The 54,242-nt window shown below is 48.8% G+C and overlaps 3 protein-coding genes and 1 non-coding gene across 4 annotated transcripts in view; 3 read left to right on the forward strand and 1 right to left on the reverse strand.

Annotated features, from left to right (window-relative positions):
- Positions 1-2,179: 2,179 nt before the first annotated feature.
- Positions 2,180-14,857, forward strand: MPZL2 (myelin protein zero like 2). Its single transcript, XM_056107657.1, has 6 exons — positions 2,180-2,426; positions 3,972-4,138; positions 5,144-5,354; positions 7,768-7,915; positions 10,983-11,058; positions 13,065-14,857. Exons 1-5 carry the CDS (start codon positions 2,369-2,371, stop codon positions 11,044-11,046), a joined length of 648 nt encoding a protein of 215 aa, XP_055963632.1. The 5' UTR covers positions 2,180-2,368; the 3' UTR covers positions 11,047-11,058; positions 13,065-14,857.
- Positions 14,858-16,974: 2,117 nt separating this feature from the next.
- Positions 16,975-43,477, forward strand: MPZL3 (myelin protein zero like 3). The gene is made up of 6 exons (XM_056107654.1): positions 16,975-17,112; positions 27,839-28,011; positions 33,822-34,032; positions 36,205-36,370; positions 39,662-39,725; positions 40,944-43,477. The coding sequence occupies exons 1-6, from the start codon at positions 17,040-17,042 to the stop codon at positions 40,968-40,970; spliced, it is 714 nt and encodes a 237-aa protein (XP_055963629.1). The 5' UTR covers positions 16,975-17,039; the 3' UTR covers positions 40,971-43,477.
- LOC130016987 (small nucleolar RNA U3) lies at positions 17,816-18,027 on the reverse strand. Its single transcript, XR_008791304.1, has one exon. It is a non-coding gene; the product is annotated as a small nucleolar RNA U3 (small nucleolar RNA).
- A 1,670-nt stretch (positions 43,478-45,147) lies between the features above and the next one.
- Positions 45,148-54,242, forward strand: part of JAML (junction adhesion molecule like) — a 35,360-nt gene continuing 26,265 nt past the window's right edge. Inside the window, exons 1-2 of the mRNA XM_056107652.1 lie at positions 45,148-45,181; positions 52,908-52,970. Coding sequence (XP_055963627.1) covers positions 52,928-52,970 — 43 coding nt within the window. The 5' untranslated portion in view covers positions 45,148-45,181; positions 52,908-52,927. The remainder of the gene's footprint in view (positions 45,182-52,907; positions 52,971-54,242) is intronic.

The raw sequence follows: 54,242 nt of genomic DNA on the forward strand, positions 1-54,242 counted from the left end.
TCTCTCTCTCTCTCTTAAAGGGTGGGTTGGGGGGCACGGGAGATGCTGGGAGTTGAACCTGGGTCAGCTGCATGCAAGGCAAGCGCCCTCCTGGCTGTGCTATCAACTCTTTTCTTTTCTTTTCTTTTCTTTTCTTTTCTTTTCTTTTCTTTTCTTTTCTTTTCTTTTCTTTTCTCTCCTTTTCTCTTCTTGCAGTGCAGGGAATCCAACAGGCAAGGAAACTCTCACAACTCTTCCTTCGCTCTCCCGGCCCCAGCCTAGGTAGCAGCTGGACAGTTGCAGCTTTGCCCAGGCTCTGGCGGGACCAGCCTCCCGCACAGCTGGGGAGCCAGCGGCCTCGGTCACGCATGTTTCTCTAGTCTGTGCCCGCTTCCCTCCCACCCAGGGAGGAGAATGTGCAGAGCCACTCCTGCTAACTGGACGGAATTGGGCGTTGCTGGCGCCACGCCAGGAATTTGAACTTTGTTGAGGAACGGGATCTGGGTAGCAGCTGACCCTGTGCGCGGGCCACCGCCAGCTCCCGGGGCGCAGCTACCTGGGGCAGCCATTGATTCTCCAGCTTCTGACAACGGGCTTTTGTTCCGCTCCCCTGCCCCGATTCCTCTCCTGCCGCTTTTGACTGTATCCTGAGCTCCCGAGTGGGTAACTCGACCTCCACCAAACTTTGCAATTTGCTCTGGACTTCAACCCCCCCCCTGGCTCCTCCGCCCCCTCCTCTGAGGCTGCCCATTGGCCTGGGAAAGTCCACAAAGAGAGTCGTGTTTCCTTAACTCTTTTCCTTCCAGGTTCCTGGAGCCGCCCTCTGTGGACCCAAAGGCCAGAAGGATTCTGTGTTATCCCATCCGTATCTGACTCGTTTGTTTCTGGGGCACACCCAGTGGTGCTCACCCAGTTCTATGCTCAGAGAGCTGATTTACCTCTCTGGCCCCCATATTCCTGTGCTAAATGCTCCCCAGCATTGCAGATTTTAAGTGGCTCTGACCTAAAAGCAGGTAAAGGACCCCAAGACTTTCTGCAGAAACGTTCGTTCCAGCACGACCCCTTCCAGGCGTGGCCGCGGGCGTTTGCTGGGGCTGGCGTGGACTGACTGGTCTGTGTTGTTTGCCTTCTCGTGGCGCCGACGTTCTGTTCCTGCTTGCGTTGCTTTTCTCTTCTGCTTCTTTATGTCTTCAGGTCTGGAATCTGCCCTTGTGGTGGAATTTTCTTTTTCTCTTCCCTCTTTATGGTCTTTTGTCTTTTGAGTCAGCATGTCCCGGCCTCCCCTCCTGGCAAAGCTGTCCAGGGTTGAATGAGAAGGTTCTGTGAATCACGACATGGTTTCTAGATTGCTAATCCAGGGAGAAGGGCAAGTGTTTCTTCCGTCAGGATCTCTGCTGTAAAGTCCACCTGCCTCTGCTGGGAAGAAGCTACTACAGATACCTGCCACTCTGGTTCCCCACTTGCCAACCCAGGGGCACCTCTTCTCAGCCCCCTGTATCTCCAAAGATGCCAGATAAAACTGAAGGTGCAAAAAAAACCCAACCAATCAAACAAACAAAAACTCTGCAGGGGGGGTCGTGCTAGCTGGTACTTTGGAAAGAACACTAGGTTCAAAAGTCAAGAAAAATCTCCAGCTGGTGCCGTGTAACTCAGAGCAAATGACCTACCTCCTCTGGGTGTTTAGGATTTCCCCCAAACCTGATGGGAAAGAGTCAGGGCAGTGGGGGGGATGGGTGAGGACCTCAGCCGCCAAAGGAGCTGGGCTGGGGTCTCTCCAACGCTCTAGCCTTTTAAACACTGCTGAGGTTTCTTTGGTGTAGGTGGGTCTGCGGGTCTACACCTTCAGTGTTAGAAGGGTCTGGCTAGTCAAGGCGCGGGGATCCTTTGAGCTCCAGGTGAGGTGTGAGTTGCAGGACTGCAGGTAGTCGTGGGGAAGGGGACTGGAATCCAGTCCGGCCCGGGGCAGTGGAATCCCCGCAGGGCAATTTCGACATACACTTCCCGGGCCTGTTGGAAGCGCGTGTGGGCACCGCCACGGGCGCCGGGGGGCCGTTCTGGCCGCTCCCACTTCCCGGCCAGGTCGCAGCCGCGGCCCCAGCGCACTGGGTGGCTCGGGAGCGCGTTTGCAGTTTGGGACTTTGGGCGGACGTGCCCGGCGGGGCGAGGGCGGGAGGGACAGGAGGAAGGAGGGGAGCTGGGAGCGGAGGCCCCACCTTCCACGGGTTCTGAGTGCGCTGGGATGAGTCACGGGCTGGGGCGCTTGGATTCCCAAAGGTGAGGGCCCGAGTCCTCGCGGGGCAAACGCCCGTGCTCCCCTCTACCCGCAGTGGCCTCGGCGGGGTGTCGCAGCTTCCACTGTCCCTGGGCTCCGGGGCTCCGGGCTGCCCTCATGTATGGCCCGAGCCCGGCGCGCGCGGCGCTGCTCCTCCTGGCCCTGCAGCTCGCAGGTAAGAACTGGCGCTCCCTCTGTCCCTGCCCCGGGACCCCGGACGGCTGGTTTCGAGGGGCCTGGGGCCCCATCGGCGCTGCTTTGGGCTTTCCTTCACTCACTGCCCGGTTCCTGAGGCTTCGGGACCGGCTCTGGCTTTCGGACAAACAGATTTAGGTGTTGCAGGCAGGCGCGCGCGCGCGCGCGCGCGCTTGCTGTCCGGGCTCGGGTTACGAACCTTTTCCCTCTTTTTTTCTTTCTTTTCTTTTATCGTTCTCGGTTATTCTTGGCTACTCTGAGTATCTCCTGCTGCAGGAGGGGCTGTGTCTGAGATCTGGGGGGACCCTGGCACAGGGAGGGGGGTGGTATGGAGCCAAGATGGTTAAGGAGAGAGAGACCCTCTCTGCTTCCGAAACTCCCCAACGCGCACCTCTCCTCCGAGTCAATATCGGGGTAGAAACTGTGTGGTATTTAAATGGGACGCGGGGCAAGCGAGCCCGAGCTATTCAGTTTCTGCACACGATAAAGGAGAGAGATCTTTTCTGAAAACCGGCCTGCTCTGGGGCCATTAGATACCGTATATGCGGCGAGGCTCGTTTGAACACGTTTGGTTCATCTAAGGATTGGTTTGGAAAACTTTTCTCTTTTCATTTTGGCTTGCTGTTTGTAGATTGTTACTATGCTTTTGGAGCGGGGGAATGAGGAATGTTTGGGGGCACCCGGTACTATGGTTCGGGGGCCATATGTGGTGCTACATACAGATTGAACCTGGATTGGCCATGTAGGTGGGAGACAAATCCCTTAAACCTCCTACTGTCTCTCGGGTCCTGTTACCAGTTTTGGGGCCACACCTGGTGGTGCTTAGGGCTGACTCGTGACTCTGTGCTCAGGGATCACTGGGGGTGCTCCCTGGGTGCTGGGAATGGAACCTGTTGTCACCTGAGCCAGGCCAGCCCCCTACTCACGCTACTATCTCTCCAGCCCAACTTGGTACTGGTTTTGAAACCAGGGGTCTGAGTGTCTGCTGTGACGAAGCTAAGCGCCCAGAAGGCTGGGTGGGATTTTAAAAACATTTAAAAGGGAATGCCCTGCCACAGAGGCAGGGTGGGATGGGGGGGATGGGGAGTGGGAGGGATACTGGGATTCGTGGTGGTGGAGAATGGCCACTGGTGGAGGGATGGGTACTCGATCATTGTATAACTGAAACCCAAGCACAAGATTTGTAAGTGTACAACTGTACCTCATGGTGTTTCACTAATAAAATTAAAAAAAAATTTTTTTAAGTAACTTTTCTTTTGGCTCTTGGTATCAAACTCGGGTCCCACGCATGTCAGGAATGTGCGTTGGTGCTGGGCCCCAACCCGGGTCCTAGGTGGTATTTTGAGATGTTTTGTGGGCGTATAGGGGCGCTTTCAGGTCTGATTAGGCAGACTGGGTGAGGGGGTTAAGAGTGGGACTCCGGTTCTTCCAGCATCCTCCCTCCCCCCCCCCCCCCCCCAGCCCTCCTGTATGAGTCCTGAGGTGCCTCACCTGCTAACCTTTCTTTTCCTCTCCTCTGTGGCAGCTCCGTGGCCAGTGGCGGCTGTGGAGATTTATACCTCCCGGGTGTTGGAGGCTGTCAACGGGACAGATCTGCGGTTAAAATGCACTTTCTCCAGCTTTGCCCCGGTGGGGGATGCTCTGACTGTGACCTGGAATTTCCGTCCTCAAGATGGGGGGCCTGAGCAGTTTGTAAGCCCACTATCACCATTTTCTGGGGACCTTTGGTTTGGGAAGCAAGCTGGCGTGGCTCTCCTGGTCCTTCCTGTGTTCTTTTTCTTAACAACAAGCACAGGGTCTAGCAGGAAGCCTGTTTGGGGGTGGGGGGGGGGGGAGGAGAGGCAGAAATGAAGGGCCAGTGAAGGGAGAAACAAGAGATTCTTGTAAGAGAGCTATAGACGGGGCATTAGCCCTGGGGCTTTCCCCCCTTCATAGCCTCCTTGCTCTGGTATCGAATGTTTTGGGGTTTTTTTTTTGTTTTTTTTTTGGTGGGGACCACACCCAGCAGTGCTCAGGGTTTACTTCTGCCTCTGCCCTCAGGGATTCCTCCTGGAGGGGCTCAGGGATCATATGGGGTGCTGGGGATCAAACCCAGTCAGGCACAAGCAAGGCAAACTCCCTACCCTTTATACTATCTCCCTATCCCAATAAAAAATTGTCTCATTTTACATTTTTTTAATTAATTTTAAACTATTTATGTGATGTTTATAGTACACCTGGTTTGTTTTATAAATTGCCTCAAATACTCTTTGGAAGTTTTCAGAGTATAAATAAATAAATAGAAAAAAAATGTTGATCTTTTCAGAAAGGTATAAGACTGAAAGTGTTTTTTTAAAAAATATATCATTGGCTAACAGTACTATTGGATATCAGGGTTATAGTTTTATACCACTATATGTGTCTAAGACACACCAAACCCAACACTAAAATTCTCATATCCTCCTACCATAAAAGAACCTTCCACCCATTCCTCTGACACTCCTTCCCTTTAGAAAAAAAATTACAATTAAAAAATAAATTATTTTAGGCACGGTGATTTACAGTACTGGTAATGATAGTATTATAAGTACTATTGTGCATACAATACTTCGTGCATACAGTGTCCTGACATTACATCCTCCACTAGGATATCTCCCCTCAGCCTTCTCCTCACCCTGGTCCTACTACTGCTGATCTTTATTTGTGTCTCCTTTCTAGGTTTTCTACTTCCACGTGGGTCCCTATCGACCCACAGCTGGACGTTTCAAGGACCGGGTTGTCTGGGACGGAAACCCAGAGCGGTATGATGCCTCCATCATTCTCTGGAAGCTACAGTTTGATGATAATGGGACATACACCTGCCAGGTGAAGAACCCACCTGATGTGGATGGGCTGATAGGGGAGATCCAACTCAGCGTTGTGCAAACCGGTATGCCATGGGACAGTGGTCTGGGGAAGTGGGAGTGCTTGTTGGAAGGAGAGGGGGCATTCTTTGGGGGCTGGCGGAGATCGGACAAGATTGACTCTTGGAATCTCAGAACTCTAGAGGAGACGGAGAAAGCCTGGGGTTGACAGAGAAAGGTTTTGCCTGGCTTTGGAAAGAAATTGCAAGAAATCAAAGGGACCCAGGGAATCTGGTACAAAATGGCCATTGAATTCATGCAAGAAAGAGAAAGCAGCTCTGCTGAATGGCTCCAAATTGGCCTGTCGGTGCTTTCATTCACTTCGCATATACTGAGTGGGTAATGCTCCTGTCAGCACCACCATCCAAAGTGCCCAAGGATGCTCTGTTTTTTTTTTTAATTTTAATTTTTTTCTTTTCTTTTTTTTTTTTTGGGTTACACCCCGCGATGCACCAGGGTTACTGCTGGCTTTACACTCAGGAATTATTCCTGATGATGCTCAGGGGACCATATGAGATGCTGGGAATCAAACCCAGTTCGGCGGCATGCAAGGCAAACTCCCTACCAACTGTACTATGGCTCCAGCCCCGCAATGCTCTCATTATTCACTCACAACCAGGCCCAGGGACAGCTCAAGAAGGACTGGAGCATGTGCTTCCCTTGCAAGAGCCCAGGTTTTTTTTTTTCTTTCTTTTTGGGTTACACCCAGCGATGCGCAGGGGGCTACTTCTGGCTCTGCACTCAGGAGTTATTGCTGGCAATGCTTGGGGGACCATATGAGATGCTGAGTATTGAATTCGGGCCGGCCGTGTGCAAGGCAAACGCCCTACCCGCTGTACTATCACTCCAGCCCCGAGCCCAGGGTTTTAATGCCCAGCACAGCCACTGGGTACCGCCCTGGATGTCCTCAGTCCTGAATCCAGGAGTGGCCCCCAGGTCACTGAGCATTGCTTGGGACCACCTCACCAAATAATAGAACCCAAGAAATGAATATTGTTCTCTCTACTTGATCCATGGAGGAAATGGAGGTTGATGTAATCTCCACTCCAGTCACACAGGGGGCTGGTATTTTGGTGTATCATGTGGGGTGCTGTGATTGCCGTTCTTCAAGTACCATCCTCAAGGCCCCAGCCAAACAGCTGTGTGGAGCTGTTTGGCCGTGGGAGAAGTCATTTAAATTGGACTGAAGCCATGGAAAGTCTTTGGAGTTCAGTTTCTTTTTGTTTGTTTTGGGGTCACACACAGCACTGGTCTGGGGTTACTTCTTGGCTCTACACTTTGAAATTATTCCTGGTGGTGCTTGGGGAATCTTAGGGGGTGCAGGGGATCGAACCCCAGTCAGCAGCGTGCAAGGCAAACTCCCTATCCACTGTACTATCTCTCTGGCCCCGTTGGCTGTTTTTTTCCCCTGCACAATGAACAGATTGGACCCACAGGTTCTTTTTCTTTTTTTCCCCAGGTGTGATTTTGGGCCATACCTGGTGATAATCAGGACTTACTCCTGGCTCTGCACTCAGGAATCACTCCTGGCAGTGCTTGGGGGACCATATGGGATACTGGAGATCGAACCTGGGTTGGCTGTGAGTGAAAGGCTCAGGCCCTGGACCCAGAGGTTCTTAAACATACTTTAATGAGAGCTGTGGCCTGCTATCCACTGGTTATGTATGCTTCTCTCTCTCTCTCTCTCTCTCTCTCTCTCTCTCTCTCTCTCTCTCTCTCTCTCTCACACACACACACACACACACACACATACACACAGACAGGTGTGGATGTTGGGGACTTGCGGCTAGCCACAAGTTAAAGAACACTATTCTGGGTTCTAAGGGTTTATTGAAATTGAAGTCAGACAAGAAACCAAATGACAGGAGTTCTGGGCAAGCATCCCAAACTGGTTTAGGAACTTGCATGAGTAAGCAGCTGACTGTACCTCACCATTCACTTCCTAGTGGACAAGAGTTCCTTAAAGGTGCTTTTTTAGGGGGGGTGGGGGGGCTTTGTATATCCATGAAGTGCTGGTTTGTACCTTTAATATATTTGCCTAAGTGGCTGACTAAACAGAGGTGGCAGCCAATTGTGGAGAAAGAGTTTGTTGGGAAGGATTTGATTAGGTCATCAAAACCCTTGTCCCACTCAGTTCTACTGCCCCAAAGTTGTATACATTTTTAGCATTCATCAGAATCAGCTGGAGGACATGTTAAAACAGATTGCTGGGCTCCACCCGCAATTCAGAAGATCTGGGTAGGGCCAAATAATTTGCATTTCAAAGCTCCTAGTATTGTTGGGGCAACTTTGAGGATCACTTCTTGGATCTCTCCTGTTTGGCTGGTTTTCCTACCGCTACAGGAAAGACAGTAAGAGAAAGGAAGATGCCGGTTGATGATGTAGATTGATCCTTCTGTCTTTGGATTCCATCCTAATGGGGTCTTTTTCTCCTCACAGCACGCTTCTCTGAGATTTACTTCCTGGCTCTTGTGATTGGCTGCGCCAGTGCCTTGATGATCATAGTGGTCATTGCAGTGGCCCTCTTCCAGCACTTCCGGAAAAAGCGATGGGCCAAGAGAGCTCATCAAGTGGTGGAGATCAAATCGTAAGGCGGGGTCCACGTTGCTCTGGGGGAGAGTCTGGCTCCGTTGGGCTGGCCGTTGGAGCTTGGCCATGTTGCCCAAGAACTCATGCCCTTCCCTAAGACTAGATTTTGTACCAAAGAATTCAAACCCCGTGGATGGAAACTGAAAAAAAAATAAGGGTGTGAATGAGTAACTATAAAAGGTTTCTTCATTTTACATGAGATTGCATTGTAGGTTTCTAGACTAACTAGGATTTGATGTGATAAGAATCTGCTGAATACTGCCAGAGAGATAGTACAGTAGGTAGGGCAAATCTCTTGCTGTAACCCACCCTGGTTTCACCCCGGCACCACATAGGGCCTCTTGAGCACAGAGTCAGGAATCAGCCTTGATCACAGGTAGGTGTGCTCCACCCCATCCACTCCCCAGCAGACAAAATCTTCTAGAGTGATTGTACAATGGGAAGGGTGCTTGCCTTGCATATGGCCAAACCAGGTTTGATCCCCAGCATCCCATATAGGCCAGGAGTAAGACCTGAGCATCTCTGGGTGTGGCCCCCAAACCAACAAAATCTGCGATGTAAATTTTTGCTAAGGTGGGCCTCCTTACTGGTGATGTTAGACATGCATCTGTAGGAGCCACTGGGCCATGCTATATCAGGATTGTGCTGATGGAAGGTGCTTGGCTACCTTTCATATAGAGTTTTATATTAATTCCTTTCAATATTTACACATTGTTAACCATCACCCCCAAAAGGTACACAAGCCTTCACATCCCATCTACTTTTGACAATAATCTGAATACTTCCTGGAAACAGAAACAAAAAGACAAACACTGTCCTCCCGTTGTTCCTTGATTTGCTCGAGCGGGCCCAGTAACATCTCCATTTTGAGACTCTTTGTTACTGTGTTTGGCATATTCAATACATCACAGGTAGCTTGCCAGGCTTTGCCGTGTGAGCAAGATACTCTCGGTAGCTTGCCGGGCTCTCCAAGAGGGGCGGAGGAATCAAACCTGGCTCGGCTGGGCTGGCTTTGCACAAGGCAAACGCCCTACCGCTGTGCTATCGCTCCAGCCCGTGGAAACAGAATCTTACAATAAATAGCTTTTGTGCATGGGGGTGGGGCTAATGTTGGAGATCCAGGGCCTCACACTTGGAGACGGGTAGTATTGCTATTCCTTTGGCACATGTGGCCTTTATTATCTGACTTCGTAGATTTCATATAATGTTATCAAAGTTTATTCATATTATAGAGCATGCAATAATTCCTTTCCATGACTGCCTGAAGATATATGCCACATTTTGTTTATCAATAATGCCATTCATGCTTTTCTCAATTTTTAGTTGTGTATAGAACAGCTTATAAACATTCATCTTTAAGTTTTGTTCTAAAGATATTTTCAATCTTCTGGGAATAGACCTAGGAGTGGTATTGCTAGAGCATGGGTATCACTGTATCACTGTCATCCCAATGTTCGTCGATTTACTCGAGTAAATTGCCAGTAATGTCTCTATCCCCCGCAAGCTCTGAGATTTTAGCAGCCTCTTTCTACTTGTCTTTTCCCAACGATTGGAGGCTCTTTCAGGGTCAAGGGAATGAGACCTGTTGTCGTTACTGTTTTTGGCATATCGAATAGGCCATGGGGAGCTTGCCAGGCTATGCCCTTACGGGCTGGATACTCTCAATAGCTTGCCAGGCTCACTGAGAGTCATAAGAGCATAGGTAACTATATTTAACTTTTGTTTTATTTTGTTTTGGATTTTGGACCACATCTAATGATACTTGAGGTTCGCTCCCAGTGGGACTCTGGGGATCAAATCATCAGGTCTCCTGCATATAAAGCATACCTGTGCTCTGCCCACGGGGGATAAAAAAGCATTAACTGAGGCTCATATTTGGCTCTTTGAGGAATTGCCAGACTTAAAAAAAAATAACTGCACCATTGTATATTCATTTTTTATTATCTATTTGTTTTTTGGGCCATACCCAGTGGTGCTCAGAGATTATTTCTGGGAGGGGTTGGGGGACCATCCCAGATAGGGTGCCAGGGATCAAACTTGGGACAGCTGCATGCAAAGCAAGCATCTTACCTGCTGAAGGATCTCTCCAACCTCCACATTTTTTTTAAATCCCCAATCTTAGTCAACTGAATCCAACAACATATTAAAAAAATCATACAGCCTTATTTTTTTAAATTTTTATTAGTGAAACACCATGAGGTACAGTTGTAGACTTACAAATTTTTGTGCTTGGGTTTCGATTATACAATGATCAAATACCCATCCCTCCACCAGTGCCCATTCTCCATCACCATGGATCCCAGTATCCCTCCCACCCCCATCCCCCCCTCCCCCCCTGCCTCTGTGGCAGGGCATTCCCTTTTGTTCTCTCTCTCCTTTTAACCTCCACATTTTTATTTTAATAAGTCACACTGATTCCTAGTTCTGTTGCTTGTGCTGTGAGCCCTATCTGAGACCCACCCCCTCCAGTCGGAGTCCCATGTCATGACAGTGCGTGCCTGTGCTCCAAAGGGCTCAGCGCCAGAGGCTTCTTATCCTCAAGAAACGTTTGCTGAAGAACCCTGCTGATTTTATTTATTTTTTGGTTTTGGCATCACTCCTGGCAGGCTCCGGGGACCAGATGGGATGCCGAGCTTGGCTGTGAGCCAAGCAAACACCCTACCTGCTGTACTCATCACTCCGGCCCCAGCCCCACTGATTTTAGAGTCTAATGAACGCAACTCTGTGAGTCAGCTTCAGATAGAATCTAAGCAATAAAGATGACGTCTAGGTCAACATAAAACTTTTGAAGAACTAGATGTAGAACTAGAGGGAGGCTGTTCGTGGTGAGAGAGAGAGATGCTGCCTTAAATCACGGGGATTCTCAAATGAGGCTCAAGCTCACGTGGAGACTGAAGCGGACCCGTGGTTCAGCTCCCAGTGAGTTTGGATTTGCTCCCAGCTGTATTGAATTCTTCCCAAATGAAAGAGGAAAACCTCCTGAAGCTTTGTAGACTTTACCCTTCCCCACACCCCAGTCTTCTGGTTTTGTTTACCTGACTTCAGCTTCTGCGTCTCCGTTACAGAAAAGAAGAAGAGAAGCTCAACCAAGAAAAGAAGGTCTCAATTTATTTAGAAGATACGGACTAACATTCTTAGGTGGTAAGCTTCACAACTGATTTCTTTGCTTCGCTTGCCCGGTTCCCCCGCTAATGTGGGCTTCCAGGGTCCCCTGAGTGTTGGTGCTCTGTATTCCAGGTGGCATGTCCTGTGACAAAGTCAGAACTGCAGGGCCATGGAGAGAAAAAAATCTGTTAGTGTTATGGTGGCTTCTCCTTGGCAGGTGTTTTAGGGATTAGAGATCCATAAATTAGTTGAGGCTCTAGGGTTATACTTATCACCAGCAGATTAATTTTTTTTTTTTGCGGGGTAAGGAATTGGTCCATACCCCACCATGCTCAGGACCTACTTCTGGCTCAGAGCTCGGATCTCTCCTAGTGGTATGGTGACTGGAACTGAACTAGGTTTTGCCACATGCTAAACAAGCACCTTAACCTCGTAACCCCTAAACTGGGACCTTACCACATACAGTGTATGCATTCAAACACTGAGCTCCATCACTGACTTGTTTTGTTCTAAGGCGACCATGGTGTTAAGAGAACGACTTAATAGAAGTGCCTGATTTTGATAGAACTTTTGTTCTATTTGGAATTGATTTCAAAGCTCCTCTCATTTAGTTACTGGGACTACACATCCAATTTTAGGAACGTGTACCTTTGTTTTTTCATTTTTATAGTTCATGAGGCTTAAAATATAGGATGATTTTCATATGATGAAAATCTCTGTTCTCCAAAGTAGACTCACTTTCATTAACTGCAAAGAATCCACTCTTTTTTTTTTTTTTTTTTTTTTTTGCTTTTTGGGTCACACCCAGCGATGCACAGGGGTTACTCCTGGTTCTTCACTCAGGAATTACTCCTGGCGGTGCTCAGGGGACCATATGGGATTCTGGGAATCGAACCCAGGTTGGCCGCATGCAAGGCAAATGCCCTACCCGCTGTGCTATTGCTCCAGCCCCAAGAATTCATTCTTATAGCAGAGTTCCAGTTCAAGACCTCAAGGATTTAAAAAATAAAATATGAGGAAAAATGAACCTATTGTAAACCTAGAAAAACAAATCTGGTATGTGAGGGAGATTTTATTGAGGACAATTGTCTCTTTAAAATCAAGCAGATGGGAGAGAGCACATGCTTCACATGTGTGAGGTCCTAGATTTGACCTCCAGCTTCTCTAAAACAAAAGTAAGATTCTCTAGCAAATCAGGGTCATGGAAAATAAAAGATGGGGGTATTTTTGATGAAAAAAAGAAGCAAGGAAATAGAATCAAATGTAATATGTGATCACTTTGTGGATACTAATTTGAACAAACTAGTAGAATCCAATAAAAGGATTTGGGGGTACAATTTAAAAAGTCTTACATATACAATTTTACAGATAGCATTTGGAAATTGTTCACTTTTATTAGGTATAATTAAGATAATCTGATAATATAGAAAAATGTCCCTATCTTTAAAACAAGTATTAGAGCATTCAGGGTAAAAAAATAGTAATTTTTCTTAAAAATAACAGTCCCCAAAATATAGCCAGCAAGGAAAACATTGCATAACAGTTAAGTGTGGGTGTATTCCATATTTGTCTATTTTTTTGACTTTGGTTATAGTAAAAAAAGGGGCATTATGGGGGAGATAGAGAAAAGAATATATGTACTTGAGTGAGCTGTAGTGTTTATGAAAGGCTTAGGAAATAAGGCCACTGACCCTGACAACTATTTATCTGGTAAGAATCCAGGAAACATGCAGTTAAATTAGGGGGAAGTACTAATAGGGTGATAGTATTAGTGGGATGCAGCTTGATGCTAGAGAGCAAGACACAAGGGCCGGGTACAGCAGGTAGGGTCTTTGCCTTGCATGCAGTTTACCTGACTTTGACCACTAACCCCTGATATGGTCCCCCAAGGCCAACAGGAGTAAGCCCTGAGCACCACTGGCTGTGCCCCCCCCAACACAAACAAAAACAAAAATGGCTCTAATGTCTGAGAAAAGAAAGAGCCACTTCTAGTTATGATGCCAAGCATTTCCCAAATATGTTTATTCACTTTTGTATTGCAGGCAGCTAAAGATTTCCAAGAACAAGAGCCCAAGGAGAAGCTGAAGTCAATGGAAACTTTGCTTTGGCTTTTCTTGTTGTGACCTGACTTCCAAGAAGCTTTGCACCCACTTAAACAACGACCACCATCAGCCTAGGGCTCTTTCAGACTCAGACAGAGCATGTTACTAAGGTTGCATTTAATTTCAGAGCACAAATGGTTCTCAGATGCTCAGTAGCTTTTGTCTACCGAGAAACGACGTTTTTGCTCCCGAACACTCCTTTATTATGACTTGTGCACACACACGTGCTGGCATCAAATGAGGAAAAAAACACCACCTCGTCGTGTCATTTTCTTTAACATACTAGTTTCTAGTTCCATTTTTGTGGCGGTGCAGGAGATTGAACCCAGGTTCGCGTGTGTACCTGGGAGGGCCTCCGACAGACTTCAGATTTTTAGAGCAGCCGTGTTCATTCACTCCCCACACGTTCAGTGAGAATGTGAGATGATTTTTCTCAGCTGCTTTTTAACTGATGAACAGAACGGGCTCCATTCAAATGGTTCAATGATAGTTAGGGTTTTCGGGCTATCCTGGCGAACTCACTTTAGTTCTTTCAAGATGATAAGTTGGGTGTTTTTTCCTTTTTCTTCTTCTGAGCTGATCCAAAGTTTACAATAGTGTAAGTCAAGTTGTGAAAAGCAACCCAAGAATGCAGCCTTTCCTAAAAAGTGAACGACTAGGTATCTCCCCTTCTCTTCACCCCATCCAATGATCTATATTAATAGCAACTGAGCTAAGTCTATGCTCTGAGGTTTCGACATCTGTAGGCTGGAATCATTAAGTAATTAGAGGATGAAGACCATATACACAACGTAAAGAATTTAGGGTTGCTGAGGAAAAGCAACATTTAGTGATAAGTTTTTTTTTTTTACAATGCTATGAAAAGTTCTGAAAACTGGAAGAAACTATTTAATTTTTTTGTTTGTTTTATTTATTTTTGAAAGAGAGGATTTGGTATGGGGAAAAACAAACAAACAAACAAAAAACCCCAAACCCAAAAACTAACAATAAAGCTGGCTTTATTCCACACAGCCCCACTCCAGTATTATAGATATTAAAACTTTTCAAGTAGGCTATGGAAAGAAGGACATTTTATTAAGAAGTGACCAGTTCCCTATGTTTTTCTGATTTTAGGCTACAATAGAAGTTATAGAAAGGAACACTTGTTTAGTCACTCCCCAAATCTTAGTGCCTAATATGGCTTGCTTGAAAATGCTATTTCTTCCAGCCAACTGGAATTTTCAGACAGATTCTCTGTCCTTAAATATGCTGATTTTTGATAATTTTCCATTACTTTGATACAACTGGTCTACTTCCCATATGAACTTTGATCTATCTCTGCTTTTTATACTATTTAAAAAAGTAAAGTTTCAAATCTGGAACTAAACCAAAAATTAAGGTCTGTATTATCTTTAATTTACATTTATATTTTTTTTCCTGAATCAAGTTTTGACACTGTAATAACTGGATATTCTTCAAGCTGATGGTTCTGTAAGTGTAATGAAAAAGTAATTTAAAATTCATAGAGTGGTTTTCCAGTGAGACTTGTAGCTCCTGTCTTGGCTAAATATTCCAGGGTTAATATGGCCCTACTATTCAATGTCTTCTTCCTAAAGAGAATTTTTGTATTGTAATTTATTTTTTATTGTGCCTTAAACATTTATGTAAATACATTTTAGTAATAAAGAATTGTTAATTACATAACTTGCTAATATACAAACATTTTACATAGCAGGTGTCAAAAAACAGATGGGTAAGTATTTTACCTTCACTTATTTCTTAGAGGCAACCTGGACTCAATGTATAGAATGAAGTCCTATTGAATCAAGAAAACTTTATAGATTTCCACAGAATTTTCATAGTGCTTTGAATAATAAGTTTTATTGTTTATTGTTACTCCTATATTTTTTTAAAAAGGTGGGTGTCACATGGGCTACCCAGGAATGCTTTATTTTTATCGAATCACCATGAGATAGTTACAAAGCTTTCATGTTTGAGTTTCAGTCATACAATGATCAAATATCAATTCCTCCACCAGTGCACATTTTCTACCACCAATGTCCCCAATTTCTCCCCATCACTACCGTTCCCCTGCCTCTATTACAGACAATTTCCCCCATATTTTCTCTCTACTTTTGGGCATTATGGTTTGCAATACAGATACTGAGAGTTTATCACGTTTGGTCCTTTATCTACTCTCGCCCACACGGCAGAGCCTGGCAAGCTACCCGTGATGTATTTGATATGCCAAACACAGTAACAACAAAGTCTCCAATGGAGACGTTACTGGGCCCGCTCAAGCAAATCGACGAACAACGGGAGGACAGTGACAGTGACAGTGACTACTTTCAGCATACATCTCCCATCCCAAGCAAGCCCTCCAACCATCACTGACTTAGTGATCCCTTCTCTATCCCAGCTGCCTTCTCCCCCAGCTCATAAGGCAGCTCCCAGGAGTGCTTTAAAGGGTCAGATAGTTATAGGGATTAGACTCGCCTTACACATGCACGTACTCTACCATTTAAGCTACCTCCCTGCAACCACGTTCTGCTTTTGTTTGGCACAATTTCACTGAGGTAACACTGGCTTATAAGATTCTTCAGGTATATTGTAGTGTTACTGTAGTGTAGCAACATTGGCATACACCACCACAATTGCTCCCAAAAGTCTAATTTCCATCCAATACCATCCAACTGACGCCCTTGAGTCATTTTACTTAATCTGCAACCCCTTTCTCCTTCGGTTACCAACTTTTTACCAGAGAAAACTGCCAGGACTCCTCTCTAGTAAAGGAGATTAACCGGAAAGTCTACTTTACTTTTCACCCCAAGCTGAAGTCTGTTTTTGTTTCCCTTGTGTCATTAAAATCAGATTCCAGGAGAATGGGCTGATTCAGGCCCACAGCAGGGTATCATAAGAATGTGATACCACCTCTCCAGCACTTTCATCTGATGACAGGGTTCCTTTCTCACTTTTCCAACCTTAAGATAGATGAATCCATTGTCCAACATTCTCACTTTTGGGGCTGGAGAGATAGCACAGCGGGTAGGGCGTTTGCTTTGCACCTGGTCAACCCGGGTTCGATTCCCAGCATCCCATATGGTCCCTTGAGCACCGCCAGGAGTAACCCCTGTGCATCGCCAGGTGTGACCCCCCCCCAAAAAAAAGAAAAAAAACATTCTCACTTTTCCAACCTCAAGAGATGCAAATCCATTGCCCGGTTTATTATATGCTGTAATGTTGACATCACCACCCTCTCCACCTTTTTTTTTTCTTCCCTCTTTGATTTTTGGTCCACACCCTGCTGGCTACACCCAGCAATGCTTGAGGTACCAGGGACCAGGGGGTCCAAGTCAGGACTCCGGCATACAAAACTCCTCCTCTTTCTCCTTTCCCAGCTCCTCCTCCTCCACCCAGAGGTGCTAGGGATGATGACTCCTGGCGGTGCTGGGGAGACCGTCTCCCCCCCACCCCCACCTGGGCTGGCTCTCCAGCCCTACTGCCATGCCCAAACCAGTTTAACTCCCTCTCCCCACCCCCACTTCACGTAGGTACTCCGCAGGATGCTGCGAGAGAGTTAGGTAAGAATCTGAGACCCCGGGTACAGATTCTCCAGGAAAGTGGGTAACGCTGATCGGAATGACCCCCAGGAGCCCTAAGTTTAGAAAAACAGATTTGAAAAGGAAAAAAAAAACTTCTGGAAGATCGAGGATCCAAGAAAAAAAAAGCCTGCAGTCGACTTCACTTTCAAGGAAAAGATGCGGATGATGCGGGTCAGGGCGGCAACCCAGGTGGCTCAGCAAGGACCTCGCGTCGCTACGGCAACCCGGGCGCGCCATTTTAAGCCGCCGGGGAGCGCTGCGTCACTTCCGGCGTTACCTGTGGCGTTCCCGGGGAGCCGTAAACAAGGTGTGCGAGCGCCGGAGAGCCGTCGGGATGCAGCAGAGCGGAGCGGCTGGAGGCCGAGGCTGCGCGCTCTGGCCCCTGCTGGCTGTTTTGTTCTGCCCCGGTGAGTGCCCCGCGGGTGCTGCCCCACTTCCGGTTGGGGGCTTCGGGCGGAAGGCGGCTTTTCCGGTTCCGGGGTCGGGGGACGGGGGGGGGGGGGTCCTAGGAAACCCCCCACGAGCTTCTGGGAAGGAGGGGAGCTGGGGTTCGTGCAGTTTCGGCCCATTGAGGGGGGCTGGCCGGGCCTTCCTGCCCCACCACCTTCCGTGACCTCCGCTGGTCATTTGGTGGTGACACCAGTGACCTGGCCCCGGGGCTTGGGCTTGTTGATGGAAATAGCTGGGATCGACTGTGCTGGAGCTTGGGCGGGGGGGGCTCCCGCCCGACACCCCCCCACCCCCACTAATTAGGAGAGGACAGGTTTATCGTGCAGGTTACTTGAGTGCAATCTCCCAGTCATGTCTTTGGGAAAGAAGATCTCTAGGGGAATTTTATTTTGGGGAGATGGTGGCAATGACTCACAAGACGGGCCCCCGGGACTTCATTCTAATAACAATGCATGGGAAGAAGCGTCTGCTTGAGCGTTTTAATAACTTTTTAATTCAAGAAAGGGCCTGTCCCGTGAAAATTGGCATCGCTTAAGTAGTTTCTATAGCCACATCTTGGCCACTTCTTAAAAATCTGCGTACTTTTTGTTTTTATGTCATCTTCAAATTGCATATCTTTTAGTTCCACCTAATCACCCTCTTTATTTATTTTTTACCATAACCACTCAGACGTCGTCCTCACCTTTCCCTCTTCCAAGGGAAGAGAAGGACCATCATCAATGGTAAATAAAGGCAGTTGCAAAAGCAACACCAAGTACGGGCTTCCCGCTCAGGAGAGGATGCTCTGGCTCCTCCCCGTGGTTTCAGGTGCTCTACAGATCAGAGGAACTTCTCTAGTAACGAACCACAATGATCCCTGAAAGTATAGTCTTCACCCTCATTTTTGAGTGCAGTTCCTTACTGAATTGTGCGCCCTCATGCGTGTCTGTTCCTTCCTGGGAAATCATGTCAGAAGTAGCCTGAGTGTGAATTGTTACCTTCATAAAATTGCCCAGTGGACAATGGGAATTTTTGAAGGGGATGTCACGTAAGGACTTTAGGTGTTTTAAATTTCAACAGGTAAAGCCGGGGTGTTATAATGTATTTGATGACTAATATTCACAATGCCAGCACAACACCCTCCGCCCTCCCTCAGTGTGTCATCACAAGTATTCAGCTTTTCAATTAATTCTTATTGCAATAGAATAGACTGACCTACTTCCTCTGCAAAGAATCCCAGTTTCATGTCTTTCTCTTTAACACTCACAATCAAAATGTTCAAATTGTGTCTTAGTAAAAAAACATTCTAGAAATGATTTTCTTCTTTTTTTATTGGGGCGTTAGAATGAAACCTAATGCCTCATACTTGCAAGGTATGCACTAGAAATGCTGGTTTCTCTACTCCCCCACCCACCCTGAAATGAATTTTATTCAATTAAAACTTTAATTTGTATTCTAGTCTATTACTATAGTAACACTGGTGTTGATGTTTATGGTTTTGATGTACGAAGTTGTTGCACTTTTGCTGAAGATCCTCCACCCATGCTATATTGCTACTAGAAACGATGTTTTTTATTTTAACCTTGATGTCATTTCACATTCTTGGAAATGCATCCGTGAAATTTATCAAACCAAATGACTATATGATGAAAAATTTAGCATTTGCCTTTAAAAAAAAGCATCATCATCATCATTTTTTAAAAATTGAGGCACTGTGATTTACAAACTTATTCATGTTGAGTTTCAGGCATATAGTTTCTCAACACTAGCCCTTTCGCCAGTCTCCCCTTCCTTCCACCAATGTCCCCAATTTCCTTCCACCCACCAGCCAGCTTCTGTGACTGGCATCCTTTTTTTTCTTCTAGGCACTGTGGTTTATAATACTAGTAAAAGCTTTATTGAGGTAATAATTCCCATGCCATACACTTGACCCATTAAAGTCTATAATTTAATGGTTTTGTGTATTCATAGAGTGTCTGATCATTTCCACAGGTTCAGAACTTTTTTCTTTCTTTAGTTTTGGTCACACCCAGCAATGCTCAGGGGCTACTCCTAGCTCAGTATTCAATGGCCGGTGTGGCAACAGGGAACGAACCTGGAAGTCCTATATGCAAAAGATGCATTTCAGCCTTTTGAGCCATCTGCTTAGAATATTTTTATATCCTCAAAGAGAAACCCCATATCCGTTCACAGTCACTCCCCATTCTTTTCCTCCTCTAGCCCTTGGCAAACACCAGTCAGCTATGGATGTACGTATTTAGAATATTTCCCATAAATGACATAATACAGTATGTGTTCCTTTGCAAGTTGCTTCAGTGTTCCTCCATTTTGGGAGTCGGGGGAGAGGGTCTTTGTTTAGAGTCTTTTAGGTCAGAACCTTGGTTTAGTGCCACTGTTTGCCTTTCTAACTTTAAACATGGGATCTGTTAAATTATAAGTTTGAGGTCTTCCTAAGTCATAAATATTATTCTAGCATATGATCTATTTCAGTAGAAATAGATTTGGCAACCTAGCATTCTTATTTTGGAGGAAGGCATGCAAAATGGCCCAGGGGCTTCCTCCAACATGGTGGTGGGGGTTCCCCCACTAGCGCTTGGGGGAACCCAGACTGGGTTGGCACTAGGAATCAGATCTGATGAACTCCAGTACACAAAGCTTTACCCCAGTCCTTTGAGCTGTCTTCCTGACCATTACTTACTTTGTTGGTTTTGGTTTGTTATTGGGTTACACCTAGCGGTGCTTAGGGTTGCTCCTGGTGCAGTGCTCCAGGGACCATGCAGTTATAGGGATCTGACCTAGGCCTTTTTTTTTTTTTTTTGGCTTTTGGGCCACATCCACCAGTGCTTAGGGGTTACTCCTGGCTTTGTATTCAAGGATTACTCCTGGCAGTGAACAAGGGACCATATAGGATGGCAGTTATTGAACCCGAGTTGGCTGTGAACAAGGCAGGCATCTACGTGTTGTACTGCCGCTTCTGCCCTAGGCCTTTGCATTGCATTCCAGTCCTTCTAGCTATCTCTCTGAACAAAATTCTTACATATTTTTCCTACTTCAAGTATGCTTTTTTTAGAGGGGGGAGGGGCGGCTTTTTTGAATCACACCTGCCGATGCTCCGGGGTTACAATGCCTGGAGTTGCTCAGGGAACCATATGGAATGCTGGAGATACCCAGGTTGGCTGCATGCAAGGCAAATGCTCTAACCGCTATGCTATCACTCTTGCCCCCATTAAGTATGTCATTTTATGAGTCAAAGTTTGACAGTTTTTTATTTTGGAAAATTGAGTGTACAAAATTGAGATTTGAGGGGCCAGGGTGATAACTTGAACATCGATTTTAAAATATTTCCAATTTCAGTATACTGTAATTTGAGAAAAGTGCCCATACTATGCATGTTCAGTGCAATGAGGTTTCAGAAGCGGCATACCCAGGTAACCAGTACCCCAAATAGGATCTAGAATATTCCAGGGGCTCCAAAGCCTTCCTTCAGTCTTTATGTCTTCTTTTCCCAAGGGAACCAGACTTCTGATGTCTGAAGTGTAGCTTAGTTTAGTCCATCTGTGTATTTTATTTGTCTGAAGCTATACATTAAAGACCTCACTAATTCTGTGTTTTGAGTAGGTGACTTTAGTAATTGACAACTTGTTGAGCAAAACTATATCCCTGAGTACTGAGTTCAGTATACACAAGGAAGAAGTTAGGATAGATGGTTTTGTTGATAATGTGCTTATGATAATTCAGTAACCAAAATTGCCTCAGTAAATATTGAAACTTCAATGCTTATAATGAAGATTGATAGAAAGGAAACTGCTGGTTTCATTCCATTGAATAACTTACCGAGCCTCCATATCCATTACCTAGCATGCACTAGGTTTTGGTCTACGGGAGAAGACAGACAAGTCAATAAATAATTGCAGAATTTAGCACTAAGTGAGAAATGAGCTAGAAACCATGGGAGCAGGAGGTGGTGCCCCTTGTTGGCTATAAGGACCCAGGGACAGTTTCCTGGAGGCGTGGTCATGGTTCATCTTCAGGATAAGGGTTCTTAGTTAGGGAGTGAGGAAAATTCCAAACAGAGAGGAGGGATTAAAGGAGTTTACAAACAAGTTTTCTGAAACTTGCTTTGATCAATTTAACTTCAGTCACAGAACGGGTGACACCCTTCTCAGCTAAACCAGCCTTCAGACTTCCCCTTTAGCTCGAACTCAGCCAGAGAGGCAGGATCTGCAGGCAGGAACCCTCAGACCCTACACAAGGGGTGCTTGAATGATTATTTTTCAGCCCACCTTGCATGTCATGATTGGTTTAGCTAATCTGGATCTCCTTCCAGCCCCGGGATTGCTGGTGATTCTTGGTTTGTTCCTCCCTCACCCTGTCCCATTCCTGCTTTGTTCTGAGTTCTCTAGGAGACTTGTCCAGATTGCCCCGGCTCCCTTCCTCTGGCTTCCGGTTAAGCGTGGCTATTGGGAGGCCCTGATGGGCAAGCAGGTGGAGGAAGACTCAGAGCTTTTCTTCCTGCTCCCTCTCTGTCTCAGTGCCGTGGTCAACTCTGGTAACATCTTTCAGGCCCGGGGGTGACTGCGGGAGGGTGCACTTGCTGAGTTCCGTGATCTTGGAAAAGTCCCTGTGACAACTGACTCTTATCCTTTTCGGAATCTCAGTTGTTCGTACCTTCTATTTCCTGCCTGAACCTTGGCTCACAGACTTGTGTTACCCCCAGCTCACTTGTTACATGAAAAGGGCGGCTCCCCAGATAAGCTGGCCCTTGTTGGGGAAGGGATTGAGGGAAAGGAACATCAGGCTGGCAGGGAACACAAGTTCATAGCATTCAGTCTGAGGTCTTGTAGTCGTGAGACTCCAGTGGGTGTCTGCTATAGCATTTGGACACTCACAGGTGGGCAATGGCCAGTAATACAGATTGGAGAACCATTAGCCTACTAGTAGTTACTCTATCCATTAAAATGGACAGTGTGTTGAGTGAAGACTCATGGGCTTAGGGTAGAACTTGAAGAAACACCATTGTTTAGGTATGGGTAGGAAAGGAGCACCCTTAGACAGAGATGTAGGATGGTGTGTGTGTTTGTATGTGTTTGCGTGCGCGCGTGTGTGTGTGTGTGTGTGTGTGTGTGTGTGTGTGCTATGATCAGTGTGGAGAGTTGCTTGGAATGAGGCTAATTGAGATTCTGATTTATAACTAACCTAGACCTTAGATCTCTTTGCTCTAAAACAGGACTGACGAATTTTTTGTAAAGGGTTAGAAAGCAAATATTTTTGACCTTATAGGCCGTGTAGATTCTGCTGTAGTAGCACCAAAGCAGCCTTCAACAGTAAATAAATGAATGGACATTGTTCGTTTCCTAATAAAACTTTATTTGCAAAAGGATAATTCTATTCTAGATTTGGCCCAGGGCCTGAGCTTGCTGATCCTTGCCCTCAACTGATTTGATATATCAGTTGCCTTTTTTTTTTTTGGTAGTGGGGGAGGGGGGAGAGGAGTGAGCCTCCTAAGCTGTGCTCAGGGATATTCCCAGTGGTATGTGGCCTGGATGTGCACTCCTGAGGGTTTGTTGTTCTGGCCTGGTGATATGATGCTGTTTGGGCATGGTGGAACAGGGCCACCAAGGCCAGGTGGCCACATGGTGGTTCAAGGTCACTAAGGTCACATGGCCACATGGTGGTAGGTACAGGGTCACCAAGGTCATGTGACCACATAGTAGTGTAGGATCCACCGAGGCCACACACCCCAGCTGTGTTTGAGATCCACCAAAACTGTACTCAGAGGTGCTGGGGGCCATGTGATGCCAGGGATTGATCCCGGGGCTCCCGCACACAGCACCTGTGCCTTCGAGCCCCAACCCCATCTTAAGTCAAGCTTCCTTTCTCACTTGATGGTTGTGGTAGCTTCTGAAATAGTCCCCTGTTCACTTTTTTAAATAAAAAAGAAATTGAATCACTGTGAGATACACAGTTACAAAATTGTCCATGATTGAGTTTCAGTCATACATTGTTCCAACACTGTCCCTTCACCAGCTATAGTTCCCACCATAATGTCCCAGCTTCCCACCCAGCCCCTCAGCCTGCCTTCGGCAGACGCTTTTGACTCCTCTCAGAGTCTTCTTTAGACTAATCTTTTTCATTTTATTTTATTTTATTTTTTTTTTATTTTTGGGTCACATCCGGCGATGCTCAGTGGTTACTCCTGGCTCATGAACTCAGAAATTACTCCTGGCAGTGCTCAGGGGACCATATGGGATGCTGGGAATTGAACCTGGATTGGCCGCGTGCAAGGCAAACGCCCTACCCTCTGTGCTATCGCTCCAGCCCCCAGAGTGATCTTTTAAAAGGCAAACTTGGACACAGAGCCCCTCACTCAGTGCACATTTCAGGATCTCTCATGAATTCCCTGTTTTCAGGGTGAGACCCTCATATCTGAGGCGCCACCTGGTTGGATTCCTGCTGTCCTCCTGGCCGCCTGTCACCCCCTTTGTCTGCCGGGCTCTGGGTATCACATTCAGCGTGCCTCTGGACTGGCCAGCTGGCTCTGCGCCTTCCAGCCAGCAGTCCTGCAGACGCTGTGACCACTGACACTGGCGTGCTCTCCGGTTTCCTCTTTCTTCCCCTTCCCTACATCCCACAATTGTGACTTGTTCAGGTAAGTGTTCTCTCCCCACCCCAACCAACTGCAGTTCCCACCGCTGCCCTCTTTGACTTCCCAGAATTTGTCATGACGCATTGATCTGGATGGCCACTTGAGTAATACGTCTGACTTCCGCTATGCTTAAAGCTCCAGGACAGGGAGTCGATTCATTTTGAGCCCATTGAATGCCAAGTTCAGAGGGGGGCACCCAGCAGATGCTTAGGAAAGGGGAGGTTTGAAGCAGGAGGGAAGGAATGAGGGGGTGGCCATGATCAGCTTGGTATAGGCAAGGCCGGGAGCTGTTTGAGAAGGAACCAGAACAATTAGGATAGGAAAGAGCCCAGGAGTGCTTTTATTCCTCGGATTTGGCTTTTTTAAGACCTGTGAAGTGGTAGCAGAGTTCTTACGGTTCTGTGGGGGTGGAGGGAGCCCCAGGAGTAAAGTGCACATTCACATCTCGAGTGGGGGGAGAGAGGCAGTGGGAGGTGATGGGAAGTAAAGCCGGTTACGATCACTGCTGACCTTGTTCTAGCTGCATTTGTTTGTTTGCCTTTTGAAGAATGGGAGGGACTTCTGTGGGCATAGGAGTCAAGAAGAGAGCTCCTCCCTTAGGGGCGTAGAGTGGGGAGGGGGCTGTCCTCCGCAGAGCAGGGGGCACCTTCCTTGCAGGGGTAAAGGAGCACGCGGGGCATTTCAGGTTGGGAGAGGGCTCGGAAGGAGAAAGGCATGTGAGCAGGCAATGAGGAGGGCACTTGTCTGTTGTGGAAGGGGTTTTGCATGCGCAGAGCAGATCGAGGCAGAGGTCGGAGGAACAGCCTCCCTCTGAGTTTCCCCGCATGGCACCTGCGCCCAGTGCAGGAAATGGCCTGCATGAATGGAGTGAGTCAGTGGGGCCCACGCTTGGCCAGTGCCATCGGCCACGTGTACCAAGAGTGTTGAAGGCAGGGTGATGGGGCCTGGCTGGGAATTTGGGGAAGGCACCCCAAGGAGAGACATTTGGACTCAGATTGAAAGTGTGGTGTGATGTAGGGGGAATTGTCTGGGCCAGATTGGTAGGGATGGGGTGCGCTGTCCAGACAGACACAAAGGCAGGACAAGTGCAGGACATTCTGGGCCGGTGGCAGGGACAGATGGACAGGGGGGTTGAGGAGTGCAAGTGCCATGCCAGGCTGGTACTATTTAGATTTCTTGCTCCTTAGCCCAGCAGAGACTTCCAGAAGGGTTTTGGTAGTGTTCACTGTAATCATAATAATGGGTGGCGTTTATGCAGAGTGTCTGTTTCTGGTGCTAGGCTAAAGCATCTTGTGTCAGATCTTACTCAGTCTTATAAATTCTCAGTGGCCCAAGGAAGTTGGCCTTGTTATTCTTTCTCTTTGCCTAGTGAGGAATGGAACATTGGGCAGATGGGGGAACTGTGACTTAGGTCACAACTAGGAAGTCGTTGGACAAGAACTCAGGTCTAGGTCCATCTAATTTGAAGCCTGTACCCTAAATCCTTTGACTCCACTTATGCTTCAGGGTACAAGAGGAGGCCCGGGACAGTGCCCGGGACCTGTCCATTTGTCCTGCCCTGGCTTCCGGAAGCCAGGCTTCCGGAGCCGAGTAAGGACAGTGGGTGGTGAGCAGCACTGAGGAGCATGTGTGGCCCAGAGGTGGAGTCCCTGTGGGGTGTAGAGGCTCCTGCAAAGAGGGTAAAGCCAGGCTGAGCATGGTCAGGGTAGACAGGACGCCCGGCTGAGCCCGGAGCCGCCCACCTCTTGGGGACGGGTCACATTCCTGCAGGGCTCCTCCTCGTCCTGTCCCATCTCCTCCTCCTCAGAGGAATGTGAACAGACGAGATTGTCCCGAGGGGAGCAAGTCAGCGATTCAAAGCAGGCAGGACAACTGGCTCTCAGCCGTGTGTGCAGGGAAAGGTGAGCACGTGGGCAGAGCAGGAGAGGCGGAGCCGGGCCCGGCTTGGCACTGGGCAGCTTCTCTCTGGGGTGCCAGTGTGAACTCATTCCCCATCATGTCACGAAGTGCTCACCAGGGGTATTTGCTGAAACCACGAGTGACAGGCTGGGATTGGCCCCGGCCTCTCTCCCCAGCACCGCCAGCTCCTGACAGCCCCTCATCTGGCTGCCTTTGGCCTGTGGGAAGAACATGGTTCCTTGCAAGAGGAGATGCCGGACCTAGGAACCCAGAGCTTACTTTGCCCAGCGGCTTTCCCTGTGACTCTCCCTTTCTGCTCGCTCTTCTCAGAAAGGAGGGGGACTGGTGAAGAGAAAGTGCCGGCAATCTGGGGGTGGGGGAGATGAGGAGAGTTGGAGTTGAATGGATGAGGTGGTTTTGGAAAGAGAAGTCTTTAGAGAGTGTTAAGAAGTCCTTCCTTTTTTTTTTTTTTTTTTTGCTTTTTGGGTCACACCTAGCCATGCCCAGGGCGTAATCCTGGCTCATGCACTCAGGAATTGCTCCTGACGGTGCTTGGGGGACCATATGGGATGCTGGGAATCGAACCCTGGTCAGCCACATGCAAGGCAAATGCCCTACCCACTGTGCTATCGCTCCAGCCCCGAAGCTCGTATTTTGACATTTTTCTCATACATTAGGTTGTACCGTTTCCTTCTCTGTGACTTGGGTTTCATGGATGTATGATTCATTTACCTGCTTGGTGTGTATATGCAGGGGAAGGTGGGTGGGGTTTGGCTACACCCTGCAGAGCTCAGGGTTACTACTGGCTCTGTGCTGAGAGATCACTCCTGGCAAGGCTTGGGTGACTGTAATGGGTGTCAGGGATGGAACCATATGCAAGAGAAGTGCCCTACCCACTATACTATCTCTCTGGCCCCTCATTTTCCAGCTTTAAGATAGGAACAAAATCACACGAAACTGGGTGGGATTTGGAGCAGTTTTGTAATATCCTTCAGTGGAAAGATTCCAGGTTTCATTTCCTTTCTTCTTTATGTTGGTTGAGACAGAAGCACCTTCAGGGTGACAGCTGTGCTGTGCTGGGCTGTCCCTCACAACAGCATTTCTCAAGCTGTGGTCAATGATAGACCCTCCAAGATATTCCAAGAGGACATAAATACCCAGAGTAGGAGCACAAGACGAGACTAGGGGCTCAACCACTGGGATGGGAGAGGGTATAGGAAAGAACCGGGTTGGACAGAGGCTGAGACCTGCCTCTGAACCCTGGACCCTGAACTGTTGTGCTCCTGAGAGCATCCAGTAGGGGACTAGGTGGCGTCACCTTTACCCTGTAGGGTGCCAACCCACAAGAGTATATTTGGGAAAGCACAAGTGTGCCCAGCTTTTCAATCTGGATGCAGTCTTTCTTTTTTTTTTTTTTTTTTGCTTTTTTGGGTCACACCTGTCGATGCTCAGGGGTTACTCCTGGCTCTGCACTCAGGAATTACTCCTAGTGGTGCTCAGAGGATCATATGGGATGCTGGGAATCAAACCAAGGTCGGCTGTGTGAAAGGCAAATACCCTACCCGCTGTGCTATCGCTCCAGCCCCATGGATGCAGTCTTTGTGCTATTTGAATACTACCCAGTTTTTCAAAATCTTGACACAGTCTTAATACTGCCCGTGTGAATACTGCCCAGCTTTTCAATTATGACTTAGTTTTTTTTTCTTCTTTTTTTTGAGTCACACCCAGTGATGCACAGGAATAATAATTCCTGACTCTACACTCAGGAATTACACCTGGTGGTGGTACCACCACTCCCATCCCATGGGGAACCACATGGGATGCTGGGGATTGAACCCGGGTTGGCCGGGTGCAAGGCAAATGTCCCCCTCCTCCCCATGCTATGGCTCTCTTAATACTGCCCATGTGAATACTGCCCCCCTTTTCAGTCCTGAGGAAGTCTTCAGGTGGTGTCAGTACTGCCAAGGGACCGGAGTACTCCCGCTCTTCACTCGCAGGCCCACCCCTTGTCCTTGGGGGCTTGCCCAGGAAGATCTCCCTTGCAGTGGCGGTTGGCCATGAGACCTAAAGGCAGTCATCAGTGTCTCTGGGTTGTTCCCTTACCTCAATGTACCCTCAGCCTGTGCTTCCCTCGTCAATGTTTGGCTTGCTCTGATTAGGTCCTCACGTGGTCCTTTCCTTGGAGATCAAAGTGGATGCTCAAGCCCGGGGTTACGTGGGAGAAAAGATCAAGCTACGATGCACCTTCAAGTCGACGGCATCAGTCAGTGACAAGCTCACCATAGACTGGACATATCGCCCGCCCAGCAGCAGCCGCACAGAATCAGCAAGTGTAAACTTTTATTTGTGGGGGTAGGGGGGAGGTGGTGGGGGTGGAGCCCCTACCGCCAGTGCTCTGGCCTCTGGGCTCCACGCTTGGCAGTTCAATGCTCAGGCCCAGCGATGTTGCCCTGGAAACTGGGGCCTCAGGGGGCCTGGGGTGCTAGGTGCGAACTCAGGACCCAGGCAGTAAGGCCTGCAGCCTGCAGAGCTCCTGGTGGTCCTGGAGGGACCACTACAGTGCCTGGGATACGAGCCTGTGCCCGGCATGTAGAGCCTACATTCAGCCCCTGAGCTGTCTCTTCAGTCCAGCTGTATACTTTGATTTTTATTATTAAAAATATTGTTGTTGTTGTTTTGCCTGCACTTGGCAGTGCTTAAGGACCCTGGCTTTACACCCAGGGGTCACTCCTGACAGGCTTGGGTGATCATATGTGAGTGCTGGGGATTGAACCCTGGTCAGCTTTGTGCAAGGGCAAGTGCCCTATCCACTGTACTATTGCTCCAGTTCAAGTATTTACTTTCAAGGAAACTTCTTTGAGCCTTCTGCTGTCAGCGGTTCTAGAATTTTTTTTTTGGGGGTTCTCCTGGGAGTTGAACCCAGGACCTTACATGCAAGAGAAAAGTGCTCCACTGCTGAGTTCTATCCCCAGCCCTCTGGAATCTTTTTATTCCAGATTGCAGGCACCCTTCTTTGTCATCTTTGACCAGAAGATGCACTTGTATTTGAACAGCAGGAGACAAGCTTCTCCCGTCTCAGACATCTGGCTTGGGGAGCAGTGGTTTTCAGCTGCAGGTCTGTGGACCAGTGCTGGTCTGCAGATTTGAGATCAGACCCTATGGGTATGGGTAAAGGACTTTTCCTTCCTCTTTCATTATGATCGGTTTGTTCTTTTTGGGTGGGGTCGGGGGGACTCCCAGAGCAGTACTTGGGAAACCTGGGGACTCAGAGAGATTCTTGGCCAACGGGGTCAGTGGTCAGTGCAAGGGCCCGATGGGGGATGTGCTGCCACTTAGGTCCAGCAGTGCTGGGATGACCCAGCTCACCTTGGTGGTGCTTGGGGGCCCACAGGGCTGCACCGGGCATGCTCAAGGGACTATGTGGTGCCAACGATCGAACCTGGGCTCACCGCATGCAAAACAATCATGTGTCTTCTTGATTTTTCTATGTAAGAATTCTGCAAATAGGACCTGGGGAGATAGTACAGCAGGCAGGGACTTGCTTTGCACTTGGCTGACCTGGGTTTGATCCTCAGCATCCTATATAATCCCCTGAGCACTGAGCACTACCAGAGGTGATCCCTGAGCACAGAACCAAGCCAATCAGAAAATGAGCACCACTGGGTGTGACCCAAAAAACCAAACAAACCAAACTAAACCAAACCAAAAAACAAACAGAAAAAAACCCAAAGCTGCAAATAAGCTATTGGAAAAAAAATTATCAGGGGGAAATGTGGTCTGATTGTTTTCCCTTTGCTGTTTCTTTTTGTGTAGCTTCCTAGTTTTGTATTGAGCTCAGAGGGGCTGGGGAAGGGTCCCTCCAGGACTGCTGGGCGGATAAATCCCATTGGCCTCAGTCCTAGGCTCTTTCTCTGCACAGCTGCTTGTGCTGTGTTGTGTGAAGTTATCTTAGCGGATCTGCGTGTGTATTGGCTCGCCAGCTTATCTCTCCAGTGCTTAAACACCAGCACTGATTTATACAGCTCTCATCAAGGGAAAGATTCCTCCTGTGGACAACAGATGGTCTTATCAGAGCAATAGACTTTAGTCACACAAGTAAAACGCGAGTTACCGTTTGAATCTCTGTCGATATCTGCTTGGAACTTGTAATGCTATAAAAGTCTTTCCCAGGGCCAGAGAGGTGCTGGGCACACGTGCTGGGCACATGCTTAGTAGGTGGGTGGCCTAGGGGTGATTCCCAACACTGCATAATTTCCCAAGCCAGAGCACCTCTGTGCACTATCTGCCGTGGCCCAGACTCCCAAATGATATATCCCCACTTACCCCCCCAAAATATTTTTTTCTTTTGGTGCCTCTGCTAGGATTTTGGGGTCTGGGTTTTTGTTTTTTTTTGGGGGGGGGGGTTCATAACATGCAGTACACAAGGGCTCCTCAAGGAACTGTCTGCGGTGCCGGGGATTAAACCCACATTGGCCACAAGCACGGCAAGGGCCTGGCCTTCATTTCTGTACCATCGCTTCAGCCCATGGAAGTAGGAGTTTGACTTTTTTTTCCTTCCCTCTCTCTCTCTTATTTTTTTTTTTTTTTTGGTGGACCCTCTGTGATTGCTGGTGGCATGCAAGGCAAGTGCCAAAGCCTGGACTTTCTTTCTGGCCCTCACAGACCCCTGTAGCTCAGGGTAGAGGCTCTCAGGAATGTGGAGGTTGGGACTGGAGCCGTAGCTGAGTGAGCTAAGCACACACTTTGGATGAGGGCGCACAGGATTTGATTCCCCACACTGCGTGGTCCCCTGAGCACCACCGGATGTGGCTCAAAAACACAAAAAAGAAATAGAACGTGAAGGTCAAAGCTGTGTGTGAGAGATAGGGTCCTCAGCAGTATTTTCAGTGAGATTGACTGCAAAAAGTGTTCTCTGTGTTTTAAAAGTACAAGCTTTGAACGCATCTTAGGAGCAGTTTGTGAATGCCACCCGGCTGGAAGCGAGCTGGCAGCTACCTCAGAGGAAGCCAGGCTGTTCAGGGTTCCATGTGCTTGAGACTTAGAATAGTTCACTCTGCTCGGAGCAGCCCGAAACTGGCCTCATTTTGGCTCAATGTAGGGCAGGGCAGGCAGTTGGACTTTCCTGGATTAGAAACTGTAAATGCCAACAGCCATTCTCATGTGGGGCTGTTCTCTGTGAAGCTGAGCAGAAAATGGGCAAACACCCCCAGGTAGGGATGTGGGACCTATAAGGTCGCAGAACAGTGTCACAGTTTCGGGGTGACAGAGTCTGTCAGAGGAGCCAGGTAGCAATGATTTGAGTTTCAGGCACTTACCTTGGAAGTGCAGGTGGATTCATCGTGGAGAGACACAGCAGGTTTTGTCTTGTCAATGGGCGTTTTCCTGTATTTATTTTTGGGTTTGGGGTTATACCTGGTGATGCTCAGGTTCCGTGCTGGTTGTGACTGGGGGACCACAAGGTGCTGGGGATTTAAGTTCGCTTGCATGCAAAGCATGTGCTCCAAGCTGTTTCTCTCTCCAGCCTAATAGTTGGTTTATTTATTTGTTTTGTAGTTTAGGTAACCAGGTCCCAGCCATGTTTCCGTATATGGTTTTTTTTCTTTTTCTTTTTGGGTCACACCCGGTGATGCACAGAGGTTACTTCTGGCTCATGCATTTAGAAGTTACTCCTAGTGGTGCTCAGGGGACCATATGGGATGCTGGAAATCAAACCTGGGTTGGCCATGTGCAAGGCAAATGCCCTACCCGCTGTGCTATCGCTCCAGCCCCACCGTGTATGGTTTGGATGTACAAAGTCAGACACCACCAAAGTGAGCCTCCGTCAGTGTCCTTATGTCACCTCTTGCTCTTTTCTTTCTTGCATAGCCCTCCCCCCTCCTCTCCCTTACTGCTTGGTAACCTCAGATTTTTTGTTTTTGTTTTGGGGCCTTTCCTGGCAGTGCTCAGGGCTTACTCCTGGCTCTGTGCTTAGTTATCACTCTTAGTAGGCTTGGAGGCTGGGGGGACCGTGTGGGGCGCAGTGGATTGAACCTGGATTGGTGCATGGACAGCAGATGCCCTACTGGCTGTGCTATTACCCTGACCCCCTTTTTTCTTTTGGTAACCTTAGTTTTTTTTTTTTTTCTTTTTGGGTCACACCCGGCAATGCACAGGGTTTACTCCTGACTCTGCACTCAGGAATCACCCCTGGCGGTGCTCAGGGGACCCTATGGGATGCTGGGAATCGAACCCGGGTTGGCCGCATGCAAGGCAAATGCCCTACCCGCTGTGCTCTTGCTCCAGCCCCGCTCGTAACCTTAGTTTTATAGACAAAGTCCAAGGGCCTGTCATCATGCGACACTGGCCATTCCTTTGTTTTATTTCTTTCTCTCCCACACATGAGAGAGATCACCCGGCACTTGTCCCATCCCCTCTGACTGCCTTGCACGATGCCTTTCCATTCCCTAGTAAGGACTAGTGGAAGCCTTCCTGTGGCGGTGCTGCTGGTCTGTCCATCCTTCCCTTCTGATCCTCCCATCCCACAGGCCATTTGATATCTGTGATCTCCACTCCACTGGCTTCTGCAAGCGCCGGACTCTGCCTCTGGGTGCCCACTGGAGCCTTGTGGAGTGTGTGTCTGCTGCAGAGTGTGTAAGCAGAACCACCCGCACGTGATTCAGCATCCCCTCCAGGGTGGTGTCAGTTGGGCAATTCAGTGATTGTAAGACCTGGGTTTCTAGGACAGATAGCACTAAGTAAACAAAAAAGGAGGATGTTGCATGGTGGTTGCACCATGGTGGTGGTGGTGGGGGGAGGGTTGGGGGGCAGGGGCAGGGGAGAGGATGAGAGGAGAGATGAAAGAAAAAGAGAAAAAAAATGCTGTATTGCAGTTAGGTGCTTTGGGCGTTGGTAAGGACCATGTGTGAGACATTCTCCTTTTCATTTCATGCAGCGTGGCCAGACCAGTTCTGAGCCACCATCCTTGTCCCTGAGCCCCTCGTCTGGGCAGCTTGGTTCTGGTCATCGCCAAGATGGCTAGCTCGAGGGCGGCTAGCTCATGTTCTCCCCTCCCGGTGGCCCGGAGAGTCGGCAGCAGCTTCCCTGGCCCACGCTTCCCAGCACGGTGCCTTGAGGAACTCACCGAATTTGGGGATTGCCCTTCCCATGAATTTAGCTGTGTGTTGGTGTGAGGCTCCGATGCGTGACTCCTTGGAATTGCTCCGCCATCCATGATACCCAGGCAAGAGGGTGGGGGCTGAGGGGGGCTTATCCTGGGCACTGTAGACTTTTTGCAGGCTCTACCCCTGTCCACTAGATGCCATCAGTGCTGCCCCCACTGTGTCAGCCCCCCCAAATGGGACTGTTGCTGGACATCTCCCAAAGGCATGCACCCCCCTGGGTGAGAGCTGCTCTAAGGATGCTAGAGGACTTTAGAAGAGGTTTGAGATTTGTAGCTCAAGATCCTCCATCAGGTTTTCTTCTGAGTAATTTGATTTTAACTATTTAATTTATCAGTGTTATTTTTGAGGACAGTGCATTGTTGGATTGAGGCCATACCTGGCAGTGCTCAGGGTTTGGGTTCTGGTTCTAGTGCTCAGAGATCACTCCTAGCGGTGCTTGGGAGAACACTCAACCACATGCAAGGCAAGTCCTTTTTTTTTTTTTTTTTTTGCTTTTTGGGTCATACCTGGTGATGCACAGGGGTTACTCCTGGCTCTGCACTCAGGAATTACTCCTGGCAGTGCTTGAAGGACAGTATGGGATGCTGGGAATCAAACCCGGGTTGGCTTCGTGCAAGGCAAACACCTTACCTGCTGTGCTATCGCTCCAGCCCCCAAGGCAAATCCTTTGACCCCTGTACTGTCTCCAAATTTTATGAGTCTGTTATTTAGACTACATGATAGAAGTGAAGAAATCTTTTTTTTTTTTCCTTTGGTTGGGCTGGGGAGATGACTCAGTGAACTGGAGCACTTTGCATACGGAAGCCCAGGGTTTCACCATATGCCAGGTGTGGGTCCATAAACAAATGAAAAAGACAACCCAAACTCAAAAGTGCCCAAGCCAGAAAACCCACCGCACAGTCTTTCATTGTGGATCTGCTTAGCTCTGCATTTTTATTGCACCTTGGGCGTTAACTCTGCTTCTTTGGCGTTGCTTCCTTAGATTTTTCATTACCAGTCTTTCCAGTACCCAACCACAGCAGGCACGTTCCGGGACCGAATTTCCTGGGCTGGAGACGTGTACAAAGGGGACGCGTCTATAAGCATCAGCAATCCGACCCTCAAGGACAACGGAACGTTCAGCTGTGCCGTAAAGAATCCCCCAGACGTGCACCATAATATTCCGGTGACGGAGCTGACAGTCACAGAACGGGGTGAGCCAGCCGCACCTCCTGTTTCTGTGGGGTGCAGCCCCCACTAGGGCTCTTTCTGGAGAAACTGAGTATCAGCCTAGTCCCCCACCTTTGGAAGCCCCTCTGCCCCGGCACCTCTGCCATCCTGAACAATCTAGCAGGATACATTAGGAATTGGTTTACATGCTGAAATTTTTCATTTTGAAATATTGTCAAAGTTTCTCCCTTTTCTTCCTCCTCCTCCTCCACTTCCTCTTCCTCCTCCTCCTCCTCCTCTTCTTCTCCTTTCTTCTTTCTTCTTCTTCTTCTTCTTCTTCTTCTTCTTCTTCTTCTTCTTCTTCTTCTTCTTCTTCTTCTTCTTCTTCTTCTCCTTCTCCTCCTCCTCCTCCTCCTCCTCCTCCTCCTCCTTATTTCTTCTTCTTTCTTCTTCTTTTTCTCCTTCTTCTTCTTCTTCCTCCTCCTCCTCCTCCCCCTCCCCCTCCTCTTCCACTTCCTTCTTCTCCTTCTCCTTCTCCTTCCTCCTCCTCCTCCTCCTCCTCCTCCTCCACCTCCTCCTCCTCCTCCTCCTCCACCTCCTCCTCCTCCTCCTCCTTATTTCTTCTTCTTTCTTCTTCTTTTTCTCCTTCTTCTTCTTCCTCCTCCTCCTCCTCCTCCCCCTCCCCCTCCTCTTCCTCTTCCTTCTTCTCCTTCTCCTCCTCCTCCTCTTCCTCCTCCTCCTCCACCTCATCTTTCTCCTCCTCCTCCACCTCCTCCTCCTCCTCCTCCTCCTCCTCCTCCTCTTCCTCCTCCTCCTCCTCCTCCTCCTCCTCCTTCTCCTTCTCCTTCTTCTTCCTTTTTTTCCCCCTCGTGTGTTGATTTTAACTTCAGGTGATTGGAAATCTTGTGGGTAGATATACCAGACCCTAGTTAAACAGATGATTGATCTGTGTGGAGCAGAATGTGGCCCGGCTCCCCTCCCCTGCTCCCCACCCTCTTCTTGCCCATGTCTTTAAGGCCCCCGAGTAGAGTACAGGAAGCAGCCCGGCCCTTCTTGTGGCAGAGAGCCCCGGAAGCCGGGCTCTCTCTCTGCGTCACTCCTTGGTGACAGAATACCCAAAGCAGTCCTCAGCTGGATGCAAGCCAGAGACTCAGAGATACAGGGCTGCGGCAGGGTTCATAAGCGACCTGCCGTATCTCAAGTGACTTCCCCCTCCACTCCCCCTTCCGCCCACCTTCTTTCTCTTTTCCTCATCTTCTCCCCAATTGTTTTTGTTTTTGTTTTCTTGTCGGTTTTTTTGGGGGATCACATCTGGTAGTGCTCAGAGACCACTCCTAGTCGTGCTCAGGGCCCACTCCTGGTGGTGCTCCTGGGATCCTATACGGTGCCAGGGATCAAACCCAAGTTGGCTGTGTGCCAAGCCAGCACCTTATCATCTTATAAGACACTAACATATGGACTTCCTGGAAAGAAGATCCATGGTATACAGAGACATGTGGGACTGTGGTTACTCTTTTGTTTTGGGTGGTGGTGGGGGTGTTGTGCACACCCAGTGTTCAGGGGCTTCTCCTGGCTTGGAGCTGATGGGCTACTCCTGGGGTCGTGCCTTGGGTACCAGGATGGAACCCATACCTCCTGGCTGCACAGCCTGTGCTTAGCCCATGGAGCTCTCCAGCCCTTTGGCTGCATTTTTATTTTGCTTGGTATTCTAGTGTATTTTCTCCCTTTTCTGCACTAATTTTTTTATTTTAACTGAAAAGAATTGAGAGAAATTCACACTAATGGTGGGATTGGTATGGTATGCCTGACACTATTAGAACAACTTTGTGAATCATGGGCTGGAGCGATAGCACAGCGGGTAGGGCATTCGCCTTGCACGCAGCCGACCCAGGTTCGATTCTTCCGCCCCTCTCGGAGAGCTCGGCAAGCTACCAAGAGTATTCTGCCCGCATGGCAAAGCCTGGCAAGCTACCCATGACGTATTCGATATGCCAAAAACAGTAATAACAAGTCTCACAATGGAGACATTACTGGTGCCCACTCAAGCAAATCGATGAACAACGGGAGGACAGTGCTACAGTGTGAATCATGATGCCTTAATTTAAAACAAAAAAAATGGAATTCATTGGTGTGAAATGTTCCCTGGTCCCTTAGTGGAGTGGAGGCGCCGGGGCCACACCAGCCCGCCTGCCTCTCACCTGTCTCCCCCACCCCAGGCTTTGGCACGATGCTCTCCTCTGTGGCTCTTCTCTCCATCCTCGTCTTCATCCCCTCGGCGGTGGTGGTCGTCCTGCTGCTCGTGCGGATGGGACGGAAGTCTGCGGGGCTGAAGAAGAGGAGCAAGTCCGGCTACAAGAAGTCTTCAATCGAGGTTTCAGATGAGTGAGTCCAGCTGCAGCCCTGAGTGGGGGGGTGGGCAGTCAGGGTCCCAGACCCTTGCACCTCCAGGCCATGGCCACTTCTGCTGGGAAAAGTCCTACTGGGGAGCCTGGCCCCGCTCAGTAGCCAGGAGGATGAATGGTGGAGCATGAGGCCCGTCCACACTGAGTTGGAGAGGGCCAGGATGGCCCGGAGTAGGCCCCAGTATCCTGCTTTGGATTCTGAGTGTATACAAACCATGATTCAGAGTATAAGTTCTGCACTGGGTATCTCATTTTTAATTTATTTATTTTTTTTTTATAATTTATTTCTTTATTGAATCACTGTGGGAAAAGTTACAGAGCTTTCAGGTTTAGGTCTCAGTCATGTAAATATCAAACACATTTCCCTTTACCAATACTTATTTTTAACCGCGAACCCCAATAGAATCCCACCTCCCACCCCTCCCAATTCCTGTGAGGCAGATGAGTTCTAGTTAATACTCTATCTACTTTGACTAGATACATTGTTTCGATAGAAGATGCACAATTATTGTTTAGAGTTTGCGACCCCCCCCCAAATCAGACATGCTGAAACACCGTTATGAAATGATTTGCTTTCTACAATTTGGTTTAAGAATAAAATGATGTCGAGCGGCTGCAATAGCAGCCGCGCGGTTTTGGATTTCTGCTATTTTACTTATTATCCCTGGAAGAATTTCTATTAAAAGTTAGATAGTTAAGAGATTGGTTTCTGTGCTCTGGAGTCATGGCCGTGCCGGAGAGCCGCTCGTGGGGGGCAGCTGGCAACCTCGGTCGGGCGTGAAGGACGGCCCAAAACGCCCCCCTTCCCATGAGGTCCCTGCCGCTCCCACCACCCCCGGCTCAAACCTGCTGTCCACAAGGCTCACATGAGGCCGCCATCTTTCTTTCCAGAGCTTAATTTATTTTTAAACAGAATTTTATTTTATTTATTGATTTATCTATGTGTTTGGGTCACAATTGGAAGTGCCGAGGGATCAGTCCTGGCTCTGCACTTAGGAATCACTACTGATGGGCTTGGGGGACCATATGGGGTGCCAGGGATTGAACCCGAGTTAGCGACACACAAGGCAAACGCCCTACCCACTGTACTATCTCTCTGCTCCTATCATTCCTTTAAAATGTATATGAAATTCCAACAAGTCAGCCATTTATTTATAGTTTCATTTGGGGGCCACACGCTGGAGTCCTCAGGGCTGGCTTCTGACTATGCTTTGGGATAAACTTTGGAATAGTTTGGGAAATTTGGGATAATTGCTGGGAATTGAACTCGGATCACCTGTGTGCACGGCACGCAGCTCCCTGGCTGTACTATTTCTCCAGACCCAGAAATCAATCATTTTCTCATTTTTCTGATTTGGGCACTGAACTGAAGTCTTTTAACAAAAAATGCCTCAGCAAGGAGACTTTTAAAAGATCTGTAGAGAGAAAAGCAAGTCGAGGACTCTGGCCTCAGCCATGCTGTCACTGGACTGTGGTTAGCAGGGGCAGTTAGCAGATGGGATTTTTGCTGGTGAACAGGCGCAAGCCAGTCTTTTCCGTAAAAACGGATCTATGGGGGCTGGAGCGATAGCCCAGCGGGTAGGGCATTTGCCTTGCACGCAGCCGACCCGGGTTCGATTCCCAGCATCCCATATGGTCCCCTGAGCACCGCCAGGAGTAATTCCTGAGTGCAGAGCCAGGAGTAACCCCTGTGCATCGCCAGGTGTGACCCAAAAAGAAAACAAACAAAAAAACCGGATCTAGTTTAAAAAAAAGGTAACAGAGCAATAGTACAGTGGGGAGGGCGTTTGCCTTGCATGCAGCTGGCTCAGGTTTGGGTTTGATCCCTAGCATTGTATATAGTCCCCTGAGCACCGCCAGGAGTAATTCCCTGAGTCAGAGCTAAGAAGGTGTGACCCAAAAAGCAAAAAAAAAAAAAAAAAAAGGTTAACCAAAATGCTGTTGGTTCTCCTAGTCCCAGTTGAGGGACCACAACCCTTACCTGCAGGGCACATGCTGACATGCTGTAACTTTTCCCTGGCCCCTACCAGGGCCTTCAGAGCCTCCAGGGTCCCTTTCTCTGTGGGGATGTGTGTGTGTCCTCACGTGTTTATTTAAGGGGAGAGAGGGACTCTTTCTAAGGAAACTCTGGTTGTGTGTCCCATTCCACCCCCACTTCCTGGCCCCAGAAGGAAGAGAATTCTGAATAAAATATCAAAATGTGGGGCTGGAGCAATAGAGTACAGTGGGTAGGGCATTTGTCTTGCATGTGGCCGACCTGGGCTTGATCCCTGGCATCCCATATGGTCCCCCAAGCACCGCCAGGAGTAATTTCTGAGTGCAGAGCCAGGAGTAACCCCTGAGCAATGCCCAGAGTGACCCCAAAAACAAAACAAACAACAAAAAAACCCAAACAAACCATAATGTCTCTTTCTAAGCATGATCAAACCAGGCTTCTTCACCCTCATTCAGAAACTTTGCTTCTGGCCATTTCTTCTTCTGCTCCCTTTCCACTGCCGTGAACCTACTTTTTTTTCTTTAAAACAGAAAGAACCTCATTGTAATTCCCCTCCCCCGTCCCCGTTCTTTTCTCTTACCTGGACTCCTGTCCCTTCCACCCTGTATTTGTTCCATGCTTCTCCTCCTTCCTTCCTCTCCCAGCTCAGCTGCCAGCTCCTTTCTCTCGGGCTGTCCCAAGTCTCCAGGGATAGCGGGGATCCCATTGCTAGTTCTTAGGGTGCTCCTTACTGTCCAGTGGACCCAAGTTCAAGTCCTGGTGCCACCCGGTCCTTGGGCAATACCGTGTGTGGCCCTGCTTGGCTGGCCCAGGTAGTCCCCAGCATCACACAGGCAGCGCATCCTTGGGCCTTTGCTTGACCGAGAATCGCTGGCCAGGCCCTCACGTCTCCCAGGCACTGCCTGGAAGCCCTTCTGCTCCCAGGGGACACTCCTATTGTGCTGTGATGTCCTTGTAAGGGTTGCTTTGTTTGGGGGTCACACCTGGCGGAGCTCAAGAGACCAGGCTGTGCAGAGGTCAGACCTGGCCCTCCTGCGCTCCTGCCTGTCCCTTCAGCCCATGCGTTTGTTTTATCTGGACTCGGCCCCACTGGCCTCCAGGTGCAGGTGGTCGGAGCTGCCTGGTGGAGCCAGGACAAGAATATTGGGCCATCAGGACCGTGCCTGGACAGCCCAGCAGGCAGGGGCCGCACTGGCCTTTAGCACAGCCCCCAGCGGGGCAGACCTCAGCGTTGTCCTGACAGGAGCTCATGGCCGCTTTGTCCTCTCCCCACAGCACTGACCAGGAGGAGGAGCATGACTGCATGGCCCGGCTCTGTGTTCGCTGCGTCGAGTGCCTGGTAAGTCAGGATGCTTGCTCTGTCCTGCTGCACTGAAACCTTACCCGGAAGCGTTTGGGTCTCAAAACTGTTTTGGCTCCTCCTGGACACAGAGCCATGGGAAAGGGGGTTGCTGGTTGCCACAGAGAGGAGGGGCCAGTGCGCCTGAAGGCTGGTGAGGAGGATACTTCCACCCCGACGTCCAGGATTGAACTTTTCTGTGGGGCCTGAGTTTTTTTCCCCAGGAAAAAGGAGTGGCAGTCCCTCTCAGGTGACTTACCCTTGTCAGTAAGAGATACCGATACCTGTGGGGGAAGTCTTGATTGAAATTTTAAAAGCTTGTCATCCCTCCGCCTTGGGACCCTGGCTTTGTCGCTGAGTCCTCCAGGGAAGACACACGTGCCATTGGAACAGCTTGTGGCCACTGACCATGGCCATTGGACATTCCTGGTCACATACTCCATTTTCTCTTTCTCTTGTGAACAAATATGACAGGATGCTGATGGGAAGGTCCACGGTGCCAGGACAGGCTCTGAGACCAACCCCTTGGCTAACACAAAAGCTTTTAGTGCTCTCATGTGTATTATTCCCATTTCCGATACGAGCTAACCCGACAGTTGCTTATTGAGCCTCTGACAGGGGCCAGACCCGACGTGAGGTGCATAGGAAGTGGTTCTGAACATAACCAAACAAAATGCCCATCCCACTCACATTTTTGTGCCCGAAACACTCTGTCTTCCCAGGCCCAGAGAAATACCAGATTCCCTTAAGGGAGTTGGAAGCAGCCACAGAATCTTTTAAAAATTAGCCAAATAGGTAGCCTATGTACTAGCTATATACCGTGCTTAAGGCTGCATAGAAAACTTGGAAGAATGATGGAATGGCACGGTATGAAGCTGGGGGGTGGGGTGGGGCTGTGGCGGTTGGGACCCCCCCCTGAGTGAGGCTGATGCTACACTTAAAGGCCCCCGGTCTGATCCCTGGCACCGAGAAAGGAAAAATGCAATCAGATAGTGGGAAAAGACAATTCACCAGGAAAAAGAGAACCCTGAGGCTTGACAGCATCACAGCCCACAGGCACCAGGGGCCTGAGGCCTGTGCTCCAGGGGGCTGTGGGCTGAGTCACCCCTCCAAGTTGACTTCTCTTTGGGGGGGACCTTAGGGTATAAGCTCTGCCCAAATCCCACCTGGCAGTATCCCTGACGAACAAAGCATCAGCTACTGCTCTTTGCCCTATAGGACTCAGATTACGAAGAGACCTACTGATCAACACTTCCTGCCTGAGGAAGAGACCCCCATTCCCGGGACTTGCACCCTGCCTGACGTCTCCAAGAGGCAGAGTGGGCCTGGCCCCAGCAGCAACAGACCGCAGAGGTCACCAGCAAAGACTCACCCGTGTATTTATTGAAGAAGTTTTCTTCTCATATTTATAAACACTTCGAAAGTGCTCAGAAGAGACACACCCCAACCCTTCTGGGTAACTCATCTTTGATCTGAAGGGAGGAATCCTCTTCCCGACCCGAAGGATGCCGCTTGTGCCACGATTTCTCTCCATGATGCCAGCGAGGACCCTGCACAGGCCGCACTGCTGGTGCCAATGTTCTGTGCCTCTTTGTTACTAAGCGGAGCATATTGTTTCCTGATGTGCTGCTGGACACGTTTGCTTGGGGAAAAGTATTCTTTGTCAGGTGCCCCTTGCACACTGGAGGCTGCGAACGAGCAAGTGTGCCTCACGCCATGTACTCATGGGTCTGTGGGGAGTACCTGGCATGCTTCCTTAGGCTCTGCAGGATTGGGCAGGCCAGTGCCTTGACTGAGTTTTAAAAGTGTTATGTATCATTAATGGACTATGAAGGAAAGGGAGGGGGGATTCTTTCTGTCTCACAGTTTATTTTACTGTCTTCCATTTGCCTGGTGTGTGGTTCCTTCTTGACTTTTCAAATTACAGGCAAGAAAAACTCTCTGGAAGTTCTCAAGGGGCAACTAGTATATTTAAGCAAATGTTTGCAACGAGATCATTTTTCTAGCTCATCCTTCAAAACTTTTTTTTTTTAATTTCTAGTTTGGGGCTGGGGCCGGAGCGAAAGCACAGCTGTAGGGTGTTTGCCTTGCATGCAGCCAGCCCGGACGAGCCGGGTTCGATTCCTCCACCCCTCTGGGAGAGCCCGGCAAGCTACTGAGAGTATCTCGCCTGCATGGCAAAGCCTGGCAAGCTACCCATGACGTATTCAGTATACCAAGCACAGCAGCAACAAGTCTTACGATGGAGACGTTACTGGTGCCCCTCGAGCAAATTGATGAACAACAGGACAGTGCTACAGTTTGATGTAAACAAAGGTGTTTACAAGCGGTCCTTGCACAATGTTGGGAAGAGGGAAGTGAAGCTGTACATCATTTCACTTCTCCCTTCTGTTCTCACGGGAACTTCTATCAGCTTTCTGCCTTCTTCCAGAGCCATATATTCCAGATTTTAAGGGGCTGGAAATTATCTACGAACCCCGAGAGTAGGTATGACATGTGAGGACAGATGGACGGCAGAGTCCCCAGAATAGGGTGGTGGGGGTTGCTCTCCAGGCTTGAGTCATGAATGCCTTCTCCTCGTGCCTTAGTGTTCTCAGCAAGACTGGCCTGGCCATGGTAGTTCTTGGGGTTCCCTGGAAACATTAGGGGTTGGACAGATAGTACAGCAGGCAGTGTGCTTGACTGCACACGTGGTTGACCTGGGTTCTATCCCAGGCATCCCTTATGGTCCCCCAAGCGTCCTCTGAAATGATTGCTGAGCACCACCGGGTATGGTTCTCCCCCCAAAAAACAAACCCCCAATAATATAATAGCAATATACACTATATACATTAACCAAAAATCATGGGTTTGTTCATTTTTTGCCTTGGTCTAGTTAGAAGCTTGATGGAATCCATCTCTTAAGATTTTGCATGACCTCCCTGGTTAACTTGGCCCAGAGATTAGAGTCGGTTACTTGGCCGAGATGACTATCTCCTGACTTCTTGTCTGCTAACAATAAAAGAGAATGAGCTTGTCACCATTGGCAGTTTGCAGTCCTAGTGGTTAAACCTCATCCACTTAGCCTGCTTGTCAAGTATGTGGTTGCCTGTGGACCAATCGAGTGAGACCACTTCCAGCAGTTCCGCTGAGAGCTGGAGCACCAAGCTCATGGCCATCAGCAGCTGGAGACCTAAATGCTGAGCCCTTGCATGTGTTTCCCTGAGAAAGATTCTGGGAACCCAGTGAAAGCCACATCCCACGAAATGGGGAACCAGTTTTGACTGTTGCTTCCTCAGCCTCTCCCTTTGGGAGAGCACGCTTGGGTGCTACATCGGGAGGCGTATTTATTGCTGATGCCTGAATGCTCTGGACCATGATTTGCATCCTGGGTTTGTAGCCTGAATCATGATTTGATGCAGTCCCTTTCTTTTCACATACCAGAACAACTGAGTCCTTTCTGGGAGAACAGTGCCCTGCCAGTCTAGGGGCCTCTGGTCACCCCAGTTGTTGGCCCCGCTGTCCACTCCCTCCTGTAAGCTCTAGTAGGGGAATCAAATGTAGCTTTTTAAAATCTGTCTTCAGAGAACCATAGAGCAGTGTTGGACACTACTTTAAGAGGGAGATGCCTTTTTTTTTTTTTTAAACCTACTGTCTTAACATCTTCTAAGGTGCTATTCTCACTTTCTTGTTGCTGCTCCCCAAATTCTGGTCACACTAGGTGGGCCTGTCGGACAAGAGGCTTTTCTTCTGAGACTATCAGGAGAGATAAACACACACACACACACACACACACACACACACACACACACTCAAAAAAAAAAAACTTCTCAGAATTGCACCTCTGGTAGCCAAAGTTCTGACTTGTGACAATGTCACCTTTGGGGTTTGCGCATCGAACCTTTTTGTGTTATTACTAAATGTGAATTCAAATACGTTTCCTGCGGGCTTCACGGAGGGACTTCTACAGCTCCACAAAGCTCCCAAGCGGGACCCTTGCCACTTCCCGCTCGAAAAACAAAACACTGAGCAAATAAAAACAACGACACCAGCCTGCTGAAGGCCACATCTGGAGCTGTGTATTCTCCAGTGTCACGGGTCCAAAGAAGCTACAAGAAGAATGTCAGTGGGTGGCAAGACTATTGTCCTCCTGCACCTCGCAGCCGTGGAAAGGGGCAGCCCCTCGATTGGGAGCTCAGTATTGGCCCGTGGGACTGTTCTCTGCGGCGTCTCCCGGCCTCTGTTGCTGTGTTCCTTCTCACAGGCATGTGCACCGTTGGAATGTTTGCACCCACACTGCAAGATCTTGAGATCTTTTAACACGATTGTTAATAAACTTCCTTGCACACTTACTGGTTGCCTTTTGGTGTGTAGCAGCTTTCTAAGAGGAGCATGTGGAAGAGTGGGGGATGGTTTGTGGTTTGTGTTTGAAGCGACCAAACCCCAGCAAAAACGCACCTCACTTGGCTTGTGCCGGAGTGAGGGCACGCAGCCAGAGCTGCTGGTATGTTTTATAACTGTTGCAGACCAATTCTTGAAGGGCAGGTGGCTTGAAATAGAGGAAGGTAGCAGGGGATGTGTGAATTGCTGGTTTACCAGCATCTGATCTCCAGATCTAAGTAGGATTGCTCTGAGAAAAAAACAAGGTCTGCCAGCTTTTCAAACGAGACAGGGCAAGTTCCAGAAAGCAAATGTGGCACATGTGTAGGTCAAGTGAGGGTTGAAGGAATGTGCATGAAGAACATTCATGTGGGAGCAGGAGATAGCTTGAAGCTGTCTGAGATTCGTATGCAAAGGATCAAGTCACTGAAGGGCATTTCGGGAATGTGCCACCTGTATCTAGATGAATCCGTTAAGGAGGTAAGTTGGAGGACAATGTTGGAGGGGTGGGAAGGGCCGGTGGGGTAGGGGCAGGGTGGAGGAGAGACGATGCTTTTTGGGAGCAAAGCCTGGGTGACGGGCTCAGTTGTATCAGTGGGCACCCCCAAAAATAGTCTTTCTTGCTTTCAGCACAGAGAAAAATGTTTTGGGTCACTCTGAAATTGATTATGCTCAGTTTACAAGATGCCCATGCCTTTCTTGGCCAGTGTTTGCCTGATGGCCTTTGGGAACTCCTCCTCAGAGCCTCTGAAATCCAGGAGAAGAGCTGATGTTCTCCGGGGTCTGGAAGGGCAGGCGTCCCTGGTTGGTTGGGATGACTCCCTTTCCAGAATGAGTGTGTGGGTACTGTGGGGGGTTGGGGGTGGGCCCGGGGCTGAAAGGAGAACCTTGTGGCAGGGTTCCTGTTTGTCTCTGCGGCCACCTTCAGTCGCATGCATGCACGTGTGCGCGTGCGCGCGCGCACACACACACACACACACACACACACATGCTTGTGTCTGGCTGCACGCTCTACAGGTTGGGGAGCCCTGCAGTCAGCCCCGGGAACTGCACAGACAGGGAACTCCGTGTCGCTGCTCCTGACACCCTCAACCCAGGTAAGCGATGCTTTTGTGTTTCTTCAGGAATGATTTGAACTGGTCTTGCTCAGTGAAGGCTGAGGGCAAAGCTTGGCATCAGCAGCGGTTCTTGTGGGCCGTGAGGCTTCAGCACAGAACTCTCCGCATATACCTGGGGCCTGGCATGTGGCGGTCTTATAGTTTCTGTCCTTTCTGTGGTCTGGGGCTCATTAGACCAAGGTTTGCTCTGAGTAAAGTCAGATGAGGATGGTGCTGTCGCTAGAGTTTAGGGGCTCAGGGCAGGACCAGCTGCTCTGCAACTTGGATTGTCTCCCACTTGACTGTTTTCTCCTAACCTTGGATGGGCTGGTGAGGGGCCTGGAGACATCAGAAATAACAGCCTCCCCAAGAGAGTTAGATTAAGCCCTCTCCTGGACACCCCTTTTTGCATCGGTTTGATCTCAGGAAAGAAGTATGCAGGATGGAGGAGGTACAGCCTGAAGCAGGGTAGACACTTCCAGGGCCTCTTTAAGTAGAGGTCACCAATGTCACCTGGGCCATTTTACTTAAAAATGTTTGTTTTGGGGCCACATCCAGCAGTGCTCAGGGTTTGCTCCTGGTGGTCCTCAGGGGACCGTATAAAAGGCCAGAGATTGAACCCAGACTGGCTTCATGCAAGGCATATGCCTTGCCCTTTGTACTATGACTCTGGCCCCAACCTGGACAATTTTTTAAAAGAGTCATAAAACCTACCAGTGTGCAGTCAGTGGGCCTGAAAAGATGTGGTCACATGATTATGTGGATTCTGGAAACATCTGGAGACCAGAGGTTCCCCATGTAAGCTGCATTTAGGGGAGCTGGCCACAGGCAGCGCCAGGACTCAGCATCCCTCTCTGATTTTGTCTTGCACTAGTTGGGGGCATCTTGACACCCTCTGGGATGATCTCATAGTCCTGAGTCTCTTCCTGAGACTCTTTTCTGTTCCAATTGTGCCAAAGAATAGTTCTGCAGCCTTTATGGCAGACAAATGATCCTGAGGCTTTGCCTCGCCAAGACAGAGAGAAGGGATTTTCTCAGAGTGACGGGCTAAGAGCCCAGATCAGAATGTGTGGCTGACCGGCTGGAACGGCTCACTGTGCAGGAGTGTGAGGACATCTACTGAGGAAATTAGCCAGTATCTGGACAAGCAGGCAGGGCAGTGGTTGAGAATATCAGTGGACTCCGTTATTGTGATGCTCAAGACACATCTGAATCCTTTGGTTGGCCATTCCTTTTTTATTCATTCATGTTTACATGAGTGATTTCAGGGATCAAACTCAGGGCCTCGTACCTGGTTAGCTTTTTTTTTTTTTTTTTTTTTTTTTTTTTTGCTTTGCTTTTTGGGTCACACCCAGCGATGCTCAAGGGTTACTCCTGGCTCTGCTCTCAGGAATTACTCCTGGCAGTGCTTGGGGAACCATATGGAATGCTGAGGATTGAAGTCAGCCGCATGCAAGGCAAACACCCTACCTGCTGTATGTTCTGGCCCTGGATGGCTTTTTTAAAGAGCCTAATATCCCTTTTATATAAGTGTGTATAAAATTTAGAATGTTTTTATTCATCTAGATACAATTAGAATATATATAATTCCAACATAGATTTAATAGACATTCTAACTTTGCCTACTTAGACAGTTAAAATGTGGCCAAAGTCTTCTGACAAGCCATTGTGAAGTCCCGTGACAAGAGGTGGCCAAACTATCCTGCTGGGCCTTCACTATGGTGGCCCCCAGGTGCAGTTGCATGTGAACACAGCTCATGACCCAAGGGTGCATGGTCTTGGGAGATCAGGGGAGTTAAGGAAGACTAGAATCAAGACTAGAGATGATGACACTAAGGCAGGGGGAACCTCCTTTCTGTCAGAGCCTGCATAATACAGCAGATGGGCTGTGGGCAGCTAGCGAGAAGCTCACGTATCTGTCCCATTGTAGACCAGGGGCAGACCCCATGCTAATCCCACGGACTGGACTTTCCCACCTTTAACGCTAAAGAAAAGAGTAATAGACTATTAAAACAGTTGACTGTGGGCTAGATAACGCACACATGCTTTGCTTACAGGACACCTGGCTTCAGCCCCTGCACCCCAAGCATAGAACCAGGAGAACCCCTGACCTCTACCTAGTATGGGAAAATTAAAACCAAACAAATAAACAACAAAACCAAAACCAGGTCCTGAGGAACTACCTGGGAGGTGAGGTTCAGGAGAGTTGCCCTCAAGGACATGGTGTTGAACTTGCAATCCAATCCAGATTGAGGATCTGCAGGCAGAGTTGCTGGTGAGTCTCATTTTGAGAAATGAAATTCAGAGAACTTCTGCTCTAGATACTTGCTTCTTAAACTAGAGACCACAAGCCCAGATTGGGGAATGGGGTCACTGAAGTGGGAGCGGTGGTAGGGGGTGACAAAAACTTAGTTTCAAAATATAGTCCTGATTCTTTTTTTTGCTTTTTAGGTCACACCTGGCAATGCTCAGGGATTACTCCTGGCTCTGCATTAAGGAATTACTCCTGGTGGTACTCAGGGGACCATATGGGATGCTGGGATTCGTACCCTGGTCGGCCGCATACAAGGCCCTACCCACTGTGCTATCGCTCCAGCCCCAGTCATGATTCTTTTTCTCAGTAAATGTTTGATTTGTACACCTATTGTATAAACCCAGGATTATATCGGCATTGGTGAAAGGAATCAAGGTCCTGTCACTGACTCATGTTTTTTTTTTTTTTTTGGTTTTTTGTTCCCCACAAATCATTGTTTTGCTATGTACTTACACTTCTTTTACTTGTATTAATTAAATCAGTCTAGTTTTTGTTTGGAGGCCATATCCAGTGGTACTCAGGGCCAATCCCTGCTCCGTGCTTGGGGGTTGCACCTGCCATTGCCTTGCAATGTCAGAGATTGAGCCCAGGCCTCTTGCACACCTGCATGCAAAGCCTGCTCATCCCACTGAGCTCCTTGGCCCTAGTCACAGTTCTAAAGAAATGATGAGAGGGGCTGGAGTGATAGCACAGCGGGTAGGGTGTTTGCCTTGCACGCGGCCGACCGGGGTACGAATCCCAGCATCCCATATGGTCCCCTGAGTACCGCCAGGAGTAATTCCTGAGTGCATGAGCCCAGGAGTAACCCCTGTGCATCGCTGGGTGTGACCCAAAAAGCAAATAAATAAAATATTTTTTAAAAATAAAGGGATATAGTGAGTACTTCACACTGAAAATGAAAATTCTGTACATCACTCTGCACATCTCTTGGGATTTGTTTAAAAGTGATTTGGGTGTGACTCCGAGTGCCTCAGGTTGGTGAACAGCCTTAGAGTCTTCTGTGGTGTCCCTGGTTTCCTCTTGAACAGAGCAGAGCAGTTGCGGGGTGTCTTACATAGTTTTCTATGTGAAGGCCAGATTGGCAGCTCTCAGGACTTCTCCAGTAATTGTTAGGCACTCTCCTGGTGCTATGACCAAGGCAGAGAACACCATAGCCAGTGTTGCGAGGTCCCGTCTGGGGAACAGAAACATAGGGAGGACAAAGTGTCAGACTGTGAGCCAATGATAATTCCTGCCTATAAATGGGAGCTGCTGGGGGGTGGGGCGCGTGTGAGATGTTTGCTGGGCAGAGAAGGATATTCATGCAGTGCACCACAGGGCCCCGAGACTTCCCAGAGAAGATGGATCAGAGTCACCCACGCTGTAGAGGAAGCCCTGTCTCAGGCTCACAGAAGCCTGTGTAAGTCAGGCTGGCATCAGGAAGCTGGGGGTAGGATGAGGGCTGTCGTGAAAGAGATTGGGGTTTTTGTCTGTGGTCTTTAGATTAAGGGGAGCTTAATGTGACTCTTGGCATATCTGAGTCACTGTTATTGTCTGCATGGTTGCAAAGGGATACAGACATTGGCATGTCAGAGTTTCTAATTTGTTTGGACTTACTGCTTGCTCTTCTTTTCTTTTCTTTTTTTTTCTTTTTGGGTCACACCTGGTGATGCACAGGGGTATTTCTGGTTTTGCACTCAGGAATTATTCCTAGCGGTGTTCAGGGGACCACATGGGGTGCTGGGAATCGAACCTGGGTCAGCCACATGCAAGGAAAACGCTCTACCTGCTGTACTATTGCTCCAGCCCCCCCCCCTTTTTTTTTAGAGCAGAACACCTAATCTCCAGAGCCACACACTCTTTCTGTCTGACCTTGGTGTTATAGAAATGAGATCTTAGATGACATGCTGTGAAGGCATGCTATCTCCACAATCATACTTGGTCTTCTCATTATCATCTCCACATTACAAGGTTTGGCGAGGGCAGTGCTCTCCCTAATAAGGCCCTGGGTAGGAGCTCCCTGGAGGATGGCCCTTGATTTTTCATCTGGGGGATTTTGTTGACTAGAATACTGGTGAGGAATATCTCTTACAGAGGATTCCCTGTCAAAGTAACTGTGGGATGTTGGGGTACAGGGATCAAAGCTGAGACCAGCCCCAGAAATAGGTGGAACCCATGGTAACTATTGTCTCATTGGAGTTCAGGTTCTTCTGTTTCACTGAGAAAATTGTGGGGCATTGTGTACCGCAGTGCATCGTTTCCAGAGACGCTGGCACAGTGAAATCAATACCACAGAGATAACACAGACATTTAAAAATGATTTTCGCCCACACACAACCCAATTCTTATTCCACCCATGCAGTTCTGCTGAAAAGTGTTTTTAATGAAGGGAGGGGGAAAAGTGTGACCTTTCACATGGCTGTGCTGGGTCCTAGATCTCAGGGGTCCCCGAAGTGAGCCTGAAACATCCTGATTTGTGATTCACCTTTCACACATGTCTGGAACTTCTGCATGTTTGGAAGGAGTCATTTAGAGGAAGGACCGGCAGAAATGCTGGGTGTGCCATCCCCCTGGCTTTATGATCAGTCATGGACGAGCTTTGCCGAATGGCTTGGTGGTGAACAGCATCACAATGTCTCACCCAGAAGGTGATACTCACCCAAAAGGTGAGAGAACTGTCACCTTCAGCTCTGAATGTCCCATTCTGTGGGCTTCACATGAAACCTCAGGGTTGAGGGTTCTGAAGTCATTTTTTTTCCTCTTGAAAAGCAACCTTTGATGGTGCCTTCAGACTCCAGATACCCCAAAATTGCTGCTGTGCCTTTGGCCAGACCCCAAAAACTTGGGGCAAAGTTTACCAAGAAAGTAAAAGGCCAAAAGTTAGGTATGTGGGAAACACACCCATAAACCACCTTCGGCTCAGCTATATAATTGGAGGCATGGCCTCTCTGGTTCCTGATTGAACTGCTTAATGGCCATGATCCCAGAGACTCAGAAATAAATCTCGAAACCCAGCGGCTTTTGGCAGAAATGCGTCCGGTCCCTGCAGTAGGTTACTGGTGCTGGGCCAACCCAGGTGGGAATAGGTTTCATGTCTTGGCCTATTCCGCCTGGCAGCCCAGGGGCCGCCATCCTTCAGAGGCCACTGGACAGTCAGGTTTGGGCCCCCAGTCACGAGACACACAGGGCCTCACGGGATGGGGGTGGAGCCAGTCCTGTCCTCCCCACCCAACGAGACCCCAAGTCATCGCCCACGAACGGCTTCTCTGGCTCCTGATCAAGCTGCTTAACGGCCATGATCCCAGAGACTCAGAAACAAATCTCAAAACTCAGCGACTTTTGGCAGAAATGCATCCGGACTCCACAGTAGGTTACTGTTGCTGGGCCACCCCAGTGGGGAAAGTGTGTTGTCCCTCCATCTGCTCCCCCCTTGGTGGCTCAGTGGCTGTCATCCTCCAGAGGCCATTGGACAGTCATTCTTGGGCCTGTAGTGACGAAACTTGTTGGGCCTCACAGGATGGGAGGTGGAGCCGGTCCTGGTCTCCCCACTCCAATGAGACCCCAAGTCATTGCCCACGAATGGCCTCTCTGGCTCCTGATCAAGCTGCTCAATGGCCATGATCCCAGAGACTCAGAAACAAATCTCGAAACCCAGTGGCTTTTGGCAGAAATGTGTCCAGACCACACAGTAGGTTACTGTCGCTGGGCCACCCCGGCAAAAGGGTGAAAGGGTGTTGTCCCTCCGCCTGCTTCCCTCTGGCGACTCGGTGGCTGTCATCCTCTAGAGGCCATTGGACAGTCAGGTCTGGGCCCACAGTGACGAGACATTTTGGGCCTCACGGGATGGGGGTGGAGTCGGGCCTGTCCTCCCCACCCCAATGAGACCCCAAGTCATTGCCCACAAATGGCCTTTCTGGTTCCCAATCAAGCTGCTTATAGGCTGTGATCCCAGAGACTCAGGAGCAAATCTTGGAGCCCAGCAGGTTTTGGCAGAATTCCCTCCAGATTTTAGTGTTAAAATTTAGGAATTTCAAAATCATGTGGCCCTACTGTAGCCACGCGACATCATATGTTATTCATAACCAGCAATAGAACACAGTTTGTCTACTGTTGCCTTTTCAGCAGATCTGAGTGTTGGGGCAAAATCTCAAATAATTATGGTGGGTATGGTGTCGAAATATTGAATGTGATCAAAGTAGAGAGAGAGTAATGTGGAAATCATCTGCTCCACAGGTAGGGGGAGGGTGGGGGTTGGGGGCATGCTGGGGGTTTTGGTGGTGGAGAATCGGCACTGGTGAAGGTATAGGTGTTTCATTGTATGACCTAGACCTAGACCTGAAAGCTTTGTAACTGCTCTCATGGTGATTCAGTAAATAAAATTATAAGAAATGAAAAAAAGTAAGGTGGAGTTCATGCCCAATTCGATCAGCTAATCAGTGGCTGAATAAATAGCAGTACTCCTACATAAAAAAAAAAAAGAAAAGCAACCTTCACTCAACCATCCACCTATCCATCCATCCACCTATCCATTCATCCATCCTTCCATCCACCTATGTACCTATCCATCCATTTATCCATCCATTCACCCATCCACCCATCCATCTACCTATGCACCTATCCATCCATCCATCCATCCATCCATCCATCCATCCATCCATCCATCCATGTACCTATCCATTCATCACCTGCCTGTCCATTCATCTGCCTATCTATTCATCCATTTTTCTGCCTCCATTTATTTATTCATCTACCTATTCATCCATCTACACCATCCATCCATCCATCCATCCATTCATCTATCCATCATCTATCACCTATTTCTGGGCATCACAAGAGGTTCTCAGGAAGCCTGGTGGAGAGACCTTCAGTATTTTCTTTGCTGTCAAATGTGAGGGTCTGAGGATATGGTACTGCAAGGACCCTTCAGTGCTGGGAGAGTATCTGGGTCACTCAGCAGTGCTTCGGGGCCTCCAGGCTGCACCCAGCAGTGGGAGTACCCTGCGATATATGTGAGTGTGAGTGTGTGTGTGTGTGAGTGTGTGTGTGTGTGTGTGTGTGTGTGTGTGTGTGTGTGTGTGCAGGGACAGGCATCAAACTGGGGTTGGCCACATGCAAGCCATGTGCTGAGCTCCTGTGTGTCTCTCTGCCTCCCTTCCCGCTCCCCGCTGTTATCGCATCTTCCAGCTCATCTCAAAACAGCTCCCAAGTGGCGGTCTCAACACTTCCTTCCCTCCTCGCACCCGCCACATCTGGACGCTCTGCCCTTTGCTTCTTTTCTCCTCATCTCCCACTCCCAGGAGCTGTCTGGGACGGGGCTTGGGTTCTGCGGTTCAGGTTCCCGTTCTGATGCCTCAGGCCCACCCTGGCTCATGAGGGATTCAGTTCCTGAACTTGCCTTGACCCCATTTTCTGGTTTCCCCCTTTTCTCTGAAGGCTGAGAGATTGGGAGCAGCATGTTCCGCCGGCTGAAACTCACTCTGTTGCTGGTGCTGTTTGGTGAGTAGAATCCTTCGAGGAGGGGACCGACCAAAGGGGGCATGGGATTTCTTTAAATCTCGTGCATTTTTAAAAGCCAACATTGTCTATTTTTATTTCTCCTTGGTTTGTTGAAAGGAGAAACTTAGCTTGGATCGTCACTGCTTTGCTGAAACAGCAGTTCTGATCTTTGTTTTTTTTTTTGTTTTGTTTTGTTTTGTTTTTGGTTTACAACCAGACATGTTCAGGGCTGACTCCTGGCTCTGTGGTCAAGGATCACTCTTGGTGGGACTTTGGGACCTTATGTGGTGCCGGAGATCAAACCCAGGTCAGCTGCATGCAAAGCACAAGCCCCCCACTCCCCCTTCCTTGCTACTCTCTCTGAAACAGCAGTTCCAGCAGCCAGGTAGTGGACTCTTTCTTGGGAAGCAGAATTTTCCTATGTGTCTATAAAAGATGGCTGGAGCCATAGCACAGCAGGAAGGGCATTTGCCTTGCACGTGGCTGACCTGGGTTCGATTCCTTCGCCCCTCTCGGAGAGCCCGGCAAGCTACCGAGAGTGTCCTGCCTGCATGGCAGAGCCTGAGAGGCTCCCTGTGGCATCTTCTCTATGCCAAAAACAGTAACAACAAGTCTCACAATGGAGACGTTACTAGTGCCTGCTCAAGCAAGTCGATGAACAACGGGGGGACAGTGCTACAGGCTATAAAAGATAACGCCTTTGGGTCCTTCCTTGGGATCCCTAGGCCCCCAAGGAAGGACCCAAAGATGTACCACATCTTTGTTCGATGTGGTACAAAGAACATATCTCTCTGATGTTCCTGCTAGAAATTTCTCTTTTCAAATCACAGCCCCCACCAAAAAGCAAATAACCAGAGTCCCAGAATCCCCAAAACTGCCTTTGATCACACCAGCCTTCCTGTAGTTCTTCCCCTGCTTCGAGCTGGCTTCTTCCTTCCAGAACCTTCTTTCTCCACTTTCCTGTTAAATGCCTACTGAAGGCTTCCTTCCTTCTCCTACCTACAGGGGTTCCCTTCAGCTCCACTTTCTTTTCAGGACGCCCTTGTGAACACCTGGGCCCCCAGGGCACGCTGTGCCCTACTCAATTTCCTTCTCCTCGCCTGCTCCCTCAACTTCCTCTTCCTCCCGGGACCAAGCTCTGGGGAAGACGACATTCATGTGGCATTTTGCTCTCCCCGCCTTCGCTTCTTCCTCTTAATTGCTTATTTTGGATCTGTGGAGGGTAATGGGAATAGCAATGACCCAGTCAAGAACTCTAAAGGCCGCAAGATG

This window comes from Sorex fumeus, unplaced genomic scaffold (assembly GCF_029834395.1).
Source record: "Sorex fumeus unplaced genomic scaffold, SorFum_2.1 ptg000169l, whole genome shotgun sequence".
In the NCBI taxonomy this organism is placed as follows: Eukaryota; Metazoa; Chordata; class Mammalia; order Eulipotyphla; family Soricidae; genus Sorex; species Sorex fumeus.

Excerpts from the sequence above, each read along its gene's own strand:
- MPZL3 (XM_056107654.1), top strand. The coding sequence starts at position 17,040 with ATGCAGCAGAGCGGAGCGGCTGGAGGCCGAGGCTGCGCGCTCTGGCCC. Across the intron at positions 28,012-33,821 it reads GCCGCACAGAATCAGCAAGT|ATTTTTCATTACCAGTCTTT; the intron begins GTAAACTTTTAT and ends TTGCTTCCTTAG. Across the intron at positions 36,371-39,661 it reads TCAATCGAGGTTTCAGATGA|CACTGACCAGGAGGAGGAGC; the intron begins GTGAGTCCAGCT and ends CTCTCCCCACAG.
- MPZL2 (XM_056107657.1), top strand. The coding sequence starts at position 2,369 with ATGTATGGCCCGAGCCCGGCGCGCGCGGCGCTGCTCCTCCTGGCCCTG. Across the intron at positions 5,355-7,767 it reads ACTCAGCGTTGTGCAAACCG|CACGCTTCTCTGAGATTTAC; the intron begins GTATGCCATGGG and ends TTCTCCTCACAG. Across the intron at positions 7,916-10,982 it reads CAAGTGGTGGAGATCAAATC|AAAAGAAGAAGAGAAGCTCA; the intron begins GTAAGGCGGGGT and ends TCTCCGTTACAG.